This window comes from Hemitrygon akajei, chromosome 11 (genome assembly GCF_048418815.1).
Source record: "Hemitrygon akajei chromosome 11, sHemAka1.3, whole genome shotgun sequence".
In the NCBI taxonomy this organism is placed as follows: Eukaryota; Metazoa; Chordata; class Chondrichthyes; order Myliobatiformes; family Dasyatidae; genus Hemitrygon; species Hemitrygon akajei.
This window is the reverse complement of record NC_133134.1, coordinates 70,015,453-70,087,541: the sequence shown is the minus strand read 5'-3', so window position 1 is coordinate 70,087,541 and position 72,089 is coordinate 70,015,453. Positions and strand designations below refer to the sequence as shown.

At 48.4% G+C, this 72,089-nt stretch overlaps 1 protein-coding gene across 3 annotated transcripts; it reads right to left on the bottom strand.

The window, feature by feature from the left end:
* Nucleotides 1-19,797: 19,797 nt before the first annotated feature.
* LOC140735694 (sodium/myo-inositol cotransporter 2-like) lies at nucleotides 19,798-68,424 on the bottom strand. 3 transcript variants are annotated; one of them, XM_073061067.1, is made up of 18 exons: nucleotides 68,267-68,424; nucleotides 67,936-68,124; nucleotides 65,710-65,781; nucleotides 65,522-65,626; nucleotides 63,795-63,854; nucleotides 62,520-62,624; nucleotides 60,161-60,266; nucleotides 59,513-59,593; nucleotides 58,030-58,235; nucleotides 57,638-57,773; nucleotides 57,446-57,553; nucleotides 55,335-55,485; nucleotides 50,589-50,757; nucleotides 32,051-32,266; nucleotides 28,526-28,592; nucleotides 21,299-21,388; nucleotides 21,156-21,224; nucleotides 19,798-20,073 (listed from the first exon to the last, which is right to left on the bottom strand). In XM_073061067.1, the coding sequence occupies exons 2-18, from the start codon at nucleotides 68,098-68,100 to the stop codon at nucleotides 19,862-19,864; spliced, it is 2,118 nt and encodes a 705-aa protein (XP_072917168.1). In that variant the 5' UTR covers nucleotides 68,101-68,124; nucleotides 68,267-68,424; the 3' UTR covers nucleotides 19,798-19,861. The 3 variants fall into 3 exon arrangements, with proteins under 3 accessions (XP_072917168.1, XP_072917166.1, XP_072917169.1); XM_073061065.1 differs by having other exon boundaries at nucleotides 57,446-57,773; XM_073061068.1 differs by lacking the exons at nucleotides 57,638-57,773; nucleotides 58,030-58,235.
* Nucleotides 68,425-72,089: the final 3,665 nt, after the last annotated feature.

Below are 72,089 nucleotides of genomic sequence, written 5' to 3'. Positions count from 1 at the left end.
GTTATATTAGACAGCAAGACCGGGGGTGTATTGGACAGCAAGACTGGGGGTGTATTGGACAGCAAGACCGGGGGTGTACTGGACAGCAAGACTGGGGGTGTATTGGACAGCAAGACTGTGGGTGTACTGGACAGCAAGACTGGGGGTGTACTGGACAGCAAGACTGGGGGTCTATTGGACAGCAAGACAGGGGGTGTACTGGACAGCAAGACTGGGGGTGTATTAGACAGCAAGACTGGGGGTGTATTGGACAGCAAGACTGGGGGTGTATTGGACAGCAAGACCGGAAGTGTACTGGACAGCAAGATTGGGGGTGTATTGGACAGCAAGACCGGTGGTGTACTGGACAGCAAGACTGGGGGTGTACTGGACAGCAAGACCGGGGGTGTACTGGACAGCAAGTCCGGGGGTGTATTGGACAGCAAGACCGGGGGTGTATTGGACAGCAAGACTGGGGGTGTACAGGACAGCAAGACTGCGGGGGTATTGGACGGCAAGACTGGGGGTGTACTGGACGGCAAGACTGGGGGTGTTTTGGACGGCAAGACTGGGGGTGTATTGGACAGCAAGTCTGGGGGTGTATTGGACGGCAAGACTGCGGTTGTATTGGACGGCAATACTGGGGGTGTACTGGACGTCAAGACTGGGGGTGTATTGGACGGCAAGACTGGGGGTGTACAGGACAGCAAGACTGGGGGTGTTCTGGACAGCAAGACTGGGGGTGTATTGGACAGCAAGACTGGGGGTGTACTGGACAGCAAGACTGGGTGTGTACTGGACAGCAAGACTGGGGGTGTATTGGACAGCAAGACAGGGGGTGTACTGGACAGCAAGACTGGGGGTGTATTGGACAGCAAGACTGGGGGTGTACTGGACAGCAAGACTGGGGGTGTATTGGACAGCAAGACCGGAGGTGTATTGGACAGCAAGACTGGGGGTGTACTGGACAGCAAGACTGGGGGTGTATTGGACAGCAAGACCGGAGGTGTACTGGACTGCAAGACTGGGGGTGTATTGGACAGCAAGACCGGGGGTGTATTGTAAAGCAACACTGGGGGTGTTCTGGACAGCAAGACCGGGGGTGTACTGGACAGCAAGACTGGGGGTGTATTGGACAGCAAGACTGTGGGTGTATTGGACAGCAAGACTGGGGGTGTACTGGATGGCAAGACTGGGGGTGTATTGGACGGCAAGACTGGGGGTGTATTGGACGTCAAGACTGGGGGTGTATTGGACAGCAAGACTGGGGTTGTATTGGACGGCAAGACTGGGGGTGTACTGGACGGCAAGACTTGGGGTGTATTGGACGGCAAGTCTGGGGGTGCACTGGAAGGCAAGACTGGGTGTGTATTGGACGGCAAGACTGGGGGTGTATTGGACAGCAAGACTGGGGGTGTACAGGACAGCAAGACTGGGGGTGTATTTGACGGCAAGACTGGGGGTGTACTGGACGGCAAGACTGGGGGTGTATTGGACGGCAAGACTGGGGGTGCACTGGAAGGCAAGACTGGGTGTGTATTGGACGGCAAGAATTGGGGTGTATTGGACAGCAAGACTGGGGGTGTACAGGACAGCAAGACTGGGGGTGTATTGGACAGCAAGACTGGGGGTGTATTGGACAGCAAGACTGGGGGTGTACTGGACAGCAAGACTGGGGGTGTATTGGACAGCAAGACCGGAGGTGTACTGGACAGCAAGACTCGGGGTGTACTGGACTGCAAGACTGGGGGTATATTAGACAACAAGACCGGGGGTGTACTGGACAGCAAGACTGGGAGTGTATTGGACAGCAAGACTGGGGGTGTACTGGACAGCAAGACTGGGGGTGTATTGGACAGCAAGACCGGAGGTGTACTGGACAGCAAGACTGGGGGTGTACTGGACAGCAAGACCGGGGGTGTACTGGACAGCAAGTCCGGGGGTGTATTGGACAGCAAGACCGGGGGTGTATTGGACAGCAAGACTGGGGGTGTTCTGGACAGCAAGACCGGGGGTGTACTGGACAGCAAGACTGTGGGTGTATTGGACAGCAAGACTGGCGGTGTATTGGACGGCAAGACTGGGGGTGTACTGGACGGCAAGACTGGGGGTGTATTGGACGGCAAGACTGGGGGTATACTGGACGTCAAGACTGGGGGTGTATTGGACGGCAAGACTGGGGGTGTACTGGACAGCAAGACTGGGGGTGTATTCGACGGCAAGTCTTGGGGTGTACTGGACGGCAAGACTGGGGGTGTTTTGGACGGCAATACTGGGGGTGTATTGGACAGCAAAACTGGGGGTGTATTGGACACCAAGACTGGGGATGTACTGGACAGGAAGACTGGGGGTGTATTGGACAGCAAGACTGGGGGTGTACTGGACAGCAAGACTGGGGGTGTATTGGACAGCAAGACTGGGGGTGTACTGGACGGCAAGACTGGAGGTGTATTGGACGGCAAGACTGGGGGTGTACTGGACATCAGGACCGGGGGTGTACTGGACAGTAAGTCCGGGGGTGTTTTGGACAGCAAGACCGGGGTAGTATTGGACAGCAAGACTGGGGGTGTATTGGACGGCAAGACTGGGGGTGTACTGGACGTCAAGACTGGGGGTTGTATTGGACGGCAAGACTGGGGGTGTACTGGACGGCAAGACTGGGGGTGTATTGAACGGCAAGACTGGGGGTGTACTGGACGGCAAGACTGGGTGTGTATTGGACGGCAAGACTGGTGGTGTATTGGACAGCAAGACTGGGGGTATATTGGACAGCAAGACCAGGGGTGTACTGGACAGCAAGACTGGGGGTGTACTGGACAGCAAGACTGGGGGTGTATTGGACAGCAAGACTGGGTGTGTACTGGACAGCAAGACTGGGGGTGTATTGGACAGCAAGACTGGGGGTGTACTGGACAGCAAGACTGTGGGTGTATTGGACAGCAAGACTGGGGGTGTACTGGACAGCAAGACTGGGGGTGTATTGGACAGCAAGACCGGAGGAGGACTGGACAGCAAGACAGGGGGTGTATTGGACAGCAAGACCGGAGGTGTACTGGACAGCAAGTCCGTGGGTGTACTGGACAGCAAAACTGGGGGTGTATTGGACAGCAAGACTGGGGGTGTACTGGACAGCAAGACTGGGGGTATATTAGACAGCAAGACCGGGGGTGTACTGGACAGCAAGACTGGGGGTGTATTGGACAGCAAGACTGGTGGTGTATTGGACAGCAAGACTGGGGGTGTACTGGACAGCAAGACTGGGGGTGTATTAGACAGCAAGACCGGGGGTGTACTGGACAGCAAGACTGGGGGTGTATTGGACAGCAAGACTGGTGGTGTATTGGACAGTAAGACTGGGGGTGTACTGGACAGCAAGACTGGGGGTGTATTGGACAGCAAGACCGGAGGTGTACTGGACAGCAAGACTGGGGGTGTACTGGACAGCAAGACCGGGGGTGTACTGGACAGCAAGTCCGGGGGTGTATTGGACAGCAAGCCGGGGGTGTATTGGACAGCAAGACTGGGGGTGTTCTGGACAGCAAGACTGGGGGTGTATTGGACAGCAAGACTGGGGGTGTACTGGACAGCAAGACTGGGTGTGTACTGGACAGCAAGACTGGGGGTGTATTGGACAGCAAGACAGGGGGTGTACTGGACAGCAAGACTGGGGGTGTATTGGACAGCAAGACTGGGGGTGTACTGGACAGCAAGACTGGGGGTGTATTGGACAGCAAGACCGGAGGTGTATTGGACAGCAAGACTGGGGGTGTACTGGACAGCAAGACTGGGGGTGTATTGGACAGCAAGACCGGAGGTGTACTGGACTGCAAGACTGGGGGTGTATTGGACAGCAAGACTGGGGGTGTATTGGACAGCAAGACCGGGGGTGTATTGTAAAGCAACACTGGGGGTGTTCTGGACAGCAAGACCGGGGGTGTACTGGACAGCAAGACTGGGGGTGTATTGGACAGCAAGACTGTGGGTGTATTGGACAGCAAGACTGGGGGTGTACTGGATGGCAAGACTGGGGGTGTATTGGACGGCAAGACTGGGGGTGTATTGGACGTCAAGACTGGGGGTGTATTGGACAGCAAGACTGGGGTTGTATTGGACGGCAAGACTGGGGGTGTACTGGACGGCAAGACTTGGGGTGTATTGGACGGCAAGTCTGGGGGTGCACTGGAAGGCAAGACTGGGTGTGTATTGGACGGCAAGACTGGGGGTGTATTGGACAGCAAGACTGGGGGTGTACAGGACAGCAAGACTGGGGGTGTATTTGACGGCAAGACTGGGGGTGTACTGGACGGCAAGACTGGGGGTGTATTGGACGGCAAGACTGGGGGTGCACTGGAAGGCAAGACTGGGTGTGTATTGGACGGCAAGAATTGGGGTGTATTGGACAGCAAGACTGGGGGTGTACAGGACAGCAAGACTGGGGGTGTATTGGACAGCAAGACTGGGGGTGTATTGGACAGCAAGACTGGGGGTGTACTGGACAGCAAGACTGGGGGTGTATTGGACAGCAAGACCGGAGGTGTACTGGACAGCAAGACTCGGGGTGTACTGGACAGCAAGACTGGGGGTATATTAGACAACAAGACCGGGGGTGTACTGGACAGCAAGACTGGGAGTGTATTGGACAGCAAGACTGGGGGTGTACTGGACAGCAAGACTGGGGGTGTATTGGACAGCAAGACCGGAGGTGTACTGGACAGCAAGACTGGGGGTGTACTGGACAGCAAGACCGGGGGTGTACTGGACAGCAAGTCCGGGGGTGTATTGGACAGCAAGACCGGGGGTGTATTGGACAGCAAGACTGGGGGTGTTCTGGACAGCAAGACCGGGGGTGTACTGGACAGCAAGACTGTGGGTGTATTGGACAGCAAGACTGGCGGTGTATTGGACGGCAAGACTGGGGGTGTACTGGACGGCAAGACTGGGGGTGTATTGGACGGCAAGACTGGGGGTATACTGGACGTCAAGACTGGGGGTGTATTGGACGGCAAGACTGGGGGTGTACTGGACAGCAAGACTGGGGGTGTATTCGACGGCAAGTCTTGGGGTGTACTGGACGGCAAGACTGGGGGTGTTTTGGACGGCAATACTGGGGGTGTATTGGACAGCAAAACTGGGGGTGTATTGGACACCAAGACTGGGGATGTACTGGACAGGAAGACTGGGGGTGTATTGGACAGCAAGACTGGGGGTGTACTGGACAGCAAGACTGGGGGTGTATTGGACAGCAAGACTGGGGGTGTACTGGACGGCAAGACTGGAGGTGTATTGGACGGCAAGACTGGGGGTGTACTGGACGTCAAGACTGGGGGTGTATTGGACGGCAAGACTGGGGGTTGTATTGGACGGCAAGACTGGGGGTGTACTGGACGGCAAGACTGGGGGTGTATTGGACAGCAAGACAGGGGGTGCACTGGAAGGCACGACTGGGTGTGTATTGGACGGCAAGACAGGGGTTGTATTGGACAGCAAGTCTGGGGGTATATTGGACAGCAAGACCAGGGGTATACTGGACAGCAAGACTGGGGGTGTATTGGACAGCAAGACTGGGGGTGTACTGGACAGCAAGACTGGGGGTGTACTGGACAGCAAGACTGGGGTGTATTGGACAGCAAGACTGGGGGTGTAGTGGACAGCAAGACTGGGGGTGTTCTGGACAGCAAGACTGGGGGTGTATTGGACAGCAAGACTGGGGGTGCACTGGACAGCAAGACTGGGGGTGTACTGGACAGCAAGACTGGGGGTATATTAGACAGCCAGACAGGGGGTGTACTGGAAAGCAAGACTGGGGGTGTATTGGACAGCAAGACTGGGGGTGTACTGGACAGCAAGACTGGGGGTGTACTGGACGGCAAGACTGGGGGTGTACTGGACAGCAAGACTGGGGGTGTATTGGACAGCAAGACTGGGGGTGTACTGGACAGCATGACTGGGGGTGTATTGGACAGCAAGACTGGGGGTGTACTGGACAGCAAGACTGGGGGTGTATTGGACAGCAAGACTGGGGGTGTACTGGACAGCAAGACTGGGGGTGTATTGGACAGCAAGACCGGAGCTGTACTGGACAGCAAGACTGGGGGTGAATTGGACAGCAAGACCGGAGGTGTACTGGACAGCAAGACTGGGGGTGTACTGGACATCAGGACCGGGGGTGTACTGGACAGTAAGTCCGGGGGTGTTTTGGACAGCAAGACCGGGGTAGTATTGGACAGCAAGACTGGGGGTGTATTGGACGGCAAGACTGGGGGTGTACTGGACGTCAAGACTGGGGGTTGTATTGGACGGCAAGACTGGGGGTGTACTGGACGGCAAGACTGGGGGTGTATTGAACGGCAAGACTGGGGGTGTACTGGACGGCAAGACTGGGTGTGTATTGGACGGCAAGACTGGTGGTGTATTGGACAGCAAGACTGGGGGTATATTGGACAGCAAGACCAGGGGTGTACTGGACAGCAAGACTGGGGGTGTACTGGACAGCAAGACTGGGGGTGTATTGGACAGCAAGACTGGGTGTGTACTGGACAGCAAGACTGGGGGTGTATTGGACAGCAAGACTGGGGGTGTACTGGACAGCAAGACTGTGGGTGTATTGGACAGCAAGACTGGGGGTGTACTGGACAGCAAGACTGGGGGTGTATTGGACAGCAAGACTGGGGGTGTACTGGACAGCAAGACTGGGGGTGTATTAGACAGCAAGACCGGGGGTGTACTGGACAGCAAGACTGGGGGTGTATTGGACAGCAAGACTGGTGGTGTATTGGACAGTAAGACTGGGGGTGTACTGGACAGCAAGACTGGGGGTGTATTGGACAGCAAGACCGGAGGTGTACTGGACAGCAAGACTGGGGGTGTACTGGACAGCAGGACCGGGGGTGTACTGGACAGCAAGTCCGGGGGTGTATTGGACAGCAAGACCGGGGGTGTATTGGACAGCAAGACTGGGGGTGTTCTGGACAGCAAGACTGGGGGTGTATTGGACAGCAAGACTGGGGGTGTACTGGACAGCAAGACTGGGTGTGTACTGGACAGCAAGACTGGGGGTGTATTGGACAGCAAGACAGGGGGTGTACTGGACAGCAAGACTGGGGGTGTATTGGACAGCAAGACTGGGGGTGTACTGGACAGCAAGACTGGGGGTGTATTGGACAGCAAGACCGGAGGTGTATTGGACAGCAAGACTGGGGGTGTACTGGACAGCAAGACTGGGGGTGTATTGGACAGCAAGACCGGAGGTGTACTGGACTGCAAGACTGGGGGTGTATTGGACAGCAAGACCGGAGGTGTACTGGACAGCAAGACTGGGGGTGTTCTGGGCAGCAAGACCGGGGGTGTACTGGACAGCAAGACTGGGGGTGTATTGGACGGCAAGACTGGGGGTGTACTGGACGGCAAGACTGCGGGTGCATTGGACGGCAAGACTGGGGGTGTACTGGAAGTCAAGACTGGGGGTTTATTGGACGGCAAGACTGGAGGTGTACAGGACAGCAAGACTGGGGGGGTATTGGACGGCAAGACTGGGGGTGTACTGGACAGCAAGACCGGGGGGTGTACTAGACAGCAAGACCGGGTGTGTATTGGACAGCAAGACCGGGGATATACTGGACAGCAAGACTGGGGGTGTATTGGACAGCAAGACTGGGGGTGTACTGGACACCAAGACTGGGGGTGTATTGGATGGCAAGTCTGGGGGTGTATTGGACACCAAGACTGGGGGTGTACTGGACAGCAAGACTGGGGGTTGTATTGGACGGCAAGACTGGGGGTGTACTGGACGGCAAGACTGGGGGTGTATTGGACGGCAAGACTGGGGGTGTACTGGACGGCAAGACTGGGGGTGTATTGGACTGCAAGACTGGGGGTGTATTGGACAGCAAGACTGGGGGTATATTGGACAGCAAGACCGGGTGTGTACTGGACAGAAAGACTGGGGGTGTACTGGACAGCAAGACTGGGGGTGTATTGGACAGCAAGACTGGGGGTGTACTGGACAGCAAGACTGGGCGTGTATTGGACAGCAAGACTGGGGGTGTATTGGACAGCAAGACCGGAGGTGTACTGGACAGCAAGACTGGGGGTGTATTGGACAGCAAGACTGGGGTGTACTGGACGGCAAGACTGGGGGTGTATTGGACAGCAAGACAGGGGGTGCACTGGAAGGCACGACTGGGTGTGTATTGGACAGCAAGACTGGCGGTGTACTGGACAGCAAGACTGGGGGTGTATTGGACAGCAAGACTGGGGGTGTACTGGACAGCAAGACTGGGGTTATATTAGACAGCAAGACCGGGGGTGTACTGGACAGCAAGACTGGGGGTGTATTGGACAGCAAGACCGGGGGTGTACTGGACAGCAAGACTGGGGGTGTATTGGACAGCAAGACTGTGGGTGTACTGGACAGCAAGACTGGGGGTGTACTGGACAGCAAGACTGGGGGTCTATTGGACAGCAAGACAGGGGGTGTACTGGACAGCAAGACTGGGGGTGTATTAGACAGCAAGACTGGGGGTGTACTGGACAGCAAGACTGGGGGTGTTCTGGACAGCAAGACTGGGGGTGTATTGGACAGCAAGACTGGGGGTGCACTGGACAGCAAGACTGGGGGTGTACTGGACAGCAAGACTGGGGGTATATTAGACAGCAAGACCGGGGGTGTACTGGAAAGCAAGACTGGGGGTGTATTGGACTGCAAGACTGGGGGTGTACTGGACAGCAAGACCGGGGGTGTATTGGACAGCAAGACCGGTGGTGTACTGGACAGCAAGACTGGGGGTGTATTGGACAGCAAGACTGGGGGTGTACTGGACACCAAGACCGGGGGTGTATTGGACAGCAAGAATGGTGGTGTTCTGGACAGCAAGACCGGGGTTGTACTGGACAGCAAGACTGGGGGTGTATTGGACAGCAAGACTGGGGGTGTACTGGACGGCAAGACTGGGGGTGTATTGGACGGCAAGACTGGGGGTGTACTGGACGTCAAGTCTGGGGGTGTATTGGACAGCAAGACTGGGGGTTGTATTGGACGGCAAGACTGGGGGTGTATTGGACGGCAAGACTGGGGGTGTACTGGACGGCAAGACTGGGTGTGTATTGGACGGCAAGACTGGGGGTGTATTGGACGGAAAGACTGGGGGTATATTGGACAGCAAGACCAGGGGTGTACTGGACAGCAGGACTGGGGGTGTACTGGACAGCAAGACTGGGGGTGTATTGGACAGCAAGACTGGGGGTGTACTGGACAGCAAGACTGGGGGTGTATTGGACATCAAGACTGGGGGTGTACTGGACAGCAAGACTGGGGGTGTATTGGACAGCAAGACTGGAGGTGTACTGGACAGCAAGACTGGGGGTGTATTGGACAGCAAGACCGGAGGTGTACTGGACAGCAAGTCTGGGGGTGTACTGGACAGCAAGACTGGGGGTGTATTGGACTGCAAGACTGGGGGTGTACTGGACAGCAAGACTGGGGGTGTATTGTACAGCAAGACCGGAGGTGTACTGGACAGCAAGACTGGGGGTGTGTATTGGACAGCAAGACTGGCGGTGTACTGGACAGCAAGACTGGGGGTGTATTGGACAGCAAGACTGGGGGTGTACTGGACAGCAAGACTGGGGTTATATTAGACAGCAAGACCGGGGGTGTACTGGACAGCAAGACTGGGGGTGTATTGGACAGCAAGACCGGGGGTGTACTGGACAGCAAGACTGGGGGTGTATTGGACAGCAAGACTGTGGGTGTACTGGACAGCAAGACTGGGGGTGTACTGGACAGCAAGACTGGGGGTCTATTGGACAGCAAGACAGGGGGTGTACTGGACAGCAAGACTGGGGGTGTATTAGACAGCAAGACTGGGGGTGTACTGGACAGCAAGACTGGGGGTGTACTGGACATCAGGACCGGGGGTGTACTGGACAGCAAGACTGGGGGTGTATTGGACAGCAAGACCGGTGGTGTACTGGACAGCAAGACCGGGGTTGTATTGGACAGCAAGACCGGAGCTGTACTGGACAGCAAGACTGGGGGTGAATTGGACAGCAAGACCGGAGGTGTACTGGACAGCAAGACTGGGGGTGTACTGGACATCAGGACCGGGGGTGTACTGGACAGTAAGTCCGGGGGTGTTTTGGACAGCAAGACCGGGGTAGTATTGGACAGCAAGACTGGGGTTGTTCTGGACAGCAAGACCGGGGGTGTACTGGACAGCAAGACTGGGGGTGTATTGGACAGCAAGACTGGGGGTGTATTGGACAGCAAGACTGCGGGTGTACTGGACGGCAAGACTGGGGGTGTATTGGACGGCAAGACTGGGGGTGTACTGGACGTCAAGACTGGGGGTTGTATTGGACGGCAAGACTGGGGGTGTACTGGACGGCAAGACTGGGGGTGTATTGAACGGCAAGACTGGGGGTGTACTGGACGGCAAGACTGGGTGTGTATTGGACGGCAAGACTGGTGGTGTATTGGACAGCAAGACTGGGGGTATATTGGACAGCAAGACCAGGGGTGTACTGGACAGCAAGACTGGGGGTGTACTGGACAGCAAGACTGGGGGTGTATTGGACAGCAAGACTGGGTGTGTACTGGACAGCAAGACTGGGGGTGTATTGGACAGCAAGACTGGGGGTGTACTGGACAGCAAGACTGTGGGTGTATTGGACAGCAAGACTGGGGGTGTACTGGACAGCAAGCCTGGGGGTGTATTGGACAGCAAGACCGGAGGAGGACTGGACAGCAAGACAGGGGGTGTATTGGACAGCAAGACCGGAGGTGTACTGGACAGCAAGTCCGTGGGTGTACTGGACAGCAAAACTGGGGGTGTATTGGACAGCAAGACTGGGGGTGTACTGGACAGCAAGACTGGGGGTATATTAGACAGCAAGACCGGGGGTGTACTGGACAGCAAGACTGGGGGTGTATTGGACAGCAAGACTGGTGGTGTATTGGACAGCAAGACTGGGTGTGTACTGGACAGCAAGACTGGGGGTGTATTAGACAGCAAGACTGGGGGTGTACTGGACAGCAAGACTGGGGGTGTATTGGACAGCAAGACTGGTCGTGTATTGCACAGCAAGACTGGGGGTGTACTGGACAGCAAGACTGGGGGTGTATTGGACAGCAAGACCGGAGGTGTACTGGACAGCAAGACTGGGGGTGTACTGGACAGCAAGACCGGGGGTGTACTGGACAGCAAGTCCGGGGGTGTATTGGACAGCAAGACCGGGGGTGTATTGGACAGCAAGACTGGGGGTGTTCTGGACAGCAAGACTGGGGGTGTATTGGACAGCAAGACTGGGGGTGTACTGGACAGCAAGACTGGGTGTGTACTGGACAGCAAGACTGGGGGTGTACTGGACAGCAAGACAGGGGGTGTACTGGACAGCAAGACTGGGGGTGTATTGGACAGCAAGACTGGGGGTGTACTGGACAGCAAGACTGGGGGTGTATTGGACAGCAAGACCGGAGGTGTACTGGACAGCAAGACTGGGGGTGTATTGGACAGCAAGACCGGAGGTGTACTGGACAGCAAGACTGGGGGTGTACTGGACAGCAAGACCGGGGGTGTACTGGACAGCAAGTCCGGGGATGTATTGGACAGCAAGACTGGGGGTGTTCTGGGCAGCAAGACCGGGGGTGTACTGGACAGCAAGACTGGGGGTGTATTGGACGGCAAGACTGGGGGTGTACTGGACGGCAAGACTGCGGGTGCATTGGACGGCAAGACTGGGGGTGTACTGGAAGTCAAGACTGGGGGTTTATTGGACGGCAAGACTGGAGGTGTACAGGACAGCAAGACTGGGGGGGTATTGGACGGCAAGACTGGGGGTGTACTGGACAGCAAGACCGGGGGGTGTACTGGACAGCAAGACCGGGGGTGTATTGGACAGCAAGACCGGGGATATACTGGACAGCAAGACTGGGGGTGTATTGGACAGCAAGACTGGGGGTGTACTGGACACCAAGACTGGGGGTGTATTGGATGGCAAGTCTGGGGGTGTATTGGACACCAAGACTGGGGGTGTACTGGACAGCAAGACTGGGGGTTGTATTGGACGGCAAGACTGGGGGTGTACTGGACGGCAAGACTGGGGGTGTATTGGACGGCAAGACTGGGGGTGTACTGGACGGCAAGACTGGGGGTGTATTGGACTGCAAGACTGGGGGTGTATTGGACAGCAAGACTGGGGGTATATTGGACAGCAAGACCGGGTGTGTACTGGACAGAAAGACTGGGGGTGTACTGGACAGCAAGACTGGGGGTGTATTGGACAGCAAGACTGGGGGTGTACTGGACAGCAAGACTGGGCGTGTATTGGACAGCAAGACTGGGGGTGTATTGGACAGCAAGACCGGAGGTGTACTGGACAGCAAGACTGGGGGTGTATTGGACAGCAAGACTGGGGTGTACTGGACGGCAAGACTGGGGGTGTATTGGACAGCAAGACAGGGGGTGCACTGGAAGGCACGACTGGGTGTGTATTGGACGGCAAGGCAGGGGTTGTATTGGACAGCAAGACTGGGGGTATATTGGACAGCAAGACCAGGGGTGTACTGGACAGCAAGACTGGGGGTGTATTGGACAGCAAGACTGGGGGTGTACTGGACAGCAAGACTGGGGGTGTACTGGACAGCAAGACTGGGGTGTATTGGACAGCAAGACTGGGGGTGTACTGGACAGCAAGACTGGGGGTGTTCTGGACAGCAAGACTGGGGGTGTATTGGACAGCAAGACTGGGGGTGCACTGGACAGCAAGACTGGGGGTGTACTGGACAGCAAGACTGGGGGTATATTCGACAGCAAGACCGGGGGTGTACTGGAAAGCAAGACTGGGGGTGTATTGGACAGCAAGACTGGGGGTGTACTGGACAGCATGACTGGGGGTGTACTGGACAGCAAGACTGGGGTGTATTGGACAGCAAGACTGGGGGTGTACTGGACAGCAAGACTGGGGGTGTTCTGGACAGCAAGACTGGGGGTGTATTGGACAGCAAGACTGGGGGTGCACTGGACAGCAAGACTGGGGGTGTACTGGACAGCAAGACTGGGGGTATATTAGACAGCAAGACCGGGGGTGTACTGGAAAGCAAGACTGGGGGTGTATTGGACTGCAAGACTGGGGGTGTACTGGACAGCAAGACCGGGGGTGTATTGGACAGCAAGAGCGGTGGTGTACTGGACAGCAAGACTGGGGGTGTATTGGACAGCAAGACTGGGGGTGTACTGGACACCAAGACCGGGGGTGTATTGGACAGCAAGAATGGGGGTGTTCTGGACAGCAAGACCGGGGTTGTACTGGACAGCAAGACTGGGGGTATATTGGACAGCAAGACTGGGGGTGTACTGGACGGCAAGACTGGGGGTGTATTGGACGGCAAGACTGGGGGTGTACTGGACTTCAAGTCTGGGGGTGTATTGGACAGCAAGACTGGGGGTTGTATTGGACGGCAAGACTGGGGGTGTACTGGACGGCAAGACTGGGGGTGTATTGGACGGCAAGACTGGGGGTGTACTGGACGGCAAGACTGGGTGTGTATTGGACGGCAAGACTGGGGGTGTATTGGTCGGAAAGACTGGGGGTATATTGGACAGCAAGACCAGGGGTGTACTGGACAGCAGGACTGGGGGTGTACTGGACAGCAAGACTGGGGGTGTATTGGACAGCAAGACTGGGGGTGTACTGGACAGCAAGACTGGGGGTGTATTGGACAGCAAGACTGGGGGTGTACTGGACAGCAAGTCTGGGGGTGTATTGGACAGCAAGACTGGAGGTGTACTGGACAGCAAGACTGGGGGTGTATTGGACAGCAAGACCGGAGGTGTACTGGACAGCAAGTCTGGGGGTGTACTGGACAGCAAGACTGGGGGTGTATTGGACTGCAAGACTGGGGGTGTACTGGACAGCAAGACTGGGGGTGTATTGTACAGCAAGACCGGAGGTGTACTGGACAGCAAGACTGGGGGTGTGTATTGGACAGCAAGACTGGCGGTGTACTGGACAGCAAGACTGGGGGTGTATTGGACAGCAAGACTGGGGGTGTACTGGACAGCAAGACTGGGGTTATATTAGACAGCAAGACCGGGGGTGTATTGGACAGCAAGACTGGGGGTGTATTGGACAGCAAGACCGGGGGTGTACTGGACAGCAAGACTGGGGGTGTATTGGACAGCAAGACTGTGGGTGTACTGGACAGCAAGACTGGGGGTGTACTGGACAGCAAGACTGGGGGTCTATTGGACAGCAAGACAGGGGGTGTACTGGACAGCAAGACTGGGGGTGTATTAGACAGCAAGACTGGGGGTGTATTGGACAGCAAGACTGGGGGTGTATTGGACAGCAAGACCGGAGGTGTACTGGACAGCAAGACTGGGGGTGTACTGGACAGCAAGACTGGGGTTATATTAGACAGCAAGACCGGGGGTGTATTGGACAGCAAGACTGGGGGTGTATTGGACAGCAAGACCGGAGGTGTACTGGACAGCAAGACTGGGGGTGTACTGGACAGCAAGACCGGGGGTGTACTGGACAGCAAGTCCGGGGATGTATTGGACAGCAAGACTGGGGGTGTTCTGGGCAGCAAGACCGGGGGTGTACTGGACAGCAAGACTGGGGGTGTATTGGACGGCAAGACTGGGGGTGTACTGGACGGCAAGACTGCGGGTGCATTGGACGGCAAGACTGGGGGTGTACTGGAAGTCAAGACTGGGGGTTTATTGGACGGCAAGACTGGAGGTGTACAGGACAGCAAGACTGGGGGGGTATTGGACGGCAAGACTGGGGGTGTACTGGACAGCAAGACCGGGGGGTGTACTGGACAGCAAGACCGGGGGTGTATTGGACAGCAAGACCGGGGATATACTGGACAGCAAGACTGGGGGTGTATTGGACAGCAAGACTGGGGGTGTACTGGACACCAAGACTGGGGGTGTATTGGATGGCAAGTCTGGGGGTGTATTGGACACCAAGACTGGGGGTGTACTGGACAGCAAGACTGGGGGTTGTATTGGACGGCAAGACTGGGGGTGTACTGGACGGCAAGACTGGGGGTGTATTGGACGGCAAGACTGGGGGTGTACTGGACGGCAAGACTGGGGGTGTATTGGACTGCAAGACTGGGGGTGTATTGGACAGCAAGACTGGGGGTATATTGGACAGCAAGACCGGGTGTGTACTGGACAGAAAGACTGGGGGTGTACTGGACAGCAAGACTGGGGGTGTATTGGACAGCAAGACTGGGGGTGTACTGGACAGCAAGACTGGGCGTGTATTGGACAGCAAGACTGGGGGTGTATTGGACAGCAAGACCGGAGGTGTACTGGACAGCAAGACTGGGGGTGTATTGGACAGCAAGACTGGGGTGTACTGGACGGCAAGACTGGGGGTGTATTGGACAGCAAGACAGGGGGTGCACTGGAAGGCACGACTGGGTGTGTATTGGACGGCAAGGCAGGGGTTGTATTGGACAGCAAGACTGGGGGTATATTGGACAGCAAGACCAGGGGTGTACTGGACAGCAAGACTGGGGGTGTATTGGACAGCAAGACTGGGGGTGTACTGGACAGCAAGACTGGGGGTGTACTGGACAGCAAGACTGGGGTGTATTGGACAGCAAGACTGGGGGTGTACTGGACAGCAAGACTGGGGGTGTTCTGGACAGCAAGACTGGGGGTGTATTGGACAGCAAGACTGGGGGTGCACTGGACAGCAAGACTGGGGGTGTACTGGACAGCAAGACTGGGGGTATATTCGACAGCAAGACCGGGGGTGTACTGGAAAGCAAGACTGGGGGTGTATTGGACAGCAAGACTGGGGGTGTACTGGACAGCATGACTGGGGGTGTACTGGACAGCAAGACTGGGGTGTATTGGACAGCAAGACTGGGGGTGTACTGGACAGCAAGACTGGGGGTGTTCTGGACAGCAAGACTGGGGGTGTATTGGACAGCAAGACTGGGGGTGCACTGGACAGCAAGACTGGGGGTGTACTGGACAGCAAGACTGGGGGTATATTAGACAGCAAGACCGGGGGTGTACTGGAAAGCAAGACTGGGGGTGTATTGGACTGCAAGACTGGGGGTGTACTGGACAGCAAGACCGGGGGTGTATTGGACAGCAAGAGCGGTGGTGTACTGGACAGCAAGACTGGGGGTGTATTGGACAGCAAGACTGGGGGTGTACTGGACACCAAGACCGGGGGTGTATTGGACAGCAAGAATGGGGGTGTTCTGGACAGCAAGACCGGGGTTGTACTGGACAGCAAGACTGGGGGTATATTGGACAGCAAGACTGGGGGTGTACTGGACGGCAAGACTGGGGGTGTATTGGACGGCAAGACTGGGGGTGTACTGGACTTCAAGTCTGGGGGTGTATTGGACAGCAAGACTGGGGGTTGTATTGGACGGCAAGACTGGGGGTGTACTGGACGGCAAGACTGGGGGTGTATTGGACGGCAAGACTGGGGGTGTACTGGACGGCAAGACTGGGTGTGTATTGGACGGCAAGACTGGGGGTGTATTGGTCGGAAAGACTGGGGGTATATTGGACAGCAAGACCAGGGGTGTACTGGACAGCAGGACTGGGGGTGTACTGGACAGCAAGACTGGGGGTGTATTGGACAGCAAGACTGGGGGTGTACTGGACAGCAAGACTGGGGGTGTATTGGACAGCAAGACTGGGGGTGTACTGGACAGCAAGTCTGGGGGTGTATTGGACAGCAAGACTGGAGGTGTACTGGACAGCAAGACTGGGGGTGTATTGGACAGCAAGACCGGAGGTGTACTGGACAGCAAGTCTGGGGGTGTACTGGACAGCAAGACTGGGGGTGTATTGGACTGCAAGACTGGGGGTGTACTGGACAGCAAGACTGGGGGTGTATTGTACAGCAAGACCGGAGGTGTACTGGACAGCAAGACTGGGGGTGTGTATTGGACAGCAAGACTGGCGGTGTACTGGACAGCAAGACTGGGGGTGTATTGGACAGCAAGACTGGGGGTGTACTGGACAGCAAGACTGGGGTTATATTAGACAGCAAGACCGGGGGTGTATTGGACAGCAAGACTGGGGGTGTATTGGACAGCAAGACCGGGGGTGTACTGGACAGCAAGACTGGGGGTGTATTGGACAGCAAGACTGTGGGTGTACTGGACAGCAAGACTGGGGGTGTACTGGACAGCAAGACTGGGGGTCTATTGGACAGCAAGACAGGGGGTGTACTGGACAGCAAGACTGGGGGTGTATTAGACAGCAAGACTGGGGGTGTATTGGACAGCAAGACTGGGGGTGTATTGGACAGCAAGACCGGAAGTGTACTGGACAGCAAGATTGGGGGTGTATTGGACAGCAAGACCGGTGGTGTACTGGACAGCAAGACTGGGGGTGTACTGGACAGCAAGACCGGGGGTGTACTGGACAGCAAGTCCGGGGGTGTATTGGACAGCAAGACCGGGGGTGTATTGGACAGCAAGACTGGGGGTGTACAGGACAGCAAGACTGCGGGGGTATTGGACGGCAAGACTGGGGGTGTACTGGACGGCAAGACTGGGGGTGTTTTGGACGGCAAGACTGGGGGTGTATTGGACAGCAAGTCTGGGGGTGTATTGGACGGCAAGACTGCGGTTGTATTGGACGGCAATACTGGGGGTGTACTGGACGTCAAGACTGGGGGTGTATTGGACGGCAAGACTGGGGGTGTACAGGACAGCAAGACTGGGGGGGTATTGGACGGCAAGACTGGGGGTGTACTGGACGGCAAGACTGGGGGTATTTTGGACGGCAAGACTGGGGGTGTTTTGGACAGCAAGTCTGGGGGTGTATTGGACACCAAGACTGGGGATGTACTGGACAGGAAGACTGGTGGTGTACTGAAAAGCAAGACTGGGGGTGTATTGGACAGCAAGACTGGGGGTGTACTGGACAGCAAGACTGGGGGTGTATTTGACAGCAAGACTGGGGGTGTACTGGACAGCAAGACTGGGGGTGTATTGGACAGCAAGACTGGGGGTGTTCTGGACAGGAAGACTGGGGGTGTACTGAAAAGCAAGACTGGGGGTGTATTGGACAGCAAGACTGGGGGTGTACTGGACAGCAAGACTGGGGGTGTATTTGACAGCAAGACTGGGGGTGTACTGGACAGCAAGACTGGGGGTGTATTGGACAGCAAGACTGGGGGTGTACTGGACAGCAAGACCGGGGGTGTATTGGACAGCAAGACCGGGGGTGTACTGGACAGCAAGACCGGGGGTGTATTGGACAGCAAGACCGGGGGTGTACTGGACAGCAAGACCGGGGGTGTACTGGACAGCAAGACTGGGGGTGTATTGGACAGCAAGACCGGGGGTGTACTGGACAGCAAGTCTGGGGTTGTATTGGACAGCAAGACTGGGGGTGTACTGGACAGCAAGTCTGGGGGTGTATTGGACAGCAAGACTGGGGGTGTACTGTACAGCAAGACTCGGGGTATATTAGACAGCAAGTCCGGGGGTGTACTGGACAGCAAGACTGGGGTTGTATTGGACAGCAAGACCGGAGGTGTACTGGACAGCAAGACTGGGGGCGTACTGGACAGCAAGACCGGGGGCGTCCTGGACAGCATGAGCGGGGGTGTATTGGACAGCAAGACCGGGGGTGTATTGGACAGCAAGACCGGGGGTGTTCTGGACAGCAAGACCGGGGGTGTACTGGACAGCAAGACCAGGGGTGTACTGGACAGCAAGACCGGGGGTGTATTGGACAGCAAGACCGGGGGTGTACTGGACAGCAAGACCGGGGGTGTATTGGACAGCAAGGGAGGCTGTCATGAAATTGCACCAGTTGGCAAAATAGGCTGTAAAATGGTAGATGGAATTTAATGCAGACATGTGTGAGGTGTTGCACTGCAGTAGGACCAACCATGATAGGTCTTCCACAATGAGCAGTAGGGCACTGAGGAGTGTGGTAAAACAAAGGGACAAGGAGATCTGGGAAAACAGGTCCATAGTTCATTGAAAGTGGCAGCACAGGTAGATAGGGTCATTCAGAAAGCTTTTGGCATATTGGACCTCATAAATCAGAGTACTGAGTACTGGAGATGGGATACTGAAGTTGTATATGACATTGGTGAGACCTAATTTAGAGTATTATCTGCAGGTTTGATCACCTACCTACAAGAAAGATGTAAATAAGATTGAAAGATTACAGAGAAAATTTACAAGGATGTTGCCGGGTCTGGAGGATCTGAGTTATCAGGAATGATTGAATAGGTTAGGACCTTATACCTTGGAATATAGAAGATTGAGAAGAGATTTGATAGAGGTATACAAAATTATGAGGGTTAGAGGGCTTTTCCCACTGAGGTTGGGTGGGACTACAACCAGAGGTCTTGGGTTAAGGGTGAAAGGTGAAAAGTTTAAGGGGAACATGAGGGGAGATTTCTTCACTCCGAGGGTTGTGAGAGTATGAAACGAGCTGGCAGAACAAGTGGTTCATGTAAGCTCGATTTCAATGTTTAAGAGAAGTTTGGATAGGTACATGGATGGTAGAGATATGGAAGACTATGGTCCCTGTACAGGTTGATGGGTGTAGATAGATTAAATGGTATGGCACAGACTAGATGGGCCAAAGGGTCCATTTTGTGCTGTACTTTTCTATGATTCATTAACAGATAATCTGGTCACCATCAGACAGCTGCTTACAGGAGAATGGTCTGGTGGCACTTAGTCCATCATGTCCCCTGAATTACTTCACTTACAATAGTTCTTTGCCTGTGTTGTCTGGTAGCTGTGCAAAGAGATATAAAAGGCAAGTTTTCCCATGGAAAAAATGAATTTAGTCCTTTTTAGAATTGTAACAATTTTACTGTAGTATAAATGTAAGAAATATTACATCATTTGATTATTTTAAGCGAAGTAAGCATAGAGAAACACAGCAGCACTCAAGCAGACAATTAAACTAGTATTAATGAGATAATGCTTTTGAGAGTCCTCTGTGTGCAATTGTGGGTGGTCTGGAGTTTCAGTTGGTGCAGGACTCTCTGCTTCTTCCCTCTTATCCATCCCACAGAACCACAGCAGAAAGGAAACCAGCTTTGATCTTTGCTTCTCCGATTCACCTGGGAGAGAGAATTCAGCTTATTAGAGGAACTTGTCCAACTGGCCAAGCACAAAAGTGGAAAACTAAGAATGCAGATGCTGATTCTGAAACACAAACAGAAAGGCTGGATAAATTCAGCCAGTCGATCAGCATCCATGCAAAGAGAAGACAGTTAAAGTTTTGGCTCAAAGAACTGAGAGAGAGAAAGCAAGTCAGTCTAAGTACAGAGAAGGTGGTGGAGGGCAATGGCTGCAACAAAGGGAATGAAAGTAATATAATCTCTTATCAAATGGACAGCTAGTGTTGTGATGTCTGGATAAGTTTGTAAAGTCTGGCTCACTGGATATACATCTGCAGAATATTACGTACAAATGGTTTGTCCTGCTAAAAAGGAGCTTGCATTTCCCTTGTACCTACTACTGCCCTCCCCTTCCATCTCAGTAACTTAGACTAACTTGCTTCTCTATTGCAGTTTTAATGAAGGCTGTTCTCAACCTGAAGTTATGAATGGTTTCCACAGAGGCTACCCAACTGGGTGAACTCTTCCAGCACTGTTGTTTCTGTTTCAGAGACAAAATGTCAATTTGAAGGATGTAAGTTTCTTATAACCAGACAAAGTTACATCAATCCGGTGAAAAATACAATCCCTTACAGCATAACTGACTCCACCACTGCCTGAATTCCAAATATCATGTATTTATTGACAAACTATGAAATAAGATAGAGAGCCACTTCAGTAAAAGGGATTCTTCGAGATTACATTCCTCACTTAGATCTTCACATGAGCTGCATTCTGTGCACAGCTGATGCCGGGGGAGGCCTCAAACATCATCAGGATAGCTGCAGTAGCCATACCATTAAATTCTGATACACTAATGCACTGCAAATGTACTCCAGGAAATCCTACTACCCACAGGACAGGAGAGCTGGTGGAACAACAGCAAACCCATCTCCAGCAAACTCACACTTAAACCAGGCTAAAAATGATTTGGAATTTCAGAGTCAAGGTCATACTACAATGATGTCAATGGTAGAAATTGATTAGGCAGCATTAGTACATTGCCTTTTAACAGAAAGATGTCATTGCAGAGTATTCCTTACCTGCTGAGTTGCTGACGTGGCACATGTTGGTGATTTCCTCTGAATCAACCTTAAATTCTTCACATTGCTCTGGATGAGAGAATGGATATCTGTTACGATCCTTCTGCATTATGTGTCAAAGTAATGTGAGTGAAGCTGCTTACCTATTGACAGGGTAAATTGGTTTCTTTTGCTGATTCCCTCATGGTTCTTGTTATCTCCTTCAGACTGTTTCTCCCCAAGACTTGGAGCAACTAATGCAAGAAACAAGCAGTTGATAATCGTAGAAGTTTTCCAGTACCATAATGCTGCTTGTAAACCAAAACCATGCCTTCAATGCTGACAACAACACACACAAAATACTGGTAGGACCCAGCAGGCTAGGCAGCATCTATAGGGAATCCCAGTGGCCACACATTTTAATTCCACATCCCATTCCCGTTCTGATATGTCTATCCATGGCCGCCTCTATTGTCAAAAAGAATCCAAACTCAGGTTGGAGGAACAACACCTTATATACCGGCTGGGTAGCCTCCAACCTGATGGCATGAACATTGACTTCTCTAACTTCTGTTAATGCCCCTCCTCCCCTTCTTACCCCATCCCTGACATATTTAGTTGTTTGCCTGTTCTCCATCTCCCTCTGGTGCTCCCCCCACCCTTTCTTTCTCCTGAGGCCTCCCGTCCCATGATCCTTTCCCTTCTCCAGCTCCGTATCACTTTCGCCAATCACCTTTCCAGCTCTTAGTTTCATCCCACCCCCTCCGGTCTACTCCTATCATTTTGCATTTCCCTCTCCCCCCTCTACTTTCAAATCTCTTACTATCTGTCCTTTCGGTTAGTCCTGACGAAGGGTCTCAGCCTGAAACGTCGACATCGCTTCTCCCTATAGATGCTGCCTAGCCTGCTGTGTTCTACCAGCATTTTGTGTGTGTTGTTGTTTGAATTTCCAGCATCTGCAGATTTCCTCGTGTTTGCCCTTCAATGCTGAGCCTTTCCACCCACACAAGGGAAAATTACATAGTTATGCCCTTTTCTCAAAAATCAGGATAAAGTATCGTCTAATTTCCATCATCAACAAACTGACAAAAGCTATCATCAATGATGCTAAAAGCAAGCATCATAAGAAATTGGCTCCCTGATGCCCATTTTGAACTTCTCTAGAACCACTCAGATCCAGATCTCATCACTGCCTTAGTCCAAACATAGACCAAAGTGCTAAACTCCAGAGTTGACCAAGGCAGAGTTTAAACATGGAAATGTAGAAAACCTACAGCACAATACAAGCCCTTTGGCCCACAAAGCTGTGCTGAACATGTCCTTACCTTAGAAATTACCTAGGGTTACCCATAGCCCTCTATTTTTCTAAGCTCCATGTACCTATCCAGGAGTCTCTTAAATGACCCTATTCGTTTCTGCTTCCACCACCGTCGCTGGCAGCCCATTCCACGCACTCACCACTCTCTGCGTAAAAAACTTACCCCTGACATCTTCTCTGTACCTACTTCCAAGCACCTTAATTCCAATGCCCTCTCGTGTTAGCCATTTAAGCCCTGGGAAAAAGCCTCTGACTATCCACACGATCAATGCCTCTCATCATCTTATACACCTCTACCAGGTCATCTCTCATCCTCCATCGCTCCAAGGAGAAAAAGCCGAGTTCACTCAACCTATTCTCATAACGCATGCTCCCCAATCCAGGCAACATCCTTGTAAATCTCCTTTGCACCGTTTCTATGGTTTCCACATCCTTCCTGTAGTGAGATGACCAGAACTGAGCACAGTTTAGTTGAGTTTGAAATCAAGAAGTCCTTGTCAAAACTGAAGTTAGTGAGCATCAAGGGGGCAACGCACCAGTGATGGAGTCTGATTTAACAAGGACCAAGAGTTAAGACCATAAGATATAGGAGCTGAATTAGACCATTTGGCCCCTTGAGTCTGCTCTGCCATTCAAACCCCTCCTCAGCCACACTCCCCGGCCTTCTCCCTGTAACTTTTAGTGCCATGTACAATCAAAAACATATCAAGCTCTGCACCCAACAAACTGGCCTCCACAGCTGCCTGTGGTAATAAATTCCCCAAATTCACCACCCTCTGCATTTCTGTTTCAAAGGGACATCCCTCTATCTTGAAGCTGTGCCCTCTTGTTCTAGACTCCCCCACCATGGAAAACATCCTGTCCACATCTACTTTGTCTACGCCTTTCAACTTTCAAAAGGTTTCAATGAGATCTCCCCCCACACCCTTCTAAGTTCCAGGGAGTACAGACCCAGAGTTATCAAACATTCCTTGTATCCCTTTCATTCCTGGAATCATCCTTGTCAACCTCCTTTGAACCCCCTCCAATGTCAACTTATCTTTTCTTAGATGAGGAGCCTAAAACTGTTCACAATACTCAAGGTGAGACCTCACCAGTGCCTTATAAAGCCTCAGCATCACATCCCTGTTCTTGTATTCTAGATCTCTTGAAATGGATGCTAACATTGTATTTGCCTTCCTCACCACCAACTCTACCTGCCAGTTCATCTTTAGGTTGTTCTGTACAATGATCCCAAATCTCTTTGCATCTCAGATTTTTAGATTTTCTCCCTGTTTAAAAAATAGTCTGCACATTTAATTCTACTACCAAAATGCATGACTATGCATTTTCCAACATTGTATTTCATTCACCACTCTCTTGCCAATTCTCCTAATCTGTCTAAGTCCTTTTGCAGCCTTCCTGTTTCCTCAACACTATCTGCCCCTCCACCAATCTTCATATCATCTGCAAACTTGGCAATAAAGCCATCTTTTCCATCATCTAAATCATTTATATACATCATAAAAAGCAGTGGTCCCAAAACCGACCACTGCAGATCACCACTAGTCACTGGCAGCCAATCAGAAAAGGATCCTTTTATTCTCACTTACTGTCTCCTACCAATCAGTCAATGCTCTGTCAATACCATGGGCTCTTAACTTGATAAGCAGCCTCATGTGTGGCACCTTGTCAAAGGCCTTCTGAAAGTCCAAATATACAACATCTACTACATCCCCTTTATCTATCCTGTTTAAAATCTGTTCAAAGAATTCTTAAAGAGTGGAGTGACATTTGCAATTTTCCAGTCCTCTGGCACCGGGCCAAAGTCCAATGATTTTTGAAAGATCATTGCTAGTTCCTCCACAATCTCTACTGCTACCACTTTCAAAACCCTAGGATGCAGTTCATCTGGTCCGGGTGACTTATGTACCTTTAGGTCTTTCAGCTTTTTGTGCAACTTGGCCCCTGTAATTGTAACTGCACTTACTTCTCTTCCATCACACCCTCCAACATCTGGCACACTGCTAGTGTCTTCCACAGTGAAGACTGAAGCAAAATATTCATTTAGTTCATCTGCCATGTCCTTCTTCCCCCACACCCCCCCCCCACCCCCATTATTATTTCTCTGGCCTCCTTTTCTAACAGTCCTATATCTACTCTCATGTCCCTTTATTTTTTACATACTTGAAAAGGCTTTTATCTAATATCAATCATCCAGTCCCAGGATTTCATCCAGTGCAGGAATTCTCAAGGCACTGTCCTGGGTCCAGCCATCTGCAGCTGCTTCATTAATGACTTTCCTTCCATTATCAGGTCAGAAGAGGGAAGTTCACTAATGACTGAACAATATGCATTTCCATTTACAATGTAGCTCCACTCAGGTTTGCAGATTGAGTAGAAAAGGCAGCGGCTCATGGCAGTTTGGAGATTTGAGTAGCAGCAAATCAGAGATCGGAAGTCTGAGAATGCATATCTCACTCAGGTTTGCTGAGTCAGTAGAAAAGGCAGCAACTGGTGGCATTTTGGAGAGTTGAGCAGCGGCAAATCGGAGACCAGAAGTTTGAGGAGATGCAGTTCACTAAGGTTTGCAAATTCAGTGGAAAAGGCAGCAACTCGCGGCAGTTTGGTGCCTTGAACAGTGGCCAATAAGCATTCAGAATTGATTGGCAAGACCAAATTAAAGTAAGGCAGTGACAAATGGAGTGACCATTGTCAAAGCAGTCATCATTAGAGTAGTCAGATTTAGAGTGGAGATTTTTTAGGCTTTAGCTCTTAGAACCTTCAGTGAGAGATGGCAAAAGAACTATAGGTAGAGTTCCCCCCCCCCCACCCCCCACCACCCCACAGCGACTTGCAGCAGTTTGGAGCTTTGAGCAGCAGCAAATCAGAGATTGAAAGCCTCAGAAGACATAGCTCCACTCGGGTTCCCCAATTGAATAGAAAAAGCAGCTACTCACGGCAGTTTGGTGCTTTGACCCCTGGCCAATCAGTGATTGGAATTGATTGACAAGACCAAATTAAAGTGCTGAAATTGCAGGGGCCCTGGCAGATATATTTAAAATGTCAGTATCTACGAGTGAGGTGCTGGAGGATTGGAGGACAGCTCATGTTGTTCCGTTGTTTAGAAAGGGCTCTTAAAGTAACCCGGGAAATCATAGGCCAGTAAGTTTGATGTCGGTAGTAGGTAAATTATTGGAAGGAGTACTAAGAGATAGGATCTACAAGTATTTAGATAGACAGGGACTTATTAGGGAGAGTCAACACAGCTTTGTCCATGGTAGGTCATGTTTAACAAATCTATTAGTGTTTTTCAAGGAGGTTACAAAGAAAGTGGATGAAGGGAAGGCAGTGGATGTTGTCTACATGGACTTCAGTGAGGCCTTTGACAAGGTCCCGCATGGGAGGTTAGTTAGGAAGATTCAGTCACTAGGTATACATGGTGAGGTAGTAAACTGGATTAGACATTGGCTCAATGGGAGAAGTCAGAGAGTGGTAGTGGAGGATTGCTACTCTGAGTGGAGGCCTGTGACTAGTGGTGTGCCACAGGGATCAGCGCTGGGTCCATTGTTATTTGTCATCTATATCACTGATCTGGATGATAATGTGGTAAATTGGATCATGTGCTGATGATACAAAGACTGGAGGTGTAGTGGACAGTGAGGAAGGTTTTCAAAGCTTGCAGAGCAATTTGTATCAGCTGGAAAAATTGGCTGAAAAATGGCAGATGGAGTTTAATGCGGACAAGTGTGAGGTATTGCACTTTGGAAGGAAAAACCAAGGTAGAACATACAAGGTAAATGGTAGGGCATTGAGGAGTGCAGTAGAACAGAAGGATCTGGGAATACAGATACAAAATTCCCTAAAAGTGGCGTCACAGGTAGATAGGGTAGTAAAGAGAGCTTTTGGTACATTGGCCTTTATAAATCGAAGTATTGAGTATAAGAGTTGGAATGTTATGGTGAGGTTGTATAAGGCATTGGTGAGGCTGAATTTGGAGTATTGTGTGCAGTTTTGGTCACCGAATTACAGGAAGGATATTAATAAGGTTGAAAGATTGCAGAGAAGGTTTACAAGGATGTTGCCGGGACTTGAGAAACTGAGTTACAGGGAAAGGTTGAATAGGTTAGGACTTTATTCCCTGGATCATAGAAGAATGAAGGGAGATTTGATAGAGGTATATAAAATTATGATGGGTATAGACAGAGTGAATGCAAGCAGGCTTTTTCCACTGAGGCTAGGGGAGAAAAAAACCCAGAAGAAATGGGTTAAGGGTGAAGGGGAAAAAGTTTAAAGGAAACACTGGGGGGGGGGGGGGGTGGGGGGCTTCTTCACACGGAGAGTGATGGGAATGTGGAATGAGCTGCCAGATGAGTGGTAAATGCGGGCTCACTTTTAACATTTAAGAAAAACCTGGACAGGTACATGGATGAGAGGCGTATGGGGGGATATGGTCCAGGTGCAGGTCAGTGGGACTAGGCAGAAAAATGGTTCGGCACAGCCAAGAAGGGCCAAAAGGCCTGTTTCTGTGCTGTAATGTTCTATGGTTCTATGGTTCTAAAGTAAGGCAGGGACAAGCAGAGTGACTTTTGTTGGAGTGGTCCAAGTTAGAGTGGAGATTTTTTAGGCTTTAGCTCTTCAAGGCTTCAGTTAGGAGAGACTTCAGCAAGGGAAGTTTAAAAAACAGTATGGAGAGTTTTCCCCATCACAGTTTATTATTCTTTCTTCTTTCTATGTTCTCAGTTAGAGCAGTAGAGATGCCAAATAGGATGTTGGAATGCTGCTCTTGCAAGATATGGGAAGGCAGGGAGACCTCCAGTGTCCTTGATGACTACAACTCCAAGAAGTCCATCCAGCTGCAGCTTCTAACACTCCATATTAAGAAGTTGAATCCTAGATCATTCAGAAGGCTGGGTGGGTTGTAGATAAGACATATAGAGAGGTAGTTACACCTGATGTGCAGGACGCAGTCAGGAAGGGGAAAGGGGTTAAACAGCCAGTGTAGAGTAAGCTTGTGGCCGTCCCCCTGAACAACAGGTTTGCATTCTGTTGGGGGATGACCTAACAGAGGAAAGTCACAGTGGGTGAGTCCCTGGCACTGAGAGTGACTCTGTAGCTCAGAAGGGAAGGAGGGGGGAAGAAGAGGTGAACTGTGGTAATAGGGGATTCATTAGTTAGGGGAACAGAAAGGATGAGAATGAGACTCTCGGATGGTATTTTACCTCCCAGGTGTCAGCTTCCAGGACATCTCTGATCGAGTCCTCGGCATTTTTAAGTGTGAGGGTGAACAGCCAGATGTTGTAGTCCATGTAAGCAGCAATGACATGGTTAGGACAAGTGACGAGGTTCTGCAAAGGGAATTAGGTGCTAAGTTAAGGGCAAGATCTTCAGGGTTGTGATCTCAGGATTGCTACCCGCGCCACGTGCTAGTGAGGCCAGAAGTAGGAAGATTATATGGTTTAATATGTGGCTAAGCAGTTGGTGTAGGAGGGAAGGCATAAGATTTTTCAGTCATTGGGCTCTCTTTCAGGGGAGGTGGAACCTGTACAGAAGAGATGATTTGCACCTGAACTGGAAGGGGAATAATATTCTTCTGGGAAGGTTTGTGAATGCTGCACAGGGGGTTTAAACTACAGTTGCAGGGGATGGGAACCAAAGTGCCAGAACAGTTAGTGGAGAGGTTGTGGAGACAGATACTGTTAAGACCCCAGACAAAGTCAGGAATCAGAAGGTAGAATATGGTGTGACTAGTGTCCTGAGTTGTGTATATTTCAATGCAAGAAGGCAGATGCGATCAGGGCATGAATCAACACATGGATTTATGATATTGTAGCCATTAGTGAGACGTAGTTACAGAAGGAGCAGGACAATATTCCAGGATTCTGGTGTTATAGACACAACAGAGCAGGGGAGATTGAAGTGTGAGTGTGTGAGCTGTCTGTGTGATACCGCATCAGGCATGGGACTGGTGTTAAGTTGCTCAGTGGCAATTGTCATTGAGCTCTAACATATGCCAGTCAAATGCCAAGGTGAACTCCTACCTTTTGTAAAGGTGGTTCAGCTCAGGTTTGTGGATGCCCCACGATTGACTTACCTGTTTCACTCTGGCTTGCCTCAGAATTGGTCACATCGAAACGGGTGAACCAGGTCAAACGGCTAATCTATAAGATTAAGGAAGAGTAGTATAATACAATGGGCAATGATATTGGTGATGATAGAGCTCACAATAAGCAGTCAGTGGTGAAGGAATGCCTTTCATCTGAATCTCCAGGTAACCAGTGAAGTATGTGTGTGACTGCACCTTAGGTGAGACATATCCACTCACTTCCCCAGGGGAAGAGTTGAAGATTTTCTCCTTGCGACCACAGAGCCAGAAAGAGTGTGTATGGAACTTGACAAGCTCATATACAAGTTGAAGGTGAACAAGATCTTACGTGTGGAGCACTCAGAAGAAAGCCCACATGGGTCTCAGGGAGAGCCTGCAGACTCCATATAGACAGCCAAGATTACCTTCCTCATCCTTCTCCTGACTGGGTGGGCCCTGAGCTGGGCCACTGCTAACTAGGGCATTAAAACCCCTATTTGCAAAAAAGTAAGGATATTGCCACTGAGATGCATCAGGTTTTCAACCACTCAGGAGGTGGAAGGGAGGCAATGGTTCTGATACTTCGCTTGCATCAAGGCTCATGCTCTGAGCTGGATTACACCATGCACTTCAGGACCCTTGTGCAGAGTGCGGCTCTTGGAGAGCTGTGTATTGGGGAAATGCCCATCAACCTCAAAAGCTTCATTACTCTAGTTCTCCATCCAGATCATCAGCCAGCCCCCCGGTTTCATTCCCAGAACTATTTCAGGCTGCAGGATCCTCCTCTCCAATGCCTGCAGAGCCCATGCAGTTCGGGAGAGCTCCCTCAATAACCCCCCAACCCCCCAGGAACATTTACATCTACCAGGGAGCAGCAACACCAACGTATCAAATGCCTACTGGGTCCAGAAAATGGCGCCTATCAGAGACGAGTGGCCTCCTATCTGGCAAGGTGTTCCAGCCCCAAATCCCATCCCACTCTCCCTGTGCCTCTCCATACTCCATCAGCTCTACACACACAGAAGTCTCTGGTAGCTTCCAGTGCAGCAGACAACTTCCTGATTGCACACTGTGTGCAGCTCAGACTCCCTTCTGAACCTATCTCTCACACCTTCAACATCACGGCCATCCCTTGTGGTCTGAGAAATTCGGAGCGTGCACACAGCCAGTGCACATGAGCATGGGAGAGAGCCAAAGGTCCATCCAATTCCTCATGATTGACTCTCCCAACATCCCTCTTATCTTGAGTTACTCCCGGCTCTCCACTCATGCCCGCCCCTCATATTGGTCATCCAGTTCACTGCTGAGTTGCCAGACCACCTCATTTGACCTCACCCCATAACTCTACAGAGATGGAGGGAACCCACAACCTCACCAAGCTCCCACAGAGGTATCGTGATTTAGCCAGTGCCTTCAGTTAAAGGGAAGCTGGCCAGCACCTGCTACCTCACAGACCATGTGACTGAGCCAGAATGACGTCATTGCTGAGGCACTAAAGCACAGATTCATTAGCACATCCCAGTTGACTCTTCTTTGTCCAAAAGAAAGATGGGGATCTTTGTTCTTGCATTGACTCCAGAAGACTTAACTAAAATACCTTTAAGAACTGTTACCCTCTCCCCTTTATGGGTAGCACACTTGAAACACTCCGTGGAGCCCAGATCTTCACCAAAATGGATATATGGGGGGGTGTGAACCTGATCTGCATCCCCTAGGGGGAGGAGCAGAAGACTCATTCATAACAGCCACTGGCCACTACAAATACTTGGTGATGCCTTTCGGGCTTTCCAACAGTCCAGCCATTCTCAAGCCTTTATTAACAAGATTCTCCAAGACATGCAACACAGGTATGTGTTCATCTACCACAACGATATCCTCATCTTCTCCAACGGCCCTTAAGACCATGTCTGTCATGTCCGTTCAGTCCTTCAGCATCTCCTTGAGAATCAACTGTACTGCAGGTTAGACAAATGCCAGTTCCACAGCCTAGTCATTTCCTTCCTGAGTTACGTCTTTTCACCCCAAGGTATAAGCATGGAGCCAAAGTGGGCACCATCGTTGAATTGTTCTGACTCCGATCCCTCAAACAGCTGCAGCGTTTCTTGGGCTTTTCATCAGAAACCACAGCCAAATCACTAATCCACTCACCTCCCTCATGGATAACCTAGTCTGCTTCTGGCGACCACACTTTCAAGGACTTCAGAGGATGCTTCACCACTGCGGCCATTCTCTGCCATCCAAACTCCTCTGGACCTTTTGTGGACATGTTTGTTCAGGTGCTGAGTCATCCTCTGCTTGCGAAGACTGGATGGAAAGACACACCCTTGTGCCTTCTTCTCATGCAAGTTCAACTCTACACAATGCCATTATGTTGTTGGAGACAAGGGTCTATTCTCTATTAAATAGGCCTTGGAGGAATGGAGACACTGGCTGATGGGAAACACTGAGCTCTTCCTGACCTGGACTGACCACCAGAACCTCATACCCATACAGGAGACCCACTAGCTCAACCCATGTCAGCATGGCAGGGCCCTCTTCTTTGAGCAATTCAACTTCACCATCTCTTACCAACCCGGATCCAAGAACAGTAAAACAGATACCCTGTCATTACAGTTTGACCCCACTGAAACAGAGACTGACCTTCAGCCCACCATTACCCTCCCAGATCCTTGCCCCAATCATTTGGGGTCTTGAGAACCAGATTCAGCCTGCGGTACAACACGAGCCTACTCCAGCCAACACATTTGACAACCTGCTGGCAGCTGTGCACTCTGCACTCCAGTGGTCAAACTCCTCACCCCTCTATGGCCATCCAGGAGCTCAGCGGACTCAGGATATTCTGTAATGCCAGTTCTGCTGGCCCATCCTGATCACTGATATCCCCACCTGCCCTCAGTGCACCGTACAATTCCTACAACCAATGGCCCTCTGGACTTCTGCAGCCCCTGTTGGCCCTTCGATGCCCACGGTCCCACATCCCCATGGATTTCATCATGGGGCCACAATGGTGGAGCAGTTCTCCACTTCAATATCCTCCCCAAACTCCCATCAGCCTCTGAAATAGTGGACTGGTTCTCCAATGTGTAGTTTGTCTTCCTATGGATGAGTGTGAGGACCTCATTATTACCCTAGCTGGTCCATTAGGCTGGTTAGTCCCCTCCCTAGACACTTAACATTTCCAATTGGACTCTACCCTTTGCCAGGAAAGCCAGCCAGCATCTCAAGGCATTGTGCAGTTTAAACATATCCACAGCTTCTGCCCATCCTGTTAAGAGTATAATCCAGTAATGATCAGGGATTTTATTCACTAGGGTTTAAGAGGTGGTGTCTACATCTCTGCAGGTGTTCAGCGCAGTCTGCCTGCATTTGACTGGTCTCCCTCGCCCTCTCACTCACTGCTGCCAGAGGAAGGTACAGGAGTCTTGGATCTTGAACAAGAGAAAATCTGCAAATTAGGGATGGGCAACTAAATGCTGGCTCAGTCTGTGAAGTCCTCATCGTTTGAATGAATGTAAATAAATTGAAGTCCCTTACCTTGTCAGGCTCTGGAGGTGCAGTACAAAGACTGATGACTACCACGGTGATCAGTGTGAAGACAGTGAGGAGAATGGAGAAGTGCAGGTAATGAACATGTTTGGTGATCAGCGGCCGTTTATCAGGTTGGCCACACATAGGCTCGGGGTAAATAAAATCCAAAATCATTCGACAGCAGCCCACCAGGATCCCTAGGAGGAGGCCCCAGAATGCACCCTGTGTATACAAACAGAAACAAATGGAAAACAGTCAGACTGATATTCACAGCTTCACAGGATTGTGTTCAAACTTCACAAATACAGAACTAAAATGGCTGAATACCAGAGATCCGGATCTCAGGTTACTGCTCACATCTTGACACCAATGGGCTGCAGGCTACCTGGAACATTATCATCAATGCACAGCACAAAGCTGCAGGATGCTTCTCTGTAGCAGAGGAGAGCAGTGGAGCTTCCCTGGCTGTCATTGACCTCCCTCCATCAGGGACAGATACACAGAAAGGTGCCAGAAATGGTCAGTAACATCAGGAAGGATCCCACCCATCCTGCTTATGGACTGCTTGCTCCACTTCCATCAGGGAGGAGATTATATAGCATCGATGCCAGGACCACCAGACTCAAAAGCAGTTACTTTCCCCAAGCAGTCAACACCTCCACCCACTAACCCAGCCCTCCACACCCAATCCACCACTACTTTATCAGTCACCTTATTTACAGACACTCCTGTACCTAGCATCACTTTATAGACATACAATCAATCTATAAACAGTGCCTATAAAAATCATTCACACCCCCTGGAAGTTTTCATGTTTTATTGTTTTACAACATTGAATCACAATAGATTCAACATGGCTTTTTTTTGACACTGATAACAGAAAAGGACTCTATCATGGCAAAGAGAAAACAAATCTCTACAAAGTGATCTAAATTAATTACAAATATAAAACACAAAATAATTGATTGCATAAGTATTCATGCCTTTAATATAAGATAATAAGACACAGGAGCAGAATTAGGCCATTTGGCCCATCGAGTCTGCTCCATCATTCAATCATGGTTGATCCTCTTTCCTGCTCCTCAGCCCCACTTCCCGGCCTTCTCCCTGTAACCTGTGATGCCATGTCCAATCAAGAACCTATCAAGCTCTGCCTTAAATACACCCAATGACCTGGCCTCCACAGCTGCATGTGGCAACAAATTCCATAAATTCATTACCCTCTGGCGAGAGAAATTTCTCCACATCTGTTTTACATGGATGCCCCTCTATCCTAAGGTTGTATACTCTTGTCCTAGACTCCCCACCATCCTTTCCACATCTACTCCATCTAGGCCTTTCAACATTCAAAAGGTTTCAATGAGATTCCCCCCCCCCCAACATCCCTCTAAATTTGAGAGAGTACAGGTCCAGAGCCATCAAATGTTCCTCGCATGATGACCCTTTAATTCACAGAATCATCCTTGTAAGCCTCCTCTGAACCATCTCCAATGCCAGCACATCTTTTCTTAGATGAGGAGCCCAAAACTGTTCACAGTACTCAAGGTGAGACCTCAGCAGTGTCTTATAAAACCTCAGCATCACATCCCTGCTCTTGTATTCTAGAGTCTTGAAATAAAGGCTAACATTGCATTTGCCTTCATCACCACCGACTCGACTTGCAAGTTGACCTTTAGGGCGTTCTGCATAAGGACTCCTAAGTCCCTTTGCATCTCAGATTTTTGGATTTTCTCCCCATTTAGAAAATAGTCTGCACATTTATTTCTTCAATCATTTTCCAAAATCATATTTCATTCATATTTCCTCAACGCTACCTGCCCCTCCACCAATCTTCGCATTACCTGGAAACTTGGCAACAAAGCCATATATTCCATCAACTAAATCATTGATATACAGCACAAAAAGAAGTGGTCCCAACACTGATCACTGCAGAACACCACTAGTCACTGGCTGCCAACAAGAAAAGGATCATTTTATTCCCACTCACTGCTTTTTCCTTATCAGCCAATGCTCTAAACACCCCAGTAACTTTCTTGTAATACCAGTTTTTAACAGTCAATCATTTTTTGGGGCACTCCTCTATTTTCATAGATGTTTGTGAAGAAAAAAGAGTTTCAGGATGCATATTGTATATATTTCTCTAACATTAAATTTACTTATTGAAACCTTGTCAAAGGCCTTCTGCAAATCCAGATATACAACATCCACTGCATCTCTTTTTTCTATCATAATCTGGAAACAGAAAACCTACAGCATAATACAGGCCCTTTGGCCCACAAAGTTGTGCTGAGTATGACCCTACCCTAGAAATTACTAGGCTTACCCATAGCCCTCTATATTTGTAAGCTCCATGTACCTATCCAAAAGTCTCTTAAAAGACCCTATCCATATCCACCTCCACCACCGTTTCAGGCAGCCCATTCCAAGCATTCACCACTCTCTGAGTAAAAAATTTACCCCTGACATCTCCTCTGTACCTACTCCTCAGCACCTTAAACCTGTATCCTCTTGTGGCAACCATTTCGGCCCTGAGAAAAAGCCTCTGACTATCCACATGATCAATGACTCTCATCATCTTATGCACCTCTATCAGGTCACCTCTCATCCTTTGTCGCTCCAAGGAGAAAACACCAAGTTCTCTCAACCTATTCCCATAAGGCATGCTCCCCAATCCACGCAACATCCTTGTAAATCTCCTCTGCATCATTTCTATGGCTTCCACATCCTTCCTGTAGTGAGGCGACCAGAACTGAGCACAGTACTCCAAGTGGGGTCTGACCAATCTCCTCTAAGAATTCCAACAGGTTTGTCAGGCAAGATTTTTCCTTAAGGAAACCATGCTGACTTTGTCCTATCTCGTCCTGTGTCTCTCAAGTACTCTATAAACTCAACCTTAACAATTGATTCCAGCATCTTCCCAACAACTGGGGTCAGGCTAACTGGTCTATAATTTCCTTTTTGCTACCTCCGTCCTTTCTAAAAGAGTGAAATGACATTTACAAATTTCCGGTTCTCCAGAACTATGCCAGAGTCCAATGGTTCTTGAAAGATCATTACTATTGTCTCCTCAATATCTACTGCTACTTCTTTCAGAACCCAAGGGTGCAGTTCATCTGGTCCAAGCAATTTATGTACCTTTAGCTCTTTCAGCTTTTTGAGCACCTTCTCCCTTGCAATAGCAGCTGCACTCACTTCTCTTCCTGCACATCCCCTAGCATTTACCACACTGCTAGTGTCTTCCACAATGAAGACTGATGAAAAATATTCATTTATTTCATCTGCCATCTCCTTGTCCTCCATATTTATTTCTCCGGCTTCATTTTCTAGCAGTCTATCCACTCTCATCTCTCTTATTTTTTACATACTTGGAAAAGCTTTCGCTACCCACCTTGATATTGTTTGCTAGCTTCCTTTCATATTTTGTCTTTTCTCTCTTAATGATTTCTGTAGGTTTTTAAAACTTCCTGATCCTTTGTCTTCCCAATAATTTTTGTTTTGTTGTTTGCGGTTTCTTTTGCTTTTATGTTAGGTTTCACTTCCCTTTGTCAGCCACGGTTGCCATTTGATTTGATTATTTGATCATTTGATTATTTCTTTCTTTTTGGAATACATCTATCCTGCATCTTCCTCATTTTTCCCAGAAACTCACACCATTGCTGCTCTGCTATCATCCCTGCCAGCATCTCCTTCTGATTTACTTTGACCCTCTCTTCTCTCATACCAGTGTAATTTCCTTTACTCTGCTGAAATTCTGCTATGCCAGCTCTTACTTTCCCATTAACAAATTTCAAGCTGAACTCAGTTATATTGTGATCTCTGCCTCCTCAGGGTTCCTTTACCTTAAACTCCCTAATCACCTCAGATTCATTACAAAACACTCAATCCAGAATAGCTGATCCCCTAGTAGGGTCAATGACAAACTGCTCTAAAAAGCCAACTTATAGGCACTGAACAAATTCACTCTCTTGAGATCCATTATCAACCTGATTTTCCCAATCTGCCTGCATGTTAAAATCTCCCATGACTATTATAGCATTGCCCTTTTGACACACCTTGTCTATTTCACATTGTAACTTGTAGTCCACATCCCAGCTACTGTTTGAAGGCCAGTTTATAACTTCCATCAGGGTCATTTTACCCTTGCAGTTTATTAACTCAACCCACAAGGATTCAACATCTTCTGATCGTATGTCACATCTTTTTATTGATTTGATGCCATTCTTTACCAGTACAGCCACGTCACCTCCTCTGTCTACCTTCTTATCCCTCCAATCCAAATCATCACTGGTGCAGCCAATTGGTTTTAGAAGTCACATAATTAATTAAAAGGAGATCACCTGTGTGCAGTCAAGGTGTATCAATTGAATGTAGTAAAAATACACTGGTATCTGGAAGGTCCAACTGCTGGTGAGCCAGTATCCTGGAAAAAACTAGACCATGAAGACAAAAGAACACTCCAAGCAACTCTGAAAAGGTTATTGAAAAGAACCAGGGTCCCAGAACAGATCTTAGTGGAAGACCACTGGTCACTAAACTCCAGGCAGAACACACTATTACCACTTTCTGCCTTCCATCAGCAAGCCGAATCTGTATCCACACAGCCACGTTTCCCTGGATCCCATGCCTCCTGACTTTTTGAATAAGTCTACCATGGTAAACCTTAACAAACACTTTACTAAAATCCTTATACACTGCATCCACTGCTCTACCTTCATCAATGTGCTTTGTCACTTCTTCAAAGAATTCAATCAAACTCGTGAGGCATGATTTGCCCCTCACAAAGCCATGCTGACAATCTCTAATCAGACTATGCTTCTCTAAATGCTTGTAAGTCCTGTCTCTAAGAATTCTCTCCAATAATTCACCCACCACAAAAGTAAGTCTCACTGATATATGATTCTCAGGTTATCCCTACTCCCTTACTTGAACAAAAGAAAAAGCCAACCATTTGAGACCACTCCTGTGCCCAGTGAGGATGCAAAGATCATCACCAAAGATGTAGCACTTCCCTCACTTCCCACAGTACCCTGTGGTAATCCTCAAAGTACATTGCAGATGCTGTGGTCAAATCAACACGTACAAACAAGCTGGATGAACTCAGCAGGTCGGGCAGCATCCATTGAAATGAGCAGTCAACGCTTCGGGTCGAGACTCTTCATCAGGACTGAAGAAGGAGGGGGCAGGGGCCCCATAAAGAAGGTGGGGGGAGGGTGGAAAACCAATCAGAGGAAAGATCAAGGGGGGGGAGGGGAAGCAGGGAGGGGATAGGCAGGAGAGGAGAAGATGGAATCTAAGGGCAAGACACTATGGGTAGTAGAAGAAGGCAGAATGATGAGAGAGGTGATAGGCAGCTGGAAGAGGAGACAGAGTGAAAGTGGAATGGGGGAAGGGAGAGGGAGGGAATTACCGGAAGTTGGAGAATTCGATGTTCATACCAAGAGGCTGGAGACCATCCAGACGGTATATGAGATGTTGCTCCTCCAACCTGAGTTCGGCCTCATCATGGCAGTAGAGGAGGCCATGCATGGACATATCCGAATGGGAATGTGAAGCAGAGTTGAAGTGGGTGGCAACCGGGAGATCCTGTCTGTTGTGATGGACGGAGCGGAGGTGCTCGACGAAGCGGTCCCCCAATCTGCGTTGGGTCTTGCTGATGTAGAGGAGGCCGCACCGGGAGCACCGGATGCAATAGATTACCCCAACAGACTCACAAGTGAAGTGTTGCCTCACCAGGAAGGACTGTTTGGGGCCCTGAATGGTGGTAAGAGAGGAGTTGTAGGGACAGGTGTAGCACTTATGCTTGAAGGGATAAGTACCAGGTGGGAGATCTGTGGGGAGGGACATGTGGACCAGGCAGTCATGGAGGGAACGATCCCTGCGAAAAGCAGAGAGGGAAAGATGTGCTTAGTGGTGGGGTCCTGTTGAAGGTGGCGGAAGTTGCGGAGGATAATATGCTGGATCCGGAAGTTGGTGGGGTGATAGGTGAGAACAAGGGGAACACGGTCCCTGTTGTGGTGACGGGAGGATGGGGTGAGGGCCGAAGTGGGGAAATGGAGGAGATGCGGGTAAGGGCATCGTTGATGACGGCAGAAGGGACATCACGATTCTTAAAGAAAGAGGACATTTGGGATGTCCTGGAACGGAAAGCCTCATCCTGGGAGCAGATGCAGAGGAGAAGGAGGAACTGGGAATAGGGAATGGCATTTTTACATTTACATGTAAAAATTTTACATTTTACATGGGCGTCAGCCACCAGCGCGCCATGGACTCACTCGCTTCTGATTCAGACCTCAGTTCTGGTGCCCCACAGGCCACAGGCTCCGACAACCCCAGCTCTAGATCCAGCTCGGTCCGAGATCCTGACCCTATCCAAACCGGGACCGCTCTTACTGCCGCTGGGTCCTACTGCTCATCTTATTCCTCTACTACCCCCTATCCTCCCCGCGACTCCCAACCCTTCTTCCCCCTCCATTCCTCTGATCCCTCATCCTCCCCTCAGCCCGCTCTCCCTGAACATCCCAACCCCCCTCTCCCTCCTGAGACCTCCCACTCTTTACCCTCCTCTGACCCCAGCCCCAGCCCTTGCCATGTCTTCACCATCCCCTCTGACCTTCCCCTCTCTGAGGCAGAGCGTTCTGTGCTTAGCAAGGGCCTCACTTTTGTCCCCCTCTGTCCACACCACAGTGAGTTCGGTGGCCGGCATGACGCTGAACTCTTCTTCCGTCGCCTACGTCTTCGAGCCTACTACTTTAACAAGGAATCCCCTCCCCCTGTTGATGACCCCTTCTCCCGTCTTCAACCCTCCTCCTTCTCCTGGACACCCCCACCAGGCCTTCTACCTGCACTCAATCTTTTCATCTCCAACTGTCGCCGAGACATCAACCGTCTCAACGTCACCACTCCTCTCTCCTGTTCCAACCTCACTCCCTCTGAACGCACTGCCCTCCACTCTCTCCACACTAATCCTAACCTCACCATCAAACCCGCAGACAAAGGTGGTGTCATAGTGGTCTGGCGGATGGACCTCTACCTCAGTGAGGCCAAACGGCAGCTCTCTGACACCTCCTCTTACTTACCCCTGGAACAGGACCCCACCAAAAAACATCAAACCATTGTCTCCCGTACTATCACTGCCCTTATCAACTCCAGAGACCTTCCATCGTCAGCCAAAACACTCATAATTCCCACACCCCGCACTTCACTTGTGAGTCTGTTGGGATCATCTATTGCATCCGGTGCTCCTGGTGCGGCCTCCTCTACATCAGCGAGACCCACAACAGACAGGATCTCCCGGTTGCCACCCACTTCAATTCTGCTTCACATTCCCATTCGGATATGTCCATACATGGCCTCCTCTACTGCCATGATGAGGCCAAATTCAGATTGGAGGAGCAACACCTCATATACCATCTGGGTAGTCTCCAGCCTCTTGGTATGAATATCGAATTCTCCAACTTCCGGTAATTCCTTCCCTCTCCCTTCTCCCATCCCACTTTCACTCTGTCTCCTCTTCCAGCTGCCTATCACCTCTCATGACTGCCTTCTTCTACTACCCATAGTGCCTTGCCCTTAGATTCCATCTTCACCTCTCCTGTCTATCCCCTCCCTGCTTCCCCTCCCCCACCCCTTGATCTTTCCTCTGATTGGTTTTCTACCCTCCCCCCAGCTTCTTTATGGGGCCCCTGCCCCCTCCTTCTTCAGTCCTGATGAAGGGTCTCGGCCCGAAACGTTGACTGCTCATTTCAATGGATGCTGCCCGACCTGCTGAGTTCATCCAGCTTGTTTGTACCTATGGTAATCCGGTCTGGCCCCAGGGACTGATCTAACCTGATGTTTTTCAGAAGTTCCAGCACTTTCTCTGTCATAACATCGACATGTTCCAGTATATCAGCCAGTTTTACACTGTCCGCACAATTGTCAAGATCACTCTCACAGGTGAATGCTGAAGCAAAGTGTTCATTAAGGACCTCTCCCACCTCCTCCAACTCTTAGCACATTTTCTCTGCTATCCCTGACCGGTTCCACCCTCACTCTAGTCATCCTCCTGTTCTTCACACATGTATAGAACACCTTGGGGTTTTCCTTAATCTACTCACCAGGGCCTCTAATTTTCCTAAGACACATTTCCCTGGGTAAAACTAACACAATACATTCTATCTAAGGAAGTGCCAGTTAATGTTCGGGAAGCTGAAGTCACCCTTGACAACAACCCTGTTATTTTTGCATCTTTCCAAAATCTGCCTGCCAATCTGTCCTCGGAGTATGTTGCTGTTGGTGGGGGTTGGTGGTCCATAGAATACTCCCATTGAATGATTGCTCCCTTCTGATTTCTGATTTCCACTCACACTGACTCAGAAGACAACCCCTCCATGACATCCTCCCTTTCTGAGGCTGTTATACTCCCTCATGAGCAATTCCACTCACCCACTTCTTTTATCTCACTGATCCTTTTGAAACACCTAAAGCCTGGAACATCCTGCCCTTGTGACAGCCTCTCTGTAGTGGCCACAACATTGTATTTCCATGTACTGACCTGTGCTCTAAATGTATTACTCCGGTTCCCACATTAAAATAAATACACTTCAACACATCCTACTGACTACAATTTTGCCCTATCAACTGCTATCCTCCCTTCCAGACTCTCAAAATGCTCCAACTACTCGTACTCGACTGCCGTCCTCCCTTCCAAACTCTCTACATACTCCAACTACCCGTACTTGACTGCCGTCCTCCCTTCCAAACTCTCTACATACTCCAACTACCCGTACTCGACTGCCGTCCTCCCTTCCAAACTCTCTACATACTCCAACTACCCGTACTCGACTGCCGTCCTCCCTTCCAAACTCTACATACTCCAACTACCCGTACTCGACTGCCGTCCTCCCTTCCAAACTCTCTACATACTCCAACTACCCGTACTCGACTGCCGTCCTCCCTTCCAAACTCTCTACATACTCCAACTACCCGTACTCGACTGCCGTCCTCCCTTCCAAACTCTACATACTCCAACTACCCGTACTCGACTGCCGTCCTCCCTTCCAAACTCTCTACATACTCCAACTACCCGTACTCGACTGCCGTCCTCCCTTCCAAACTCTCTACATACTCCAACTACCCGTACTCGACTGCCGTCCTCCCTTCCAAACTCTCTACATACTCCAACTACCCGTACTCGACTGCCGTCCTCCCTTCCAAACTCTCTACATACTCCAACTACCCGTACTCGACTGCCGTCCTCCCTTCCAAACTCTCTACATACTCCAACTACCCGTACTCGACTGCCGTCCTCCCTTCCAAACTCTCTACATACTCCAACTACTCGTACTCGACTGCCGTCCTCCCTTCCAGACTCTCTACATACTCCAACTACCCGTACTCGACTGCCGTCCTCCCTTCCAGACTCTCTACATACTCCAACTACCCGTACTCGACTGCCGTCCTCCCTTCCAAACTCTCTACATACTCCAACTACCCGTACTCGACTGCCGTCCTCCCTTCCAAACTCTCTACATACTCCAACTACCCGTACTCGACTGCCGTCCTCCCTTCCAAACTCTCTACATACTCCAACTACCCGTACTCGACTGCCGTCCTCCCTTCCAAACTCTCTACATACTCCAACTACCCGTACTCGACTGCCGTCCTCCCTTCCAAACTCTCTACATACTCCAACTACCCTTACTCGACTGCCGTCCTCCCTTCCAAACTCTCTACATACTCCAACTACCCGTACTCGACTGCCGTCCTCCCTTCCAAACTCTCTACATACTCCAACTACCCGTACTCGACTGCCGTCCTCCCTTCCAAACTCTCTACATACTCCAACTACCCGTACTCGACTGCCGTCCTCCCTTCCAAACTCTCTACATACTCCAACTACTCGTACTCGACTGCCGTCCTCCCTTCCAAACTCTCTACATACTCCAACTACCCGTACTCGACTGCCGTCCTCCCTTCCAAACTCTCTACATACTCCAACTACTCGTACTCGACTGCCGTCCTCCCTTCCAAACTCTCTACATACTCCAACTACCCGTACTCGACTGCCGTCCTCCCTTCCAAACTCTCTACATACTCCAACTACTCGTACTCGACTGCCGTCCTCCCTTCCAAACTCTCTACATACTCCAACTACCCGTACTCGACTGCCGTCCTCCCTTCCAAACTCTCTACATACTCCAACTACCCGTACTCGACTGCCGTCCTCCCTTCCAAACTCTCTACATACTCCAACTACCCGTACTCGACTGCCGTCCTCCCTTCCAAACTCTCTACATACTCCAACTACCCGTACTCGACTGCCGTCCTCCCTTCCAAACTCTCTACATACTCCAACTACCCGTACTCGACTGCCATCTTCCCTTCCAAACTCTCTACATACTCCAACTACCCGTACTCGACTGCCGTCCTCCCTTCCAAACTCTCTACATACTCCAACTACTCGTACTCGACTGCCGTCCTCCCTTCCAAACTCTCTACATACTCCAACTACCCGTACTCGACTGCCGTCCTCCCTTCCAAACTCTCTACATACTCCAACTACCCGTACTCGACTGCCATCCTCCCTTCCAAACTCTCTACATACTCCAACTACCCGTACTCGACTGCCGTCCTCCCTTCCAAACTCTCTACATACTCCAACTACCCGTACTCGACTGCCGTCCTCCCTTCCAAACTCTCTACATACTCCAACTACCCGTACTCGACTGCCGTCCTCCCTTCCAAACTCTCTACATACTCCAACTACCCGTACTCGACTGCCGTCCTCCCTTCCAAACTCTCTACATACTCCAACTACTCGTACTCGACTGCCGTCCTCCCTTCCAAACTCTCTACATACTCCAACTACCCGATCTTGACTGCCGTCCTCCCTTCCAAACTCTCTACATACTCCAACTACCCGTACTCGACTGCCGTCCTCCCTTCCAAACTCTCTACATACTCCAACTACCCGTACTCGACTGCCGTTCTCCCTTCCAAACTCTCTACATACTCCAACTACCCGTACTCGACTGCCGTCCTCCCTTCCAAACTCTACATACTCCAACTACCCGTACTCGACTGCCGTCCTCCCTTCCAAACTCTCTACATACTCCAACTACCCGTACTCGACTGCCGTCCTCCCTTCCAAACTCTCTACATACTCCAACTACCCGTACTCGACTGCCATCCTCCCTTCCAAACTCTCTACATACTCCAACTACCCGTACTCGACTGCCGTCCTCCCTTCCAAACTCTCTACATACTCCAACTACTCGTACTCGACTGCCGTCCTCCCTTCCAAACTCTCTACATACTCCAACTACCCGTACTCGACTGCCGTCCTCCCTTCCAAACTCTCTACATACTCCAACTACCCGTACTCGACTGCCGTCCTCCCTTCCAAACTCTCTACATACTCCAACTACCCGTACTCGACTGCCGTCCTCCCTTCCAAACTCTCTACATACTCCAACTACCCGTACTCGACTGCCGTCCTCCCTTCCAAACTCTCTACATACTCCAACTACCCGTACTCGACTGCCGTCCTCCCTTCCAAACTCTCTACATACTCCAACTACCCGTACTCGACTGCCGTCCTCCCTTCCAAACTCTCTACATACTCCAACTACTCGTACTCGACTGCCGTCCTCCCTTCCAAACTCTCTACATACTCCAACTACTCGTACTCGACTGCCGTCCTCCCTTCCAAACTCTCTACATACTCCAACTACCCGTACTCGACTGCCGTCCTCCCTTCCAAACTCTCTACATACTCCAACTACCCGTACTCGACTGCCGTCCTCCCTTCCAAACTCTCTACATACTCCAACTACTCGTACTCGACTGCCGTCCTCCCTTCCAAACTCTCTACATACTCCAACTACCCGTACTCGACTGCCGTCCTCCCTTCCAAACTCTCTACATACTCCAACTACCCGTACTCGACTGCCGTCCTCCCTTCCAAACTCTCTACATACTCCAACTACCCGTACTCGACTGCCGTCCTCCCTTCCAAACTCTCTACATACTCCAACTACCCGTACTCGACTGCCGTCCTCCCTTCCAAACTCTCTACATACTCCAACTACTCGTACTCGACTGCCGTCCTCCCTTCCAAACTCTCTACATACTCCAACTACTCGTACTCGACTGCCGTCCTCCCTTCCAAACTCTCTACATACTCCAACTACCCGTACTCGACTGCTGTCCTCCCTTCCAAACTCTCTACATACTCCAACTACCCGTACTCGACTGCCGTCCTCCCTTCCAAACTCTCTACATACTCCAACTACCCGTACTCGACTGCCGTCCTCCCTTCCAAACTCTCTACATACTCCAACTACCCGTACTCGACTGCCGTCCTCCCTTCCAAACTCTCTACATACTCCAACTACTCGTACTCGACTGCCGTCCTCCCTTCCAAACTCTCTACATACTCCAACTACCCGATCTTGACTGCCGACCTCCCTTCCAAACTCTCTACATACTCCAACTACCCGTACTCGACTGCCGTCCTCCCTTCCAAACTCTCTACATACTCCAACTACCCGTACTCGACTGCCGTTCTCCCTTCCAAACTCTCTACATACTCCAACTACCCGTACTCGACTGCCGTCCTCCCTTCCAAACTCTACATACTCCAACTACCCGTACTCGACTGCCGTCCTCCCTTCCAAACTCTCTACATACTCCAACTACCCGTACTCGACTGCCGTCTTCCCTTCCAAACTCTCTACATACTCCAACTACCCGTACTCGACTGCCGTCCTCCCTTCCAAACTCTCTACATACTCCAACTACCCGTACTCGACTGCCGTCCTCCCTTCCAAACTCTCTACATACTCCAACTACCCGTACTCGACTGCCGTCCTCCCTTCCAAACTCTCTACATACTCCAACTACCCGTACTCGACTGCCGTCCTCCCTTCCAAACTCTCTACATACTCCAACTACCCGTACTCGACTGCCGTCCTCCCTTCCAAACTCTCTACATACTCCAACTACCCGTACTCGACTGCCGTCCTCCCTTCCAAACTCTCTACATACTCCAACTACCCGTACTCGACTGCCGTCCTCCCTTCCAAACTCTCTACATACTCCAACTACTCGTACTCGACTGCCGTCCTCCCTTCCAAACTCTCTACATACTCCAACTACCCGATCTTGACTGCCGACCTCCCTTCCAAACTCTCTACATACTCCAACTACCCGTACTCGACTGCCGTCCTCCCTTCCAAACTCTCTACATACTCCAACTACCCGTACTCGACTGCCGTTCTCCCTTCCAAACTCTCTACATACTCCAACTACCCGTACTCGACTGCCGTCCTCCCTTCCAAACTCTACATACTCCAACTACCCGTACTCGACTGCCGTCCTCCCTTCCAAACTCTCTACATACTCCAACTACCCGTACTCGACTGCCGTCCTCCCTTCCAAACTCTCTACATACTCCAACTACCCGTACTCGACTGCCGTCCTCCCTTCCAGACTCTCTACATACTCCAACTACCCGTACTCGACAGACCCATCCCCTGACCTTTTACTCTAGTTCCTACGCCCCCTGCCAAACTAGTTTAAATCCATGCCAACAGCTTTTGCAAATCTGACTGCAAGAATATTGGACACTCACTCAGGTGTAACATGTCCCTTTTGTATAGAAGAGATTCCAATGACACAGAAATCTGAAACCCTGCCCCCTTCACCAATATCTCTGCCATGTATTCATCTGCCAACTGGATTACATGCAGGATTGGTGTAATGAAGCACAGTGTTCAGTAGTAGCATTGTGATCTGTGGAGCCTGTTTCTGTGCTGAGTAATAATAGAGCTAGAGAGCACGACAGCACGGGAACAGATCTGTCAGCCCACCTAGTCTGCGTTGAACTGTTATACTGCCTAGTCTCATTAACCTGCTCCTGTACCCCTCCCATCCATGTTCTTATGCAAACCTGCCTTAATCGAATCAGCATCCACCACTTCTGCTACACTCATACCACCCCAGGGTGACGAAGCTCCCCCTCAGGTTCCCCTTAAATATTTCACCTTTCACCCTTCAACTGTCACCTCTAGTTCTAGTCTCACCCAACCTCAGTGGAAAAAGTTTGCTTGCGTTTACGCTGTTGAAAGCCCTCATATCAATATCGGATCTCCCTGCACTCTAGAGAGTAAAGTCCTAACCTATTCAACCTTTCCCTATAACAAGGGTGCTCAAGTCCCAGAAATATTCTTGTAAATTTTCTCTGTACTCTTTCAATCTTATCTATATCTTATTGACCAGACTGTACATAATATTCCAATTTTGGTCTCAACCACATCTTATAAAACTTCAGCATAACACCACGACTGCTCACACTTGTCTGAATTAAATTCCATCTACCATTTTTCCAGCATTGAGAGCCTTCCTCACTGTCCACTATGCCCCAAATGTTGGTGTCAAATTTGCTGAAGTAGTTTACCATGATATCATCCAAATCAATAATATAGATGACAAACAACAACAGACCCAGCACTGATCCTCATGGCAAACCACAGGCCTCCAGTCAGAGAGGCAACCATCTACTGCGACTCTCTGGCTTCTCCACTGAGCCAATATTGAATCCAATTTACTATTTCATCCTCAATGCCAAGTGACTGAACCTTCTCCATCAAGCTCCCAGGCAGGCCTTTATCAAAAGCCTTGTTAAAGTCCATGTAGACAATGTCCACTGCCTTTCCTTCATCAACTTGTTTGGTAATTTCCTCGAAATATTCTATAACATAGAAACATAGAAATATAGAAGCATAGAAAATCTACAGCACAATACAGGCCCTTTGGCCCACAATGCCGTGCCGAACATGTACTTACTTTAGAAATTACCTAGGGTTACCCATAGCCCTCTATTTTTCTAAGCTCCATGTACCTATCCAGGGGTCTCTCAAAAGACCCTACTGAATCTGCCTCCACCACAGTCACTGGCAGCCCATTCCATGCACTCACCACCCTCTGTGTAAAAAACTTATCCCTAACATCTCCTCTGTACCTACTTCCAAGCACCTTAAAATTGTGCCCTCTCATGTTACCCATTTCAGCCCTGGGAAAAAGCCTCTGACTATCCACACGATCAATGCCTCTCATCATCTTATACACCTCTAATCCTCCGCCACTCCTAGGAGAAAAGGCCGAGTTCACTCAACCTATTCTCATAAGACATGCTCCCCAATCCAGGCATCATCCTTGTAAATTTCCTCTGGACCCTTTCTATAGTTTCTACATCCTTCCTGTAGTGAGGTGACCAGAACTGAGCACAGTACTCCAAGTGGGGTCTGACCAGGGTCCGATATAGCTGCAACATTACCTCTCGGCTCTTGAACTCAGTCCCATGGTCGATGAAGGCCAATACACCGTATGCTTTCTTAACCACACAGTCAACCTGCACAGCAGCTTTGAGTGTCCTATGGACTCGGACCACAAGATCCCTCTGATCCTCCATACTGCCAAGAGTCTTACCATTAATACTATATTCTGCCATCATATTTGACCTACCAAACTGAACGACCTCACACTTATCTGGGTTGAACTCCATCTGTCACTTCTCAGCCCAGTTTTGCATCCTATCAATGTCCCGTTGTAACTTCTGACAGCCCTCCACACTATCCACAACACCCCAAACCTTTGTGTCATCAGCAAATTTACTAACCCATCCATCCATTTCCTCATCCAGGTCATTTATAAAAATCACAAAGAGAAGGGGTCCCAGAACAGATCCCTGAGGCCCACCACTGGTCACCAACCTCCATGCAGAATATGACCCATCTACAATCACTCTGCCTTCTGTGGGCAAGCCAGTTCTGGATTCACAAAGCAAAGTTCCCTTGGATCCCATGCCTCCTTACTTTCTCAATAAGCCTTGCATGGGGTACTTTATCAAATGCCTTGCTGAAATCCATATACACTATATCTACTACACTTTCATCAATGTGTTTAGTCACATCCTCATAAAATTCAATCAGGCTTGTAAGGCACAACCTGCCTTTGACAAAGCCATGCTGACTATTTCTAATCATATTATGCCTCTCCAAATGTTCATAAGTATTGCCTCTCAGGATCTTTTCCAACAACTTAACAACCACTGAAGTAAGTCTCACTTTTCTATAATTTCCTGGGCTATATCTACTCCCTTTCTTGACTAAGGGAACAACATCTGCAATCCTCCAATCCTCCAGAACTTCTCTCGTCCCCATTGATGATGCAAAGATCATTGCCAGAGGCTCAGCAATCTCCTCCCTCACCTCCCACAGTAGCCTGAGGTACATCTCATCCGGTCCCAGAGACTTATCCAACTTGATGCTTTCCAAAAGAATCAACGCATCCTCTTTCTTAATGTCTATATGTTTAAGCTTTTCAATCCGCTGTAAGTCATCCTTACAATCACCAAGATCCTTTTCTGTAGTGAATAGCTATCTCTTCCGGTTCCATACACACCTTTCCACTGTCACACTTGATTGGTCCTACTCTTTCACATCTTATCCTCTTGCTCTTCACATACTTGTAGAACTCCTTGGGGTTTTCCTTAATCCTGCTCACCAAGGCCTTCTCATGGCCCCTTCTGGCTCTCCTAATTTCATTCTTAAGCTCCTTCCTACTAGTCTTATAATCTTCTAGATCTCTATCACTACATAGTTTTTGAACCTTTTGGTAAGCTTTTCTTTTCTTTTTGACTAGATTTTCAACAGCCTTTGTACACCATGGTTCCTGTACTCTACCATCCTTTCCCTGTCTCATTGGAACATACCTTTGCAGAACACCACGAAAATATCCCCGAATATTTGCCACATTTCTTCCGTACATTTCCCTGAGAACATCCGTTCCTAATTTATGCTTCCAGGTTCCTGCCTGATAGCTTCATATTTCCCCTTACACAAATTAAACATTTCTTAACTTGTCTGTTCCTATCCCTCTCCAATGCTATGGTAAAGGAGATAGAATTGTGATCACTATCACCAAAATGCTCTCTCACTGAGAGACCTGACACCTGACCAGGTTCAGTTCCCATAACAAGATCAAGTACAGCCTCTCCTCTTGTAGGCTTATCTATATATTGTGTCAGGAAACCTTCCTGGACACACCTAACAGACTCCACCCCATCTAAACCCCTCACTCTAGGGAAATGCCAAACAATATTTGGGAAAATAAAATCTCCCACCACGACCCTGTTATGATTACACTTTCCAGAATCTGTCTCCCTATCTGCTCCTTGGTGTCCCTGTTACTGTTGGGTGGTCTATAAAAAATACCCAGTAGAGTTATGGATCCCTTCCTGTTCCTAACTTCCACCCACAGAGACTCCGTAGACAATCCCTCCATGACTTCCTCCTTTTCTGCAGCCATGACACTATCTCTGGTCAGCAGTGCCATGTCCCCACCTTTTTTGCCTCCCTCCCTGTCCTTTCTGAAAGATCTAAAGCCTGACACTCTAAGTCTCTGTAATGGCCACAACATCATAGTTCCAAGTACTGATCCACGCTCTAAGCTCATCCGCTTTGTTCATGATGCTTGTAACCAGTATAAGATCCGTTATACATAACATACCCACAGAAAGCCATATTGACTGTCTCTAATCAGGCCTTGTTCTATGGTGTGAGGGACATCTCAGATACACCAATCTCATCATCATAATAAATAGTAGGAATGTAAGGAATGGGATAATGAATGGAGCTTAGAAGAACCTTGGTCAAGGTGCCTGTGGAAGTCAATGTTTTCTACTAATCTCTACATCCTGAAATTGTGATGGAGACATCAAGGAAGGAAGAGGCAACATGACAGTTATGAGCTACATGACAGTGAACCAAAACACAAGAAAATCTGCAGAAGCTGGATCGTTGACTGTTTACTCTTTTCCTTCGATGATGCCTGGCCTGCAGTGTTTCTGAAGCATTTTGTCTTCATTGCCACATGACAGTGAGAGCAGGATAGAAACAGGCAGCAAAGATAATTGCACATTGAAATTCTGTATGAGAGCATGAAGGTTTTGCAATATAATCATCAGTGTACCAGATAAGGAAAAGTGTTTATCCATTTTTGAAACAAGGGTTTTGCACATATCCTAGAAAGAAACAGGCTAAACATAGGCCCATGTGAGTTCCCAGAGATATACATATCTGTGATCTGATAAAGTGGGTGAAGTTAAAGAAAGTGTTCCATGTTAGAACAAGTTCAGCCAGGTGATGGAAGGAGGTGGAAAGGTCACCAGTATAAGTGGCACTGCCAATACCTGGCATGTATATCTGAAGTAATGTCCCACAATCTGAACAGTTTTGCTTGCTGGAAATTGATTACCAGGCTGCATGAAGCCTGTTGTGAGAACAAATAAAACATATCCATCTTTCTGGTTACCGTCTTCCCAGATGGAAAAGGTTGGGCTGGACGGCTCCCAGTGCTACCACTGCTGTCTACAGAGTGAGTGAAGAGTCTAACTGTGACTCTGCTCCAGTTCTCCCCATCCTTCCAAGTAACATCATGCTTAAAATGCTGTTACTTAAATCTAACAATTAATATTAACTGTGAAATGTAAAGCAGTCACCATCTCATTGGCCCGTCTCCAGAAGCAGCCAGCCATGAAGATCACTGCCACTGGTGGCTGCAGGTTTGAGCTGATGGACTGGATGTACATGAAGAGCTGGCCACCTTGGCTGATTTGCACCAGAGGAATCCAGAGGATGGACAGCACCACCAGCACCAGCACAAAGATCCTGCAGTGCAAACAGAAGCACAGTGAGCAATAGCACACAGCAGCCTCTTTCCCTCATCAATATTTCAAAAGAAGGTTGGAATGGATCAATTATCCCAGATAAATTCAAACACTGTTGCTGTCCTGTCAGCTTGAACCAGTCTGACCATTCTCCTTTGATCTCTCTCATTGACAAGGTGTTTTTGCCCATGGAACTGCCACTCACTGGATGTTTTTTGTTTCTCACACAATCAATTCTCTGTAGACTCTAGAGACTGTTGTGCATGAAAATCCCAGGGATCAGAAGTTTTTGAGATATTCAAACCACCCCATTCCATGGTCAAAGTCATTTAGATCACATTTCATTCCCATTCTGTTGTTTAGTTTGAACAACAACTGAACCTCTTGACCATGTCTGCATGCTTTTACTCATCGAGTCGCTGCAACACGATTGGCTGATTGGATATTTGCATTAATGAACAGCTGTACAGGTGTACCTAATAAAGTGGCCTCTGAGTGTAGTTTGTATTGGGCCTTACCCTGGTGATGGAGATGGCTGAGGATGGACAGGTCAGTGTGGGAATGGGGACAGGAGCTGAAATGGCTGGTGGTCTGCTAAATGTAAAGAGGCCACGTTTGGGTCAATGGTTATTCTGAGCTCACTTGACTATCCAGTGCCAGGATGAAGCCATTCACAGAGTGGAGGAATGACACTTCATATTGAGCCTGGATACTTCACAACTCAGTGGCATGAACATTGAATTTTCCAGTTTTAGGAAAACCACCCTCCCTATGTTCTTTCCTCTGTCGTTCTGCTCCACCCAGGTTCTCCCTTTCCCATCTGATTCAATCTCCTTCACCTCTCCCTTCTAACCTTCCTTACCAATCAGATTCAGCTTTTACCTCCCCCCCCCCCCCCCACTGGCCCCATCCATCCTTTTATTCTCCCTCCTTATTTGTCTCTACCTCTCAACCACCAGCTGCTGTTACCCAGTTCCACCCCACCCCTCTGTACCTCAAAAATCCAGCCCATGTCTCACCCTTCCATTACACCTCTTTATATTGGCTATCCTCCCTCTAAACCTGCAGTCTTGATGCAGGGTATTGACCCAAAATTGAGAATTAGAATTCAGAAAAACGAGGGGGGACCTCATTGAAACCTATCGAATAGTGAAACGCCTTGTGGAGATGATGTTTCCTTTGGTGGGAGAGCGTAAAACCAGAGGACACAGGCTCAGAATAGAGGCACGTCCTTATAGAACAGAGTTGAGGAGGAATTTCTTCATCCATAGAGTGATGAATCATTGCCACAGGCAGCTGCTTTATGTATATTTAAGACAGAGGTTGATAGATTCTTGATTGATCTGGGCATGAAGGGATACGGGGAGAAGGCAGAAGATTGGGGCTGAGAGGAAGATTGGATCAGCCATGATGAAATGGTGGAGCAGACTCAAATGTTCAAGTGGCCTAACTCTGCTCCTATATCTTATGGAAACATTGACACATGATATCTGGCCTGCTGAGTTCCTCCAGCAGTTGTGCAGCATTTTCAGACTTTTGGGGCTCTGGCTGGCAACAGTGGAGTTAGCTGAGGTGTTGATATTATGGGAACATTGACAACATAATGTAACTTTAATGGTCAAGAAATCCATTCAGGAATGGAATTACACAAGGAAGAATAACAAGACAGCATTCTTCAACTTAAAGGTGACATGTAGTTTTTAAACAGAGCTGTAAAAGCAGTAGTTTGTGCCCATGGTATATGAGCCAGGCCATATTTGCTCTGAAGAAGGAAAAAAACACATAGTGCTAGCTGGAAAGCCAGTGAGGGAAACAGAGACCCTGGAATCAATATCTTTACACAGAGCAGATGTCCAATTAAATTAGAGTTATTGGAGTAGGACCTGTAATAATTTTTTTAAACAGGACATACCCTGAGTCACACTTGAGTAAAATGAAGGTGGGAAACAGTCATGGCTAACTTACCTGATCATGGTCAAGATGGCTAAGTCCCAGTGCCTATAAAAAGTATTCATCCTTTGGAAGTTTTCATGTTTTATTGTTTTACAACATTGAACCACAATAGATTTAATTTGGCTTTTTTGACACTGATCACCAGAAAAAGACTCTTTTGTGTCACAATGAAAACAGATCTCTACAAAGTGATATTAATTAATTACAAATAAAAAACATAACATTATTGATTGCCTAAGTAGTCAGTCCCTTTAGTATGACACACCAAATCATCAATCATAGCCAATTGGCTTTAGAAGTCACATAATTAGTTACATGGAGATCACCTGTGTGCAATCAAGGTGTTTCAATTGAATGTAGTAAAAAATACTCCTGTATCTGGAAGGTCCAACTGCTTTGGTGGTGGTAATACATCTTTAAGTTGGACTGCCAACTACCAATAAATGTCAGAAGAAGAAATAGGTCCAACTACTGGTGGGTCAGTATCCTGGCAAAAACTACACCATGAAGACAAAAGAACACTCCAAGCAACTCCATGAAAGGGTTATTGAAAAGCACAAGTTAGGAGATAGAGACAAGAAAATTTCTAAGTCACTGAATATCCCTTGGAGTACAGTTAAGTCAATCATCAAGAAATGGAAAGAATATGGCACAGCTGTAAATGTGCCTAGAGCAAGCTGTCTTCAAAAACTGAGTGGCCATGCAAGAAGGGGACTAGTGAGGGAGGCCACCAAGAGACCTATGACAACTCTGGAGAAGTTACAAGCTTCAGTGGCTGAAATGGGAGAGACCACGCATATAGTAACTATTGTCCAGGTACTTCACCAGTTGCAGTTTTATGGGTGAGTGGCAAACAGAAAGTCACTTTTGGAAAAAAAACTCACATGAAATCTCAGCTAGAGTTTGCCAGAAGGCATGTGGAGACTCTGAACTCAGCTGGAAGAAGGTTGAGCTTTTTGGCCATCAGACTAAATGCTATGTTTGCTGAAAGCCAAACACCACACATCATCAAAAAACATACCATTCCTACTGTGAAGCATGGCATGATGGTGGCTGCATCACGCTGTGGGGATGCTTCACTGCAGCAGGCCCTGGAAGGCTTGTGAAGGTAGAGGGTAAAATGAATGCAGCAAAATACAGGGGAATCTTGGAGGAAAACCTGATGCAGTCTGCAAGAGAACTGTGACTTGGGAGAAGATTTGTTATCCAGCAAGACAGTGACACCAAGCATAAAGCAAAAGCTACACAGGAATGGCTTAAAAATGGAATGGCCAAATCAGAGTGGAATCCAATAGAGAATTTGTGGCTGGATTTGAAAAGGTCTGTTCACTCACAATCCCCATGCAATCTGACAGAGCTTAAGCAGTTTTAAAGAAGAATGAGGAAAAACTACAGTGTTCAGATGTGCAAAGCTGATAGAGACCTATCCACACAGACCAAAGGCTGTAATTATTGCCAAAGGTGCATCTACTAAATACTGACTTTAGGGGAGAGTAGTTGTGCTTAATAATTAGATCAATTTGTAGAAATTGGTTTTCACTTTGAATCTAACAGTCTTTTCTGTTAATCAGTCATAAAAGCAAAATTAATCCCCTGTGATTCAATGTTGTAAAACAATAAAACAGGAAAACTTCCAAGGGGGGGAGGGGGTGAATATTTCTTATAGGCACTGTAGCTGGTTATTTATAAGTGGTTTACACATGGGCTGAGGTATAAAGGACATTGATGGAAGACAATATCTACCCTGGGGAGAGGTAATTAAGTAGTTGTATAAAACCATCCTCGAAGAGCGAAAGTCTCAAAATCCTACTCTAAGTCTGCCCACTCCAATAATAGCACTCTGCTTGCCCCTGCCTTATTTTAATTTGTTCTTGCCAATCAATCTTGAGCACTGATTGGCCACTGCTCTAAACACCAAACTACCATGAGTTGCTGCCTTTCCTACATGAGTGGCGAATCTGAGTGAGCCACATATTCTCAGGCTTTCGATCTCTGATTGGCCGCTGCAGTGATCTGCAGTTATCAGTATTTGTTTTCCCAAAATGCATCACCTCACAGTAGTTAGGATGTGCTTCCATCTGCTATAGTTGCCTCCACTGAGGAATTTTCATTCATTGGAAATGATACTTTAAAAAAAATCATTGAATGATATCTAGATGGTGAAAGATGCTGGAGGGTGTGAGTGAGGCTGAGAGATATGGGCAGTGTCACCCCAAGAGCAGGAAATGCTGTAAATTGGAGCCAGGTTAGAAGCTGCATTGTTGGGTGTTCCAGAAAACAATCTATGAGGATGTGGTAAACTACATATGCCTGTCTGGACACGCCCCTCTGCTGACTGCTCCTGTGGCTCCTCCCACAGACCCCTGTATAAAGGTGATTGGAGGCACTGCTCCTCCCTCAGTCTCCAGGATGTTGTGTGGTGGTCTCTTGCTGCTAATAAAAGCCTATCGTTCGCCTCCTGTCTCCGAGAGTTATTGATGGTGCATCAGAGGAGCAACACTGTAACCCACTGTGTTTTAACCCAGTAATACAATTTGGAAAGGAGCAACATGAGAAGTTCTATATTGTTGCTCGTCAGTCAGTGGCATCGTTTTTCTTGGATTTAATGTTTCTGCACTTCCCTACCTGCCAACAACCATGAGCTCCCATTCGCTGCAGTGGGGCCGGATGTGGTGCCAGATGTCCATTGTAAATAATGTGCTTGCACTGTTGAAGATCGAAGTGAGGGAGGACATGAGAGCAGCGACCATGACTGACATCATCAGGCCCCTCAGCCCTGCAGTGGAAGAGTGAGAAAAGGAACAGATTTAAACCAAGCTCCCTTCAAGAACTGAGCTCTAACAAAATCCACAGTGCTGGGAGAACATTCACAAACCGAAGCACATGAGACAGCATAACACACTGACAACCTCAGTCCCTGCTTCACTCCCTGGAATTCACATTCACCCTTCCTCAACTCAAAAAACACCTTTCCTGCAAAGGGGATGGAGAAAGGGAGATCTTTGTGAAGGTTCTGTTCATAAGATTCTCTTCAGCCCTCAAACTCACCCTAGCATCAAATTCTCTTCCACTACAACTCACCAGGAGACATTTTCTTCTGGAAGGAGAGAGATAAAGTTGGTGATAATAATTTGCTGCCACCGTTAAATATTTTTGAGAGATTTAGCCAGGGTTAACTATTTGCATGTTAAAACAGACCATGGGCCAGAATTGTAAAATCTGGTGGGGGGATGTTGCAGTTAGGCACATGAAGCAGGGCCCACCACTCTGTTGACATCCTGCAGGTACGTGAGGTCCACAGAATCCCTAAACCATATCTTGAACTGAGAGCAAAGGCAGCTCTGGGTTTGGCCAATAGGCCACAGCATCACCACCACTTCCTGTTTGTGCCTATTAACTACCCATTATCATCAGAGCTGAGGTTACCTACCAGACTGCCTCATCCATCCCCCGATCAGTCCTGCCTCCTAATCTCTGTCATCCTCTGCACATCTGTATATTGGATACCCATCAAGGGCTGTCTGAGGGTTACTGAGGGGCCATATAGTCCTTTGTTCCATTGTTTTGGCACCTTAGGATTCATGAAAATAAATGCTCAACCCAGAAGTTTCAATTAGTTCAAGGTCCCGAGATCCTCTGGCTGAGTGTAAGGTTGCTAGAAGATTGTTCAGATCATTGGTGAGACTGCATTTGGTACACAGTGTGTAGTTCAGGACAACACACTATACAAAGAACATGATAGGCCAGAGATTACAAGGATGCTGCCAGGATTTCCAGGCTTAAATCATAAGCTGTTATTTTAACTATTCACTGTTTTTTCTGGAGTGAAGGGTGATCTTCTAGAGATTTATATAATCACAAGGAGCAGAAATGAGTGAATAATCACAGTCTTTTTCCCTGAATAGGGAGTCTAAAACTAGAGCACATGGATTTAGGATGAGAGTGGAAAGGATAAAGAGGAGCTGTAGGATAGGTTTTTCACACCAAAGCTAAGGAGTATGTGGAACACAATACGAAAAGGAAGGTGGAGGTGGGTTACAACATTTACCAAGCATTTGCATAGATACGTGGGTAGGAAAGGTTTAGAGAGGAATGGGCCAAATGCAATGCAAATAGGACCATTCTTTCTTGTTGCCAATTGGCATGTTGGGGTTGGGGGTTTGGAGTTTGATGTCCTGTTATTGTTTTCTGTGATGTGTTAGCTTTTTGTGCAAGGAAGGGGTTTGAGGGTTTGGGGTTTTTGAGTGAAGGAGGGGGTTGAGGGTTTGGGGTTTTTGTGCAAGGAAGGGGTTTGAGGGTTTGGGGTTTTTGTGCAAGGAAGGGGTTTGAGGGTTTGGGGGTTTTTGTGCGAGGGAGGGGTTTGAGGGTTTGGGAGTTTTGTGCAAGGGAGGGGGTTGAAGGTTTGGGGTTCAATGTTCTAGCTGCTATTTTTCGGTATGGAGTGATGTGTTAGTTATTTGTGTGCAAGAGAGGGGTTAGGGATTTGGGATTTATGAGATTTTGGTTTTTTTATTGTGTGGGTGAGGGGTGGTCTGTCTTTCATTCAATGACCTTCATGGCTTTCTTTGTTCATGGCTATCTGGAGAAGACGGATCTCAGAGCTGTATACAGCGTACATACTTTGATTATAAATGGACCTTTGAACCATCTTAGCAAGGGACCAGCTTGAATCATTAGTGAATAAGGGACTGGTTCAATGTTGTATAACTCCATGCAACTGGCCTAGTTCTATGTACCTCCTGGTAGTAACTCCATTACCAGCTTTGGGTAGGCAATGTCAGAGCAACCGATCGGGTTACCGCAGATCCTTTGGCAGGTGTCAGCATCAGCACAGGCCACGTCATCTAAAAAGAGAGTTACAGTGGAAGTAAGAGTTGATGATCTGCAGGAATGTGGTACATGGCAAATCACCAAACACCTCCACTTACCTGTAAATAGCACTCGGCTGATCATACCCGGGATAACCATTATAAAGATGGGTAGAACCTTTAAGCAGGCAGCAAACAATGATCCAGCTTTGGCATGTAGGAGTGTCCTGGCAGATAGGGACCTCTGGACGATGACCTGAGATTTAACATAGTGGAAATAGATCTCTAAGCACCATCTTGGTAAGGGGACACACTTGGTGTCTCTGCATTCATACCCCAGTGGGCTGTGAATAAAGGGTGGGGGCACGGAGGATAGTGGGATTGGTTTGTGGATATACAGCCTCACTGCTCACTAAGCAGGTGAGACAGAGCAGGCATGCAAGTACCAACATGAAGAGGTCAGGAACCACAACAGGCTTTGAAAACTGAAGAAAGGCAAACTGAGGTGGTACCTGGTCAGTGCACCAATACCAGATTGATGGGATTGTCATTCCAATCAGTACTCCTGGCCAAGGAAAGTCAGAGGTCAAGGGATCCCGGAAAATGTGGAAAGCATCTTTCCTTGGATAGCCACAGGAGGTGTTGAGGTCACGGACACTTGGAATGGCATGGAAATATGTCTCCTGGAGACCCGAGTAACCTTCAATTTCAACGAAAGCTGTGGAGCAGAGAGTTGTTTCACTGCACTTGAAGAAACCCAGAAGTTTAACCAACACTGTTTAGTAAAACAATCAGCCATTCGAGGATGTCCTATCCATGAAACCATGCATCTCCTCTGCATGGTTGCTCCACACCCAATTGGACCTCATCCTCTGAACCCAGGTCATAGGACTACATACTAGAGGAATGAGAGGAAAAAGGTATTTGCCATTGATGAAAGTTTACCTGCCTGATACCTAGAAAGGTTTTTCCAATGAGTAGAGTCTGGTTGAATTGTTTGGAGTTTAGAAGAAGGAATTTGAAAGGATTGGTGTGAGAGGTTGCAGAATGCAGAGTGCAACAGAGGAGTGCAGAGGCAGCAGAAATAGATTATGACAGATTTGGAGGTGAAAGGTAGTGAAAGAATTGAAGGAATTGCCTTCCCTGGAAAAGGGTGAATGCTGAGGAGGAAGGGGATTGTGCAAACTGCTGGGAGGGCAGGGGGAGAAATTCAGCCTCAACACCAGAAAGCGGTGTAGGCAGCTCAACCTGATCCTGTCTCATTTTTTAGATATACTGTCAGTGCATTTCACACCTTGAACATCAAACCAAGAACAGCGTAAACCCTGAATGCACCAGTGCCCAGGATAAGTCACAGTGTAACTAGCTGTTGTTGCAACAATATTGTGCGTTAAATACACTGTCAGAATCGGTGCAGAACAACCAGGTGAAGGGCCAGCTGGCATCAGAGCAGATCAATGGAGCCTGCAGCAAGCCAAGGCAGGGCACCACCTCTGATCAACCCCTCCATGTCACCATCAGATTAACGAATGCATTCACTGAAGTCATGCCAAGCAGAGCTGTAGCTCAGTGAAAGAGTAAGCCAATGACTGATTCACACTCCCACTGCACCCCACGAGAAGCTCTGACCAATACTCTCACTGCTGCTGCTGGGGAGGTTTGAAACTGGCTTGGTAGGACTAGAACACACTGTCTGCAGTATGTACCTTCTATACAATGTACAACAGTCACTCACCCAGGCCACTCTGGCTTCACCTCCCAAACCCACTTCCAAGTTGTACACTGTGTGGACATCACCAGATCATTATCAGCAATGGTCTTAATTCTACAACTCTCACCCTAACAGTTCCATAGGGGCATCTTCACCAGAATGGCTCACCACCCACCCCCCCCACCCAAAGGCAACTGTGGCCAGACAATAAACCTTACCTGCAATGCCCGCAGGAAGATTTGATTTGCAACTCTAACTTTGAATATCAGCTGAATGCTACTCACCATATCCCATGAGAATTAGAGCTCCAATCAACATGATGACAGTCTGGAGCGCATCGGTGTATATTACAGCTGCCAACCCACCTGCCCAATAAAGAAATACAAAAATAACTTCTGCTCGTTGGTGGAAACATTGATCATCTGAACCAATGGGGGACTATTTAGGAAACAGGCAATGTGCTCATAGAGATACATCATGGAAACAGCTCTTCGACCCACAGAGTTCACGCTAACCCTTTATTACACTAATTCTTCTCTAACCAGTTTTATTCTCCTCACATTTCAATCACCTTTTCCAGATTCTACCACTAGCCTACACTTACAGGATAACTAACACTGGCTAATTAATCTATCAACCCACACCCGCATGGGGAAATCTGCATGGTCACAGGGAGAATGTGCAAATCCACACAGAGAGCACAAGAGGCCAGGATTGAACTGGCTTCACAGGAACTGCAAAGTAGCAATTCCACTGTCCGTGTCACTGTGCCACTCATGAGCTATAGCTGATGGCAGCCAAATAGAAGAAAGTCAGAATTGGGACTTTGTGGAGCTGGTCCTGGGTGTGTACCTGCAATAGGATGGTGCAGTTAGACACTAGATATCATCACCATGGAATTGTGGGAGATGCCCACAGATGGCCAAACCTACCTCCAACAGTGTAGAGGGTGGTGATGAGCAACAACCCAATCACTGCGATGTACAAATCCCAATGGAGAGCTTGTTGAATAAAGACAGCTCCTGCATAGATATCCACCTGAGTTAACACATCAGAACAAGACACTCTATTTAGAATCATGTCATCACAAATCAAACCCTGACACACTCTGAGCTGCACTAGACAGACAAGGTGCAATCCTGAGTAACAAATAGTGTGCTGGAGGACCTGAGTGAGTCAAACAGCATCTTTGGGTGGTAAGGAATTGTTGAGGATTTGGGTCCTGATGCAGAGTTTCAACCTGAAACATTGATGATTCCTTTCCCCTCACAGATCCAGCAGACTGTTGTTCTGTGAATTAGACATTGTTGGGTTAACATAGATGATAGATAGATTTTAAAATGCGCAACAGGCCAGACAGCACTCGAGGGAAGAGAAAAGCAGAAGCAGCATTTCAGTTGAATTAGCTTCCAAGTGAACTGGAACAAGTTTAAGATGAGCAAGTTGACAAATATAAAACAGGTGCATCATCTGGAATTATCAAAGTATTGCTGCGTTCGAACATAGAACAGGACAGCACTGGAACAGGTCCTTCCGCTCACAATGCTGCTCCAAACTAATGAAATTGGTACTCAGATGCCACTAAACTAATCTCTTCCATCTACACAATGTCCATATCCCGGCATTTTGTGCACCAATCATGTGCCTCTTGATTGTGTTTGCCTCCACCGCCTCCCCAGGAACCTACTGTGTAAAAAGATAATCTTGCCATGCACATCTCCTTTGAACTATACAGTCTCTGGTAATGGATATCTCAACCATGATGAAAAATACTGGCTCTCTATCTATCCCTCTTATAATCGTATCAATTTCTATCAGATCTCCCTCCAGCCTCCACCATTCCAGAGAAAACAACCCAAGTTTGTCCAGGCCCTCCTTATACCACTTGCCTCTAGTCCAGGGAGAATCCTGGAAAACCACTTCAGCACCTTCTTCAAAACCTCCATAACCTCCATATCCACCAACATGATGGCATGAACATTAATGTCTCCAACTATAAACCCAAAAAAATCTGCAATGCTGGAAATTTAAAACTACATACACAGAATGCTGGAGCAACCGAGCAGGTCAGGGAGCATTGATGGATTGAAAAAACAGTCGATGTTCAGGCAGCTTCTAGAAATGTCTCCTTCTCCCCCCTTTTCTCTTCTTCCATTCCTCTTTTGATTACCCTTTTATCATTTCTCATCTGTCCATAATATCCCTCTGGTTCCCCTCTTCCTAGCCTTTCTTCCAAGGTCCATTGTCCTCTCCTATCAGATTCCTTCTTATTCAGTCCTTTATCTCTTCCACCTATCTCCTCCCAGATTCTTAATTAATTCCACCACCACCACCCACCCATCTTTTCTTTTACATGGTCTCAACTATCACCTCCTCCACCCACATAAACAACATCCACTGCTTCATCAATCATTTTCATTACTTCCTCAAAAACTTGATCAATTTAATAAAACACTTCTTCCCACATACAAGGTCATGGTGACTATCCCTAGTTAGACCATAGTTTTTCAATTACTCATGTGTTCTATCCCTAGGAATCCTCTACTTCCCTCCTACTGAGACTTACTGATCTGTACCTGTGTTAGATGCTGTTTCCCTACAGAGACCTCAAGCCTATCTTATCACCTTAGCCACTGTCATCCATCTTGCATTCTACATCCTGGCTTTTGTCACTTTCTTTCCTGTCTGCGGCCAGTCTCACACGTTCCCCGCTGCCCTTTCCTTCCCCAACACTTCCTTTCCATTTCTAATGATTTCCAGTTCTGATGAAATGCTTACTTTATTTCTCTCTCCATGGCTGCTGCCCTGCTTTCTGAATAATTCCAACATTTTGTTCTTATTTCAGGTTTCCAGCATCTGCAGTATTTTATTCTGTTTTGTACATTGAGCCAAGAGGCATTCACTCTTCAAGCAAACAGTCATTTTAATCCTGTGTACATGCACAATCTTCATTAATTCTTCACACAGTCATCTTAATCCTGTGTATTTACACAATCTTCATTCACCCTTCACACAGACTGCGTTCTTAATATCGGGGGAAGGGGGTGTGTAACAAAGGAAGTCATGTCCAGTAACCAATACCCGACACTGCTAAAACATGTGATGTGATCATTGTCACTGTTTCATTCTGTCTCTGTGCACAAACCAGTGCCTGTGCTTCACCCACTCCCACATGACATCACTTCACAACTCCCACAAGTGGTGTTCTGCTTTGGGGGGCAGGAGAACTATGGATATCAACATGTTTTTCTTATGGCTATCAAGTTGGCCTTTTCAAAATTATTCACTTACTGATATCTTTGTAAATATGTAGATGAACAAATAGAGAATTGCAATAAAAAGTCGGATTCTCTGTCCTCCAAAGCGTTTCCGTAAGTATTCAGGCATGGTATTCACCTGCAGGCAGAGACAAGATACGTTCATCTCATTGCCAGGACACTGGCAAAGCAGGGGTTACAGGTAGCTCTCTGAACACAGCAAAGCAGGGGTTACAGGCAGCTCTCGGGACTGGCAAATCAGGGGTTACAGGCAGCTCTCTGGACACTGGCAACGCAGGGTTTATGGGCAGCTCTTTGGACACTGGTAAAGGTGGGTTTACAGGCAGCTCTCTGGACACAGCAAAGCAGGGTATACAGGTAACTCCCTGGACACTGGCAAATCAGGGTTTACTGGCAGCTCTCTGGACAGCAGGAGGCGGTGGGGACCAATGGGGATGGGGGAAGGAAGTCACATATACAGCTGCTTCAGTGATAGGCAGCATTATCAATAGATGAAGGAAGAGGATGGAATAGTGGTTAAACAAAATTATAAAATGATTCATCAATAGGAATGTCCTATTTTTAATTCATTTTCCAAGTTCTGGGCATGACCTCTGAGCACAGGCACTCGCTTGGCCATCACCCTGGAAGTTAGGAGTCATTTACGACCGTGTATGGACTATGGGTTTTCATGACAAACCAGTGGTTTTGTGGTTCTTATTATGAGTACCATTTTACTTTAAACTGCAGTTAACTAACTGAATTTGAGTTGCACAGCTGAATGATTAGTCCAGGCTTTCAACACCCGACTCTGAGGTAAGCAATGTGAGATTTAAATTTTTAACAGGACACAGCATTGAACTGGATAAATGTTCTGTGATATCTGAAGTTACACTATGTTGTATTTTCTGATATTGAGAACGATTTCCATGATGTGTCAACAACTCCACAGACACATACACAGGAAAATGCAGTGGAGCATTATCCTCCTATGCCTACTATATCTGGAATCGATATATTCCAGGCCAGTGACAGAGGGTTATCAAACTGCTTAGTTTTCTCTTCCTTTACCAGCAAGCTGCAAGTCAGCCCATGTCAGGTGGAAGGGCAAACCATGACAGAGTCACTGCCCTCCTTCCTGCAAACACCCTGCACAGGCAGGGTGTTTGCAGGGCAGATCCTTCACAGTTGACTAGTCCACATAAATAAACCCACTAAGCTGAATCAGGAAGGACATTGAATTTGGGGCAGGGGTGAGGGGAGGGGTCAAAGAAAATGGCAGGAATCAAATCTGAAGTTCATATGTTACCTCAGCTGCAATGTAAATGGGCAGGAAGAACCAGGCCAGCAGGATTAGAATGAACATTGCCTGGAGAGAGAAGTACAGACAGTTGATGATCAAAATACCACAACTGATCCCATACCACCAGACCTGATGATTCTCCTCTTCTCCCCCCTTCCCCTCATCTCAGTAACTGCCCTCCGAAAACTAATGCTCCATCTCCCCTGCTAAACCACCCTGGGTCCTTGCCACCCTGCCCCTGCCCCTGTTCACACAGCAAGACATCAGCTTGGGGCTGTCAGTATTTCCCCCTGAGGCTGGAGAAGTATCAATATTTCTCAGACGTCTATAATTTGGTAAAAGGAAAGGAAATATGGAGCCCAAGGACTCAACGGTATTCACACCCAGCAGGGACTGATGTAATCCTGGGTTTTTAATGATCTGAAAGAAATGAGCCAATTTAGCATGCCAAACATAAAGTTTAATTTCACACCCAATGCTGATTATTGTTAAGGCAATCTAACACATAAATAAAGAATGTTGCAGATTGAGTTTGGTTAAAGGAACCAAGAGTTTAGATGAGATTACCACCCAAGGCGCAGATGTAAAAAATCACTGGAACAGTTTGATCCAAAGTTTTCTATACAGCCTGACAAAGACTGATCATTCACTTGGTCGATAGTGGGAAATTGCTGTGTATAAGTTGACTCATGGTACAACAGGACTTGTACATCACTGGGGGCTTCTTTGAGCCTTTTGTGCTGATTTGACAGTGGGTAATAAGTCAAAAATGGGTTTTCTTTTTCCTACGTTCTGCAGCTTTGATGGTTCAGATCTAAGACAGTGAAATAGCTGGCAGATTCAAGACCATCTTCACAGAGATCTCCTCAAAGAACAACATCTTTCAAATAGCTACATAAACTTCACTGCGCTAGCTACACTCAAAAGAGAACTTGCCAGAAATACTCAGCAGGTCAATCAGCATCCATGTAGAGAGAAACAGTTAACTTTTCGAACCTGATACTTCATCAGAATTGGAAAAGTGAAAAAGCAGGCACTGTTTAAGCTGCAGAGAGGAGAGAGGTAGAGAGAATACTCGGAATGTCTGCGATACGGGAGAGACTTAGCTGTCAGTTACTGAGGGCAGAAGGGTGGCACAGCTAGTGGAGCTGCCGTCTCACAGTATCAGCTTTAACCCTGACTGTCCAGATGTCTTGTAGTACCTGGGTTTCCTCCCCACATTCTGCAGACAGAATTTGTGGGGAGTTGAGGGGCATGTGACAAAAAGTGAGTCCTTGGGCAGTAGGGGCAGGGTGGAGGATGGGAGTGATACAGAACATTCTGCAGAGATACAGCTTGGACTTGATGGGCCAAATGGTCTCCTGCATCTTAATAAAGAAGTTAAAAAATGGCAATGAGGTCAGAAAAGAGAAAAGAAGCAAACTGACAGAATCTGAAGAGACAAACGTTATCATGTCAGCTTTGGTGCACACCCACACACAGCACCTCCTATCTCTTTTCCCTCTCCCCCGACACTTAAAACACGTGTGTTTTCCCATCTTCCCAATTCAGATGAAGGGTTGTTGCCCTGAAACATTAAACTCTGTTTCTCTCCTAGGATATTGGCCGATCTGCTTAGTGTTCCCAGTGTTGCTGGTCTCTGTGATGATCTGGAAAGGCAAGGGGAAGCAACAACAATCTGATAGCCTGTCACCATTGATCACATTGAAAGGATGTGTGCCATCTGAACTCACGTTGAATTCATACGCACTCACTGCGATACCGGAAGCTGACCCGGTCCCAGCCAATCCAATGAAATGACCACTTCCCACATTACTGGCAAAGAGCGAGGCTCCGATCTAATCAAAGGAGAAAGGAGCATTAGAGGAGATAGCTCGTGAACTTGAAGTCGTTTAGTGAAGTCACAATCCAAAGTACTCACCGGCCACCACACCATGTCCTTCCCAGCAAGGAAATAGCCCTTTACTGTGTTCCTCTTTGTCCTGTACATGGACTGACAGAATTAAGAGATGGTGAGATCACAGTCAAATACCACTCTTCTCCACTACACTCCCACCCACCTCTGGCTCATGGCATTTGATGGTAACCCACCCTGATTCCTTGCCATCTTAGCACATCCTAATCTGAAGGAAAGCTCAGGGACATTCCATCTGTGACATTTTCACCAAAGGGACCATCCCAGGGTCTACATGAACATCTTCCTACTCCTCTGTCCTGGCCTCAGGGCCTGACATCCTTTCAGGGTTTAAATCGCTTGGTTTTACCCAGCTAGAGGTGTTCCCTTGGTTTTAGCATTTCCTCTCCCATCTTCTCTGCTACTAGAAACCCATTTGCCTTCTCCTTTTCTCAGTTCTGACAAAAGGGTCTCAGAACCTCATCCAATTACCTTGGGAAGTTGCAGTCTGATTCAACATCACAAGAGCTTATTGAAACCATTGTCCTTGGATTATCAACCAATCCAAGTTGCTAACTGTCAAGAGGATGGGCCCACTTGCTTGGGTTTTTTAGTGTATGGTTGTTCAATGTAGGATATAGGGATGGTGCCTGCTTATTTCTGAAATTGCACCTTTCCCAGCTTGACCATGTATGTGTCCTCATGGTGAAGGTTCTCCCAGCATCTGTGACCTTGAAGGTGTGGGTGTACAATTGTCACCAGTGTGTAGTGCTCAGAGGGAGGGAACTGCAATATGGGTTGGGCCCAGTGTGAGGAGCCCTGTGGCTCTAAGAGGAGGCATTTAGATGCAGATTTGCCAATGAATACCCATGGGGTTCCATCTCTCAGTGGGGGAGGGAGGTGGTTACTAAGGGTGAGATGGTGTCTTCCTAGAGCAGGCTCCGTAATGAAATTTCCACCCTAGGCCATCTTCCACGTACACCTGTCCCTGCCTTCAGGAATTAACAAAAACAGAAATGGAGGAAGTGGAGATCCCTCCTGGAATGACTACACCCTCCCTAGCTGCCCTGCTCTGTTCAGAACACAGTGCAAGTGTTCTCAGCTACCTGCCGCATGACACCAGAGAAGTGTCTCCCCATTTCTCCTTTTCGCAAGGCTGGCTCCACTGAGCCTCCAGGTTGCTGCAGGATGACAGGACGTGGAGGTGAGACCAGTGGACCTTTTGACACCCCAACTGGGCTTGAGCTAGATGATCATCCAAGGGGTAAATTCTCACAATGAAGCCCCAGACACTTCAGGCCACATAGGCTTGCTGTATCAATAATAGGTGGAGTTATTGCTTCACACAAAATGACACCTCCCTGCACAATCTATCATTTAACGTGGGAGGTCCCATGCCCTTCCCCTGCACAGCCATCACTTAAGGTGGGGGGACCCATGCCCTACCACTGCTCCACTGCCGAACACAATTCACCTGCAGGCAACCTCCTCACATTTTCCACAGGACTGGCTGAGCTCATTCCTGTATTGCAGAACAAGCAGGGCACAATGTTCATGAGGATGGAAACAAGCTCTTTGGAGATGGATGCAGGACAATCTGGTATGAGGACTGATCACAGGCAGTGCCTTCTGTGGGAGAGCAGCTTCCACAGCATGGCCAAGGCTTCATCCTGCAGAGCCAATGAACCCTCTGCCCTTGATCTTCTCCTCAACACCTATGCAAACAATCCATTACAGATGGTCACAGCCATCTCTACCATCTTTCTCTGCGTGACTCCATGTGGGGTGTCCCTATTTTTGGAGAATATCTTATTAACAAGGGTAACTATTGCCTGTTAGTGCTGTTATATACCAGTTACCTAATGCACTAAAAATAGGGGACATCCAATTTTTGTGCAATTTTCTCAGCATCTTACCTGAACCCAACCACACCCTCACCCCCACTCCCATAGATCCACATGACTGAATCATCCCGTTCCTGGCATCAATCCACTAAATCTCATTCCCACCCTTTCCCAGTTCTTGTTACCCTGCTGAGAATTGAACCTAATTCCCCAGTAAAGGCCTAGTTCTGAAGGTTTACTGTAACTTCCACACTCCTGCATCCTATAGCTTCATGTACGATGCACCAGCTCATCAAACAGTTCCTGTCACCATTGTACCACATAACTAGGTACACGTGTCTCCCCACACACAGATTTCACATATCCATTCATGCTCTAGAGAAAGCTGGCTGCAATAATGAGCACTTACCCAGAGTCCTACTGCCAAGACAAAAAGCAAATACAAAACCAGGACCACAATGTCAGCCACATCCAGAGTCTTGTCTTCTGGCAGAGCTGACCCAGGTTCCACCCTATTGGTCAGGGTGCCACCTGCCTTTACCATGGTCCCATCTCTCCAAATCCTTGTCTCCATACTTCCCCTTCGATCAGTTCTTGTCTTAAAAGGGAACCAAAATGGGTTTTCATTATCAGTGAAATGACCACAACTTTCTGTTAACAAATGCAGGAAAATTTCTTATGATTTGTGTAACCTGCAAGTTATGTCTGCGATTCAGTGCTTACAGACTCCTCCTTTTTACCTGAGTTAAAGTTGCTGCCAGGATTACATCACACAGGAGCACTGAGTTTATTCTGCGTTGCCACTTGTATCCATGGGGTCACAGTGGGGAGACGTAGGAAGAGTAATCCTTCCACATCAATGGAAGCTGCTGCCCTTATAACAAGCAACTGATGAATTTGGGCATTTATAATCCTGAAAGATCAAATTCCAACCTTTGGTGTTATTAAGTAAAGGAAGAAATTCTCTTCGGGTTAAAGTTTAAGTCAGATACATTCATTTGATGTCAGTTTATGCATAGCTGGGGAGCATCAAAAGGTGTAAAAGAGAATTGAACCTTGGAGTCCTTTAACAACTTCTCCTTATCGCTCAGCAAAACAGTAACCTGCAGTATTCCTCTCCCCACTCATTCATTGGCAGCCGTCAATCCTAGGGGAACTTGATTTGCACCTCTCACAGACTGTGTCCTCTCCAGGGTGCAAGCCTGGGTGGGAAGATTTGAAGAACCGGCTGTTGCCCATGCTGCAGGTTGCCCCTCTCCACGTCAGCGATGTAGTCCAAGGGAAGGGCAAGCACCGATACAGCTTGGCACCAGTGTCGTCGCAGAGGCTGCCAGGGTGAAGCTGTAAACACATCAAATTGTGTAACCACTACAATTCTCATTAGTGTCAACAGCCGGCCCCCAGTGTCGGTGAATGGCTCACAGCAGGTGATGTACAGCTTCATGGGTCTTCCTAAGGTTTTGTCAAGCCACACTTGGAATACTGTCAGCAGTTTGGGGCTCCATATCTAAGCAAGGATGTGCTGTGCTCACAAGAATGGTTCTGGGGAGTTTAGAGTTAACATTTAATAACCATTTGATGGCATGGGTCGGTACTTGCTGGAGTCTGTAAGGATGAGGGGACCTCATTGAAACCTACCAAATATTTAAAGGTCTGGATAGAGTGTATGTTTCCAGTAGCAGGAAATTCTAGGACTAGCGGGCTCAGTCTCAGAATAAAGGGACTAATAGTCCCTTTAGAACAGGGGTGAGAAGGAATTGCTTTGACCAGGGGATAAGGAATCTGTGGAATTCATTGCCATAGAGAGTTGTGGAGGTTGATAGGTTCTTGGTTAATAAGAGTGTCAAAGGTTATGGGGAGAAGACAGGAATATGGGGTTGAGAGAGATAAATACATCAGCCGGGATTGAATGGCAGAGCAGACTTGATTGGCCAATTAGCCTAATCCTGTGTCTTATAGTTTTGTGGTCTTCATAAATCAATCCATATCAGACTTCTTTCAGAAGGACAGTTGGAGTTCTCAGAAGCTCTGCAAAAGTTAGAACCTCATCTGAACATTGTAGGCAGGTTTTCATGACACTTCCCCTCCACCAACGGCAGTAAAAATGAAACATTGGAAGGTTAACCAATGCAATTGGGGTTCCACCACTGGGTTTTAGGGTCTGTAGCCTATGTGTCCTTGTCTTCGCATTAACTGAAAATTGATCAAAAAATGCACAGATACCGTAAATCTGAAGTAAAATCAAAGTGCCAGAAACTTTAAGACATTGAAAAGTTCTGGTAAAACTGAACTAATGACATCACAGAGAAATGGCAAGATGCTACTTGGATTAGAGGATATGTGGAGAGATTGGACTAAACTGGGTTGTTTTCTTTGGAGAGTCAACGGCTAAGGGGAACCTGATAGAGCATGAGAGGCATGGATAGTCCCAGGAGCATGGAGAAAATGGAGGGATATGAAATGTGTACGGGCTTAATTTGACATTGTGTTCAGAACAAGTATTGTGGGCTGAAGGGCCGGTCCCTGTGTTGTACAATGGTTGGAGACAGGCCACCCACAAAGGAGGATGGTTGTGAGTTTTAGAGTTCAATCGTCCCATCCCCGGGACATCACTGCAGCAGTTCATCAACACCGAGTCCTTCACCTGCTTCATCATAAGGTCAGAAACGATAATGTTCACCGAAAAAGAAGCAGACCTTACCTGCATACAACAACACCGTGGCACAATATGAGAAATAACATTTGTACTACAAAGGCCATCTCCAACAGGAGGGAGCATGAATCTCCTATCATTAGTATCATTGATCACCACTGACCAGCTACATAAGGGGCTGAGTATCTTGTAGTAAATGAGTCACCACCATCTTCAGGGCAATGGAAGCTGTTCCTTAGCCTGATGGTCAGTGCTTTCAGGCTTTTGAGCCTGCTGTCTGATGGGAGGGGGAGAAGAGATCATGTCCAGGGTCGGTAGAGTCTTTGATTATGTAAGGCAGCGGGAAGATAGACAGAGTTTCTGTGATGTTCACAACCCTGTGCAGTTTCTTGCAGAGCAGTTGCCCACTGAGCCATGATACATTCAGATAAGATGCTCTCGATGGTACAAGGAGATATGCCAAGGTTCTTTACTCTCTTGAGGAAGTAGAGATGCTGATGTGCTTTCTTGGCTGGAGCAAAGACATGCTTGCACTAAGCGAGTGATGATCACTCCTAGTAACCGGATACTCCCAATCCCCTCAGCATCTGAGGTGATGATCTAAACAGGAGTGTGCATACCACACCTCCTTCCTGAAGTCTCTCTTGTTTTGTTGACATCGAGGGAAAGGTTGTTGTCATGACACTGGACTGCCAACACAGATGCCTTGTGCAGGAAGGCACAGAGTCGACTGTACTTCCTAAGAAGGTTGGCGTCATTCAATGTCTGTAGTGAGATGCTGAAGATGTTCTATAGGTCAGTTGTGGAGAGCGCCCTCTTCTTTGTGGTGGCGTGTTGGGGAGGAAGCATTAAGAAGAGGGACGCCTCACGTCTTAATAAGCTGGTAAGGAAGGCGGGCTCTGTCGTGGGCAAAGTACTCGAGAGTTTAACATCGGTAGCTGAGCGAAGGGCGCTGAGTAGGCTACGGTCAATTATGGATAACTCTGAACATCCTCTACATAGCACCATCCAGAGACAGAGAAGCAGTTTCAGCGACAGGTTACTATCGATGCAATGCTCCTCAGACAGGATGAAGAGGTCAATACTCCCCAATGCCATTAGGCTTTACAACTCTACCGCCAGGACTTAAGAACTTTTTAAAAGCTATTATTAATGCTTTTTGAGATAGTGATTTAGATGCATATCATATTTTTTACTGAGTTAAGTATTGTATGTAATTAGTTTTGCTACAACAAGTGTATGGGACATTGGAAAAAAGTTGAATTTCCCCATGGGGATGAATAAAGTATCTATCTATCTATCTATCTATCTATCTATCTATCTATCTATCTATCTATCTATCTATCTATCTATCTATCTTTCCTCTTCTTGTACTCTGACTCAGTATTTGAGATATAGCATCATCTGCCTGTCCAGAAAGCAGCTCTCCCAACATTCCTGAGGGCAATCAGGGATAAGTGATAATAAATGCTGGACTGCAGCTGCTGGAACCTGAAGCAAACAATGAACTGCAGAAGGAACTCGACAAGTCAGGCAACACCTATGGAGGCAGAGGGATGGTGGACGTTTCTAGTCAAGACCCTACATCATGACTGTAAGTAATGGCTCTGTTCACAACACAGAGGTCCAAAAAGTGAAGTTACATTTACCCAAAACATTAACTCTGGTTTCCTCACAACAAGTGCTGCCTGACCTGCTGAGTATTTCCAGCAATTTCTGTTTTTTTTCTTTAATTATGAGTCATTGCATTCACTGTAGCTTGCCAGTGACAGCTGAGACAAAGGAAGAGTTTCCCAAGGGGCTATGCCATTGACTGATGCCATATTAAACCACCTACACTGAGCAGCAGTGGGACTGTAACAAATCTTAGGCAGTCCTCTCTTCCTTCATCCCGTAGCCATTCCTGCAGT

Bases quoted from the DNA above. Each gene is read 5' to 3' on its own strand.
- LOC140735694 (XM_073061065.1), bottom strand. From the start codon at position 68,100: ATGGAGACAAGGATTTGGAGAGATGGGACCATGGTAAAGGCAGGTGGC. The intron at 65,782-67,935 runs GTAAGTGCTCAT...TAATTCTGTCAG, and splicing joins TCTTGGCAGTAGGACTCTGG to TCCATGTACAGGACAAAGAG. The intron at 28,593-32,050 runs GTAAGGGACTTC...TTAATCTTATAG, and splicing joins CACCTCCAGAGCCTGACAAG to ATTAGCCGTTTGACCTGGTT.